The sequence below is a fragment of the Malania oleifera genome, chromosome 1, assembly GCF_029873635.1.
Source record: "Malania oleifera isolate guangnan ecotype guangnan chromosome 1, ASM2987363v1, whole genome shotgun sequence".
NCBI lineage: Eukaryota > Viridiplantae > Streptophyta > Magnoliopsida > Santalales > Ximeniaceae > Malania > Malania oleifera.
The window spans coordinates 117,426,369-117,498,457 of NC_080417.1; positions in this window are offsets into that span (position 1 = coordinate 117,426,369).

Genomic DNA, 72,089 nt, shown 5'->3' on the forward strand with positions numbered 1-72,089 from the left:
ATCATTCCCTATTAGATGTCGTTAGAGGGAATTCTAGCAATCAATTTTGGCACCAAAGGACCCCCGGACTCCCTATAAATAGAGAGCCCGACATTGTAGAAAGATCACACCTTAGATAGTATAGAAACCCTGTTGATATTGAGAGAAGTGAAAAACTCAGAAGAGAGCGGAGGTTCTGTCAGTATGAAAGAAAAGGGCAAGCATAGAAACATTTTTGTGAGAATTGAGAGAAAGAAAAGAGGGGAGGTGCTCCTAAAATTAAAATTGATTTAGAGAAAGGATTGTTTGAAAAGAAGAGACTAGTGGGGAAGGTTCTACCAATTCATAGAAGAAGCAGAAGGCAAAGCTTGGGAGCATATTTAGAATACACTTAGACGCTCCCAAACAGGCACCAAAGCAAAGTTTGGGTCAACCAATCTAGACAGATTCAGAATAGGGAATAGCAAAGCAGGAGGAGAGAAGAAGGTGAAGGTATGATCACAAAACCCATTCCTGGAATTATTCAGTGCATGTGTTAATTGTGAAGAAAATGCAGGTGCTCTTCCTCTCTCTCAAATTTTGAATCCAAGTTTAGACCCAAACTTGGATTTGAATTCGGGTTCAAACTCGGACCTAACCATGTCACCCGAATCCCCTAATCCTAGATTCGGATTCAAAGCCCCAACTCGTTTTTAAATTCAAACCCATAACCCATTTTAAAAGACCTGAAACCCATTTCCTTTTAAAAGAAAACCAAGCCCCGTTTTGACAAAAATAAACTAGGCCCTGTTTTAAAAAGTGAGTGGGCTGGTCTGTTTTTTTTTTAAACCCAATAAAGGCCCGATTTTAAAATCAAAGTTTAGGCTGACTCGTTTTTTTTAAAACTCAGTAAAGGCCCTATTTTGAAATCAAAAGTTGGACCGTCCTGTTTTCATAATTCAATACAAGCCCTTTTTTTTTTTTTTTTAAAGTAAAAAGTATGCCAACATATTTTTTTTAAAAAAAAATCCAACACGGGCCTTGCAAAAAAGAAACACCCTTGGGCCCATTTTCAGACCAAGGCCACTTAAGCTCTAAACCAAACTCAAGCCCCAGTTCCACATGTGTTAATCCCGTCACATGACGTAGCCCACGTGGCTCACTCAGGTGCATCCGAGTTCACACAACCCACCCGAGTTGACTTGTGTGAGTCAACCCATGTTTGACTCACACTACTCACCCCCGGTTGACTCACATGAGTCAACCCTGCACTCACCCACCTAGTCGAGGATGAGCAAACTCGTCTTCACTATGGAGACCTACAACCCCACCCAAATACTAACCATAATCCAAGTTTCGCAGTATCAATAATATTCACTGTATTCGAATCACAGACTCTCACACAAGCACAATTGGGAAAGCAACTTGAGTGTTCATATGGCCAAAATAGAAATGGGGGGAGGGCAGGAAATGCTTTTCTTTGTCTTCATAACCTCTAGAGCTTCATTTGGACCTCCTTGGTGTCTCGCCTTTGATTTGCTTCATTTGGTGCATCCTCGTGGGTTTGAATGACTGTCCGCGAACTCACAAACAAAAGAATACTTGAACCAAGATTCAAATTGTTTGGGGAGCGGCAGTCACAAGTTAGAGACTTTAGGGTTGCAGACTTAATTGTAGGGAAGGAAACCTTGGGGTTTCATCTTCGAAGGATCGCAGGTGAGTGAACGAAAGAAAGGAGAGAATAGAGAATAGTTGCAAAGAGGAGGAAGATTAGAGAGCGTGAGAGAAGAGAAAATAACAAAGAGGGTGAGAGAAGAGAGAAGAACATAGAGGGTGAAAGAAAGAGAGACACGAGGGAGAGGAAGAGATTTTTTGAAATAAAAAATGAAAAATGAACGGAATAAAGGGTTTAAGTATCTTGACCCCTGGAGCCACTTGATTGTGACACCTGGCCACATCCTTACCGTCCAGTGTGAATAAATCCTAACCATCCTTTGTGTGTTTTCTAAGCACATCCACGATCGTGCCAGGTCACCAATCTGTGTGCACTGGATTATCCACCATTTGATCAAGGAAGCCTTGCTCGGCCGAGATCCACCCGCATCAACACTCCGCGTCAATCTCACTCACCACCATTCGATCCTAGAAGAGTGTGAACGGTCCTGATCGTCTACATTAGGTGCATTAACTACATCTCATCCCTCCACGCGACACATAGCAGGCTAGTCACCCAGGCCATCAATGCTGGAATATGTTCGTCTCCCAGCCGTCGGATCTCCACCACATCAATGACCAGGACTTTGCTCGCATTAGAGGACATTAATGGTCACTTGCCATCCATATGCCATATGACACGTGGCCTCTTAGTCTCCCTCTCCATTAATGCACACAGGCGCACGCTGGATCTCTTTCCAATTGTTGGATCCGCACCCCTATGAACTTCCATGATCATGCCATGTTGCGGATCCCATTTGCATGCCCTGCACCACTCAAGCATTGCCACATGGCCACGGTCCTGATCCAGACCCTAAACCGGTCTCCCATTGACCGGTCAAAGTTTGACCGATCTGCCTCCCTGAACCGGATCATTCCGATTCTTCTTCTCTTTTTATTTTTTATTTAAAAAAAATACTTTTTAAATATGTAAAATTCATAAAAATTCCAACAAAAACCCAAAAAGTGTTAGAAAAATCACAAAAAATACAGAAAATTCTGAAAAAATATTTTTGGCTTGATTTTCATTATTTTTGCTTATTTACCTTTTCGTTACTTAAAAAATTTTAGGAAAAAATATACAAAAATTATTATAAACATTTAGAAAAATCTTAGAAATTACGAAAAATATTTTGGAGTTGAGAAACTCGTCCCCAAGTAAAATTCTAACAGCCTGGAATATTACTTCTCATTTAGAAAAATTTCCTAAAGATTTCAAAACTTTGGGAGTGTACTTTGTACTCTATTTTCTCGATTTGCCAATCCTAATGATTTCAGAGGGAGGCATGAACTCTTCGAAGTGCGATATGCCCCAGTTATGAGGGAATACCTATATAGTACCTCCATTCTTCAATTTTTTGGAAAAGAGTAATCTTAAAGGCTTATTACATTTAATTTGTGGGATAATCTTCGATGAATTAGGTACCGTTTGTAAGGATGGGTGCGTAGGGGGTGCTCATACCTTCCTCTTGCGTAACCGAACTCCCAAACCCGACTCTGGTAGCGCAGATCGATTCTACCCTTTATCGAGTAGTAATCAAGTGTTCTAACCACACTTCAAAAGGTTAGTGGTGACTCCATCACACCTTGTTTTTCCACAAAAATACCTTTTCAAAACTCACCCTTTTTCCCAGTTCGTAGCCGCACTCGTGCAGTGTTGGCGGGTTTGGGACGGCATGACAGCTTGGCGACTCCGCTGGGGATATGAGTTTAAGAGTTGGGCATGTGATTAATTGAGGATTGTCCCAAAATTCAAATGTAATAAGTCTTCTTGATTACTCCTTCCTTGTACATATTGTTCATATGATTATTTGTTTGCAGGTACTTCGCGAGTAACCACAGTAAGTATAAGTGAGTAAAAAAATGCTTAGCTTTGATGGATTTATTGGTTGAATAAGCATGCGATTAATTAAGAAATGCCTTGATTAAGCATATGATTGCTTATGAATATCTTGTTGCCATGATTAATAGATAAGCATGTGACTACTTGTTTCCATGATTTGTTTGAATAAAGCATATGAATAATGAATGGATGGATGTAGGGTAGGAAATCAAGCTTAAGATTCACACACTTTCACATCTCTATACCCGAGCTTCCCCTGCTAGGATTAGAAAAGAATGTAATAGTGTCAGTCCCCATGTGACAGAGCTTATGGGGACCTGCAAACCACTCCACTCAGTAGGAGCTTTGTTTTGACCTTTGTGAGGGAGGATGAAGTCTCAATCTGGGAACCTTTTGACAATAGGGGTTAGCGCCTAAGCACACATACTTATCCAAAATCCCTTGCCTAAGATAGAGCCTCGGAGAACCCTGTATACACCTATTGCAGGTTGGGACAAGAGTTCCATTCTTCTCAGCGTGGTTTCATGTGTATAATAGTTTTAGAAATATGTGATATCATAACTAACATGTTGCATACACAGGCATCACATTTACTCTGCCAAGGTTCTGGAAAAAATTTTGAGTCATTCATGGAAAGCCTGGCAGTCCACCATGAGACTGAGTTGGTGGTACAACAGTATTTAGAAAGTCAGTAGGCCAAGTGGGGTGACAGTCTCAAATAGTGGTTTGTCATGGTATTACCAGACCGGATTAGCATCGGCACGAGATCCAACCCACTAGACGAGTTGAAGGTCATATGGAAAGAATGGTCTCCTGCCCAACGGTTGAAATTTTCTCAGGAATATGGGCACATTGGGTTCTTACTGCATGTCTCGGTGAACATTCAGGCTATAAAAGCACTAGTTGAGTTCTGGAATCCACTATGGTGTTGCTTTAAGATGGGCAGGGTTGGCCTAGCACCCATCCTCGAAGAATATGATTCGATTTTACATCTAGTTAAGTTGCAGGTGCCATACTGAACTTATGTGCATGAAGCCAGTACTTCCTTCGTAAAAGAGCTTTTCGATGCCATTGGTGTCAAGATTCAGAAAATGCTCTCAGGGGAAGGCACCAAAATTAGAAAGATCTATTGGAAATGACTGAAGGAAGTAATGGAAGGGGAAGAGAGGGATAAAGCTAAGATGCACATAATGGCACTGTCCATTTACAGTTTAGTCATTTTTCTAAAAGAGCTCAGCACTATTGATCAAGCAACCATATCGTTCTTCGCATAAGTGTAGAAGGAAGCCAATTCGATACAGGGCATCTTGGAAGAAATTTTTCGTGCCCTCAACAATTGTAGAATGAAGAGATGGGAGCGTTTAAGATGCTGCATTCCCTTGCTTTACGTTTGGATCGTGAGCCACTTATCACCCAATCAAAGAGGTTTTTGCAACATCTTTTTGGCTATAAGGATTCCTTTGGTCGAATTCTAAGAGACCTAATGGAAAGAGTAATTCGGCAAGCCTGAATGGAATGCGAAATTAGAAAAGTTAGTCGATTTAGGGATAGTTTGGTAGGCACCATGGATGGATGGCTCAAATATGATATACATGTGCAGGAATTTCCCCTGGGTACGGCTGCTAGGTCCTTGGGGAGGGATCGCATATGCACCCCTTATGTTCAAAAGGTAGGTAGGAGTGTATCAGTTCATACCGATGACGCATGGATTAGCAGACACACAACTCACATACGGAGAAGGTAACAATTAGAAGCGAGTCCAAGAATTTGCAGTGTCTTGGAGACATGTGTGCATGATAGAGTTAGGCGGTTAGTGCTCTAGTGTCCAGGGGAACTAGGAATTATGGTTAGCCAACAGAGTGAAGCCTTAAATCAAGAAAATGTTGAAAGTCCCCACCACTTAAAATAAGGTGCCAGTGGCAAACACACAGTCGAAAGAGGGTATGCATCCGGCCAAGAAAGGTGCCACAGAGATCGTAGCAGAAGGGAACAAGACCAAGAAAAAAGAAGAAGAGTTAGTCACCTTCTACCATAGGGAAATCAAACGATAGAAGACTCAGCTCATGCAATCAGAAAAGGAAGTAGTGGCTCTGAGGAAGGAGAAACGAATGCTTCGAGCCATGCTCAACTGGAAATCCCAAATGCTAGAAGGCACCACGGCCAAAATCGAGGAAAAAACCCTCTACATACTAGAACTGATAGTCAGTGGGATGAACAGAGGAGAACATTTAACCAAGCACTGGATAAAGCGGAACCGTTCGTAGAACAGGCCAGATACAGGGAGGCTCGATACCGAGCACTGAAGCAAAGGGTAGAAGGTTTGGCACCTAGAAGATCAGAGCTAGCCCAAGAAGGCTTGAGCCGCATTAACAAGCGCAAGTTAGGGAACCCGAATCCTGCATCCGTTTAGTCCATTCAGAAATTCCTTGTATTTTTTCCAAGATGTTGTATAAAAAGATTGTAATGAAATAATGGCGATTTTTTCCAGAACCTTGATCAAAGTACATAGTCTGCATAATAATTGTATTGTTTGTATATGTTCATACACTAACCACATACTTGCATGTACATCTATTGCATACTCATACATTCATTTTCCTAAAGGCATGGGTTTCGTGTTTAGGGGAAAGAAGTAAAAGAGGCGAAACCAGTCCGTGACAATTAAGGTGCATAATCATCCTTACAATACCAGCAAAAAGGTGAAAGTCATGGCAGAGCATTTGGAAAGCCGTGTCCTGGGCATAGAGCAAGGATAGGAAGAGTTGAGTAGCCAAATGAAAAGGATACTAAATTTGCTACTAGACAAAGGAAAAATAGTGCAGGAATAGGATAATGAAGCTGACATGGATCCCACCCACACTCCAGGTTTCACACTAGTCAATGTGCAATCATTTAGACCACCTCCAGTCATCCTAGAAGGCCCACCACCAAATATGGCCATCTTTATCCTAGCTGCCCCAATACCAAGAGTTGGAATGCCTCTGGTAATGACTGTGGGGTTATGCGCAGGCAAGTCCGTAGCTGAATACTGTTATGACGAGCTTGAGGAATGGTTAAGAGCTATCAAAAGAAACTATGTGTCTAACTCTGTCAACCCTGCAGACCTATGTTTGATGCCCAAGGTGGTGCTTCCCCCTAAGTTCAAGGTGCCAAATTTTGAAAAGTTCGACAGGATGCAATGTCCTCAGACCCACCAGCGGCTATACTGCCAAGCAATGGCAACTTACTCTAACGATGAAATGTTAATGATCCACTTTTTTCAGAGTAGCTTAACCGGTACGATATCCAAGTGGTATATCCATTAAGATAGGGCACGGATCTACACATGGGGAGATCTGGCCAATGCTTTTGTTGCTTAATATCGCCACATTATGGAGATGGCACTAGATCGGGTGGCCCTATTGGAAATGGAGAAGAAGTCCACCAAGACCTTTAGGGAATACGCCTATAGGTGGCGAGATGTGGCAGTTCAAGTGAAGCCCCCTGTAGGTGACCGGGAAGCTATTACTTTGTTTGTAAGTACATTGAAAGAACCCTACTAGGGAAATCTTTGGGGAGAAACTCCCTATGATTTTATGGATATAGTGGCAACTAGAGGAAGGATCAAGGCCGATATCAAAGTAGGCCATGTCAAGGACAATATTATTGAGACTGGTTTAAGCATAAAGTGGACGAATAAGAAAAAAGAAGAAGAAACCCAATTGATCTAGGGACAACCCAATCAAAGAAACTAGTACACAAAAGGTTGGAACTAGTGGCCTAAAAGAAATTTTGTATTTGAACCCACTGTAAACCAAGCAACGTATACAGGTGCCAGGCCCCAGTTTGTGGCCTCCTGTCCCTGGATCATTTGGGTTTCTTTTTTTTTTTTTTTATTGGTCCACTTCCTACTTATACCAGTTTTACTATTACTGTCCTTGACATGGCCTGCTTTGATATTGGCCTCGATCCTTCCTTCGGCAGCCACTATATCCATAAAATCAAGGGGAGTTGCTTCCCGAAGATGTCCTCGGTAGGGGTGATTACGCGCCTAAATAGCTTAATTAGGTATTTTAAATCATGCATTAATAATTATATTTTTTATTAAATGACTAATTACTCTTAATATTTTAACATTTTGTTCTATTTATAATATTTGGGTTTTATTGAGTAATTTATGAATTTTTGGTATTTTTTTTATTGTAGCGCAATTATTGGAAGCATAAATTGACACAACTTCGTATTTTGGGCGTAACTTTCTCATTCGAGCTCCGATTGAGACGATTCAAAATGCTAGGGAAAGTTGAGGGAGTGCTCTACTACTTTATTATTTCTCCCTTTTTTCTTATTTTTGTTTCCTAGTGAACAAGGGAGATTTTGACTATCCTAGAGTTTGTATCTCTCAAAGATCGAAACACAAAATCGTAGAGCACTTCCTTAGCTTTCCCCAACATTTTGAATTATCTCGATCGGAGTTCAATGAGAAAGTTATACCCAAAATATGGAGTAGTGTCAATTTTTGCTTCTAATAATTGCCCTGCGATAAAAAAATACTAAAAAAATCATAAATTACTCAATAAAACCCAAATATTATAAATTGAACACAATGTTAAAATATTGAGAGCAATTAGGCATTTAATTAAAAATATAATTATAAATGCACAATTTAAAATACCTAATTACGCAATTTAGGCGCGTAATCACACCCTCGAACTAACATTTTACTAGTTTCTAGCAAATAACGTGAATGAATTCCAGGGCGGTGCCTACAAATACTAATTCCAACAAACATGAGATGAATGCACATGCGAACCATACCATATCACATACAAGAATATAACCAAATTTTACACAAGCTCATCATATATAATGCACGCTGTTGACCCCAAGGGTCATACCCTATTTTGATTATGACAAATACTCCGGTATTTAATGTTTGCCAAGTTTGTGTGCAGGACCATATTAGGAAGATCATATTGATGGCACATGACAACTTGAAGAAAATGAAGACCTAGAATGTTTTTAATTGTTGTAATCTATATTTCATTTCACTGGGTCTGTAATAATAATCATCCAATGTCTGTAATAATCTGCATATCATGCATAAGGGCTATAAGCTCAAGACCGAGACCTTATGGGTCCACTGATGCCGAATTTTTTTGGTAGGGTAAAAAAACCTTAAAAAAGATCCTAGGTCCCAACACTTAGTGCACATTGTCCCCAACATCACTCATTATATCAGGGGAACTAAATAAGGCAAAATTGGACTTTAATTGAAAAATTTGAGAGAGCTCGGGTGACCGAACCTTGGATAGGTCAACATGTTGACTTGTGTTCAGGCGACCGAACTAATTTGAACGAACCTTCCTCAGTCACCCGAACCCATGTTAGAGTTCTTTTCACCAAATCGGGCACCCAAACGTTCGTGTTCAAAAAGGCCTTAGGTGACTGAAGTGGACCATTCTGTTAACTGAACTTAGTTTTGGACACCCAAACCTCGGACATAATGCTTTTGACTTTTGTTCAGCCAATCGACCCTGACTTCGGGCACTCGAATCTTTAAAAAATGATATTTTGACTGAGTCTATTTGGGCACCCAAACCTCAGACCGGGCACCCGAATCTCGCGACTTAAATTAATTTTTACTAAAATTAAAAGGGGTAAACTGGGTTAATTTTTCTAAACTTGTTTTAAACTTTTCTAATTATCCCCATTGAGTCCCCAACGGTCAAAAATTTCCCCTTGCCTATATATACATGTTCATTTGCTTAGATTAGCAAGGATTAGCAAAAATAATTAAGGTCAAATTCTCTCAAAATAAAAAATTCTATTTTAATCTATACTACTCCTAAACACTCTAGAACTTCATTTTTCTTGATCTTTCAAGTGTTGTGAGTATATTTAAAGTGCTTGTGCTTAATCCTCATTTGCTTATACTCTCATTTGTTGCGCTTATTGTTTGATTTTTTTTTATTGAGAGTAAAGCTTAAAGTTCTCCCGCTGATTTTATTTGATAAATCTTGTGTGGGAATACTTTGAGGCTTATGGTTTTTGCATAGATATTGCAAGGTACCTTAGCCCGTATTTTTGTGTGCAAAATATTTTACAAAGTTAGATTTCAAACAACTCTTGTGCCATATATATTTGAGAAAATATTTCTGAGTTCTTTTGAATATTATTGCTAGCATCCTTGAAACACTAATCTGATATTGAGATTTGATACACTTTGCTTTCAAAGATTAGCTTGTTAGAACACTCTGTGCATATTTGAGATTGTACATCTTATTGAGTGTTGATTGCACATGAAGAGCAACAAGCTTATAGTTCATACATATTAATGTGCAATGATTATATTGTGCTTATTGGTACAGAGCCTGCTTAGTGTAAGAAGCATTTTCGTGTACGTAAATTTTAGTTGATTGTTGTATTCCAGGCTTGGGCTTGAAGAGGGAGACTAGTCATGTTGAATAGTCCCAGATTGGCTTAGACCCGGTTAGGAAAGCTAGGTGCACCATCTTGGTAAGGTGTAGGTTGAGGTCAGCCCTCTAATTGACCTGGTTGTAACTGGTGCCGTTCCACCCGTTAAGTGAGCATTAGTGGAATCCTCAGGCTTGCGAGCTAGAGGTGGGGACGTAGGCAGTATTGACCGAACCCCGATAACATATCGTGTGTCTTTTTATATTCTCGCAATTTATATTCCTACATGTGTATGTTATAGTGAGAATGATGCACATGATTTAAATTTTTGCATATTATATTTATCTGCACATTTGGGATTGCATAGAAAGACCCTAGGTTGTGATATACTGCTAACATCTGGTTTAACCTGAGAATAAGTTTTAAAATTACAATTCACCCCCCTCTTGGGAATACACCAAGGCTAACACACGCAACTCTGAAGTAAGTCATTCATGCAAGTCTCATCATTATATAATCGTTAAGAATAATATACTCACATAAAGTTAACTAGCAATGTGGGTCTTTCTAGGCTTTCTTGAGCAGGTTAATTGAAAACAGATGTATAGAGATCAATTGTATTCAAAAGGATGGAGAAATATCAACTATCGGGGAACATAAGCCAGAGCATCCCCAATATACATGTTGGCCCTTCATACGGGTTATAAAGAAGACACTCTATACCCCAGAGGCATTGGCTTGACTAATATTCTCCACTCCCTGATCATTCTCATACAAGAGTGACAAAGCAGTGCCATGGAAATATGATTGTGAGGCCCACATTCAGGGAGGCATGAACAATGTAGTAGGGGTAAAAGAAGTAACGCGCAGTGGAAGAGTCTATGTTCCAAAACAACTGGAGAAGCCGAACTCAGGAAAGGCAGGAGAATCAAGTGGAAGCCTCAAGAAGCTCGTTCTGCCACAAGAGGCCGAAGAATTTTTGAAGCTGATTAAGCACAGTGAGTATAGTATTTTTGATCAGCTAAACAAAACGCAAGCACACATCTCTGTTCTCTCTTTGTTGGAGAATTCTGAAGTACACTAGGAGGCCCTTTTGAAGATATTAAACTAGGCGTACATCCCTTAAGACGTCATCATTGACAACTTCAATCATGTGATTGGGAGCTTAGCAACGACCAATGACATGACTTTTATTGATGAAGAAATCCTGCCAGAGTGGAGGGGTCATAACAGAGCGTTGCCCATATCTGCCAGGTGTAAGGATCACATGATAGTGCGAATTCTGATTGACAACGAGTCCTCACTAAATGTTATGCCCATGGTTACAACAGAAATTGCCCGTGGATTGCTCATATGTTAGACAGAACAATCTAGTGGTGAGAGCTTTTGACGAAACTCATCGGGAGTCAGTAGGGGCCATCGAGATCCCACTGCAAATTGGGCTAGTGGTTTTCAATGTTACTTTTCAAGTTATGGACATCAATCCCTCGTATAGTTGCTTGTTGGGGAGGCTCTGGATTCACAATACCGGGGCAGTTGCATTATCATTACACTAAAGGGTAAAATTTGTTGTGAAAAACAAGCTGGTCTATGTATACGGCAAAACCGATGTAATAATCACCAAGCCCTCTTCCACGCCCTATGTGGAAGCTGCAGAAGAAGTGCTTGAAGACTCATTCCAGGCACTCGAGGTTATCAATGCTGCTACCATAATAGAAGGATTTTCTATTCCTCGACCTTGGATTTCCCCCGCAACATGTTTGATGGCCACAGAGATGATCAAGCAGGGATACTATTTGGGAAAGGGGTTTGGAAAGCACTTGCAAGGAATCCAAAGGCCACTACTTCTTAAGGAAGCAAAGGATAGGTATGGCCTTGGCTATGTACCCACTTCCATAGATCGAAAGAAGAAAGCTGAGGAAAAAAAGATGCAGAGGATGGAGAAGCTTACTGGTGAAGCAAATTCTTATTCAAAATTGATTGTCCAGTACATTGATCAGACCTTTATTAAGAGCAGTCAATTTAACCTTGAAGTAGAAATGAAGCAGTTAAGCGTATCAATGATTGATTCAGAAGAGTCCGTAAATGATGCAAGCCAACGGGTCTACCTGTTACCCGCTGAAACGGAATTAAGAAACTGGGATGCTGCTGACTATCCCACCTTCATCATGTAAAAGTTTTTATCTTATCTCATTTTAAATATTCTTATTTTTAGTTACATTTTGATTTGTAACCCGGAGACAATTTTGTCCCAAGAAATGTTTCTTGTTTTAATGGATTATGTGTTGCTTGTCATCCCTTGTTTCTTGAGATCCATTGTCAAATGTGTGTTTGCTCTAATTTTGTGTAGGGATAGGGAAAAAGAAAACACCAATACACATGAGTCATGGGTTGATGTTAACTTTGAAAACACAGTTCAAGAGGCCAAAATGGAGGAGGGAGAACCCCATCTATCCCCTAAAATGGAAAGGATGCTAAAATTTGACGAAAAACCTACTGTAACCAGTAGTGATCCCACTGTTACCATCAACTTGGGGACTGAGGAGGTGGAAGAGTATGTAGATGACATGATCATCAAGTCACGGGGCGAGGGAAACCCTATGGCAAATCTAGAAAAAGTTGTTTAAATGACTACGAAAATGTCAATTAAAGTTGAATCCAAAAAAATGTACCTTCGGTGCCACTTTAGGAAAGTTATTGGGTGTCATTGTGAGCGAGAAGGGAATCAAGGTTGATTCGGACAAGATAAAGGCTATCCAAGAAATGTCTAGCCCAAAAACCGAAAAGGAAGTGTGGAGTTTCCTAAGCAGGCTCAACTACATTGCCTAGTTCATATCCTAATTGACCACCACTTGCGAACCCATTTTCAAGCTGCTGAGGAAAAATAACCTGGAGAAATGGAATGACGAATTCCAGGAAGCATTTGAAAAGATAAAAGATTATCTCTTGAGTCCCCCGGTGTTGGTTCTCCCTGTGCTAGGGAGGCCGCTCATCCTATACTTGGCTGTATCTGAAAACTCCATGGGTTGTGTACTGGGGCAGCATGATGAGTCTGGAAGAAAGGAACGAGCCATCTATTACCTAAGCAAGAAGTTTACGGAGTGTGAGTCCAAATACTCAGAGTTGGAGAAAACCTGTTGTGCTTTGGTATGGGTGGTTAGCAGGTTGAGGCTGTACACGCTGTACTACACAACATGGCTAATCTCCAAAATGGACCTGATCAAGTATGTCTTTGAAAAACCAGCAGTAATTGGCTGGGTAGCTCATTGGAAAATGTTGTTGACCGAATATGATATAACTTATATGACAAGGAAGGTTATCGAAGGGAGGGCCATCATAGAGTATTTGGCAGAAAGAGTCATGGAAGATTACCAACCTATAGAGTTCGATTTCCTGGATAAGGATATTGATTTAGTGAACCAAGTGAAGGAAGACCATGAATGATGGATCATGATGTTCAATGGGGTAGAAAATGTATGGGGACATGGAATAGGAGCAGTGCTCATATCCCCAGAGGGTAAACACTACCCTGACTTGACCAAACTCACCTTCCCCTGTACCAACAACATCGCTGAATATGAGGCATGTGTATTGGGTTTGCAAGCCACCAAAGACCGAGGCATCAAAGAATGAATTGTTAAAGGGGATTCAGCTTTGGTGATTCATTAGTTGACGCGGGAGTGGGAGACATGAGATTCAAAGTTGATATCATACCAAGATACATCCAAGAGTTGATCAAGGAGTTTGACCAAATCAATTTTTCCTACCTACCTAGGGAAAGCAATTTGATCCCTGACGCCCTGGCCACGTTGGCCGCCTTAATAAGAATTGAACTGGGGATAGACATTGAACCCATTCATATAAGGATGCAGTCAGAACCGACCTACTGTGTGGTAACCGAAGAAGTCGATGGAAAACCATGGTTCTATGACATTAAGATGTATCTCCAAAAGCAAGAATATCCCAAAAGAGCCTCTAGTAATGATTGGAAGACGATAAGGAGACTATCCATGGGGTTCTTTTTGGATGGAGAAATTCTCTAAAAGAGGAACCATGACATGACCCTCTTACGGTGTGTGGAAGTGCAAGAAGCAAAGCAAATTATGTAAGAAATCCACGAAGGTGTTTGTGGTACCCATATCGAAGGTCACTTGCTGGCATGGAAAATCCTCAGAAGTGGGTACTATTGGAAGACCATGGGAAGGGATTGCATAGAATATGCTTGAAAATGCGACAAGTGCCCGATTAATGGAGACCGTATACAAGTTCCATTGGCCTTGCTCCATGTTCTATCCGCACCTTGGCCCATTTCAGCATGGGGGATGGATGTGATTGGGCCAATAAACCCAAAGGCTAGCAATGAGCATCGGTTCATTTTCGTGGCAATTAACTGTTTCACCAAATTGGTAGAAGTAGCATCATACGCCAATGTCACTCAGATCGTCATTAGCCACTTCATAAAGAGAGAATTAATCTAAAGGTATGGGATCTCGGAAAGAATAATCTCAGATAATGCCAAAAACCTGAATAATGAAGTGATGGCTAAGTTGTGTACTTAGTTCAAGGTTAGGCATCATAACTCAACTCCTTACGGGCCACATATGAACGGGGAAGTTGAAGTAGCCAATAAGAATATCAAAAATATTTTAGAGAAGATGGCCAAAACTTATAAATATTGGCATGAGAAGCTCCTTTTCGCTTTGATGGCCTACCGAACCATGGTTCGAACTTCCATGGGAGCCACTCCTTTTTCTTTGGGGCATGGAATGGAGGTAGAAATCTCGATTGAAGTCGGGATTCCCTCCTTAAGGGTCCTGAAAGAGGTAAAATTGACTGATGTCGAATGGTTATAGTTCATATAATCAGTTGAACCTAATTGAGGAAAAGAGAATGTCCGCCATAGCTCACGAGCAATTGTACCAGAATAGGATGATGGGAGCATTCAATAAGAAGGTGTGACCCCGACAGTTTTAGGAAGGGGACTAGGTGTTAAATAAGATTCCACCAGTCCATACAAACCCACGTGGCAAGTGGATGGCCAACTATGAAGGGTCTTACATAGTAAAGAAGGCACTTTGCGGAGGCGCCTTTTTGTTGGCCAACATGGACAGGACCGATCTCTTGCACCCCACTAATTTAGATGCTATAAAGAAATATTTTGCTTAAAGGCCTTTGTAAACTCTCAAAATAATTCAATAAAATATGATGTTTATTCCATTGATGTTTTGTCTCCTCATGTTTTGGTTATTTAATTATGGACTGTACCATAATATGGTCTGTAATAATCTGCATCATATATGGTAGGATGATATGCTCAAAATGACCTTAGTTGGACCTTAGGTTCCCACACTTGAGTGCACAAAGCCCTAACATAGTTCTCATATTATCAGGGGATATTTCAAAACAAATAAAATGACCTCCTTAGGTAAAAATTAGAAAGCATTTGGGCAACCGAACCTGCCAGTTGAAATTGCCTCGATCGACCGAACCGTGGACGGTTCAAAAAGTTGACCTCAGTTCTGCAAACTGAACAAAAAATGAACGTATCTTCCACGGGCGACTGAACCAGTGTTAAAAACTTTCCCACCAATTCGGCAGCCTGAACCTCATGTTCAAATAGCCTCGGGCGACCGAACTTATGAGTTCGGCAAATCGAAGTTCGGACTAGGCACCCGAGTCGCAGTTTTTTTGAGGAATCACCTCATTTAGCAAACCGATCTAAAATTCAGGCACTAAAACCTCGAAAATACCTTTTCTTGTTGTGTCTATTCGTGCGATCGAACCTCAGGTCAGCCACCCAAAACTCTCGGGTTGTTTTTATTTTTACCTCAGTAATTTGGGGTTAAATAGGGTTAAAATCCTTAAACCTATTAAAAAATTTTTAAATAATTCCCTATGAGTCCCCAACGGTCATAAAATTGGCCAAGTCTATATATAGGGCTTCATTTGCAAAGATTAAGGGAGATTAGAAAATAAGATTAGCCAAAAATCCTCTCAAATCTCAAGTGCTTATTTTTCCTATACTAAGCTCATACACTCTTTATTTTGCTATTCCCTTGATAGATTAAGTTCCCAAGAGTGTTATTGAGTGATTCATATTACTAAAACTCTCCTTGCTTGCATTGATTGTTATTTTCATTGAGAGTTCTTAGTTAGGGTTCTTCCCACGATTTAAATAATAAATCTTTGTGTGAGAATACCCTTACAGCTAGTGAGTCTTTGCATCTTGATTGCAAGACTCATCAAGCTTGTGATATTTGATTTGCAAAAATATTTTTACACAAGCTTATACAATTTCAAATATCTCTTGAGCCATTAATTTTGAGAAAATCTTATTTGAGATATTTTGAATATTATTATTAGAACACTTTGAAACTTGTGGTGATTAATTTACAATGATTGTTTGTTTCAAAGTTTTCTTGGTAATATACTCTAGATCTTAACTGTTGATTTACATTAGACTGAGTGTTTAGCACAATATTAAGCACTAAGCATATTTACTATCATCCATGCTTGCATATAATCTGGACTGTATCGTAGTACATATCTTCTTGTGTAAGAAACTTTTGTTTGTACAAAAATTTTCATATCTATTGTATTCCGGGCGTGGACCTGAAGTGAGAGACTAACCATGTGGAATAGTCCCAGATTGGCTTAAACCCGGTTAGGAAAGTTAGGTGCACCATCCTGGTAAGGTGCGGTTATAAGTTGAGGTCAGCCCTGTTAATTGACCTGATAGTAATCAGTGCCACTCCACCCGTTAAGTGAGTCGTAGTGGAATCCTTGTACTTGTGAGCTAAGGTGGGGACGTAGGCAGTATTGGCCGAACCCCGACAACATATCTGGTGTTAGTTTATTTTTTGCACTTTATTTTTTGCACTTGTATGTTTATGCTTAGTGGTTAAATATCTGTTTGGGCTTGAAATTGCTTAGACTACCCCTAGGTTGCGTAATACTGATTGTTGGATTAAATAAACTTAGTAATATTTTTTTAAATCTCCAATTCACCCCCCTCCTGGGATTGCACCAACACTAACAAAAGTAACAATACACTTTGCATTTAGAAGCATGCAATTTGGATATTGGATTTGAATGCTTGTGAATTTGGACAAACTATAGTATGAACTTGTATTAATTTATTTTAAATCTACAACGATTTAAATCCAAGACCCAAATCCTATACTTCTATAGACCACTTAAGTGTTCTTCGGTTTTCAAGATATTATTCAAAAATTAGGAATGCATGTGATGGACATAACATCCAATTTTGTTTTGCAATTAGAAATGGCATGGTGGTATCCTACAACAAAAACCAAATATAAATATTCACATGAAAGCATACATCTCATTCTCGAAAATAAGATTAGTATTCCTAAGGCCCGAAGCACTTATTGCATGTATGCCCATGACTAACAATATAGAAACTCAAATCCCCCTTTTACTGTTATTTTGATCTCATTTTAAAATTTTATATTACTTAAAGTAGCAACATGACATCACAATCTAAACTTTTCATAATCAAAATCGCTCATCTTAATGGCCAACTATTTTTAACTTCCTATATTTGCAAAGAGAATCCCATTTATCACGTAAAATACTTAAATTTCTTGGCCCTTAATGTAGACCTCATGAACATACCTTTCTACATTCTTATCCCTCTCCATTGATTGTCCTTGGCAACCAAGCTTTTTGATTCACAATCATCAAAATTAAATTTTGTTAATTTTGTTTGTTGTGTTTGCCCTAGCAACCTCCTTGTCATGTAGGATATTCTTTTCATAAAGCAATGTTATAACTAAGTGCTTAAATAAAATAGAAAGAAAGTATATGCAACAACATTAATGCCTTATCTTGATCTTCAATCTTCTCTAATATATAGTTTGAATGAAGCGCTAAGAATTTAATTAACTAACTCATATGGCAGTTCAGATCTCTACTATAGACGTATGTTGTATCAATAGTGTTTTTTTTAAAAGAGTTTGTTCATGCTAATTATTACCATGTAAAAAACCTCAAATTTGGTCAATAGTTGTTTGTCACTTTTCTTCTATCACATTGTTGTACATCTAAATTTTCCAAACAAGTCCACACAATATGGAAGGCATTTTGGTCTTGTTCTAATTAATCATCATCAATCTTCTTTGATTTGATTTATGTCAATCCCTCCTAAACTTTTTGTTAAACTAGCAGAGGTTATTGCCTAGCCTTTCTATCAAATTAGTCAAAGTTATTGGCCACCCACCCATTCTTGCTACTTACATGCAAACCTTGAAAAACTAACTTGGTACCCACAATACCAATTGTTGAAAAAGTGCCTTAGGATTATGTGGTTTCATAATTTACCTATACCCATAGAACTCCTACGAAAATCTATAATATCTTGTTCATAAAATTGCCTTAACCTTTATATATATCAAAATATATTCATACAATAATATATAATATATGATGGTAGTACATTGTACCTCAAAAATAGAAACCTCTTGCTTACATGCTTCCACTGAACTACCACTTTGAATATAAGCTGAATTCAATATATAAAAAATAAATAAATTATTTTTTCATATTTTCATCCTTCCTACACAACAAAAAAGATTATAATATTGGTAAAGTTATATCAAGGAATCGAAAGCCATGATGGAGAGTGGCAACCATGCATGATGGGTTCAATCCCTTCATTACATGTAATAAAGCCTATGAGTTTTTATTTTTATTTTTTATAATCTGGGACTTTAACTATTATCGCGCCACTTTGGATACTATGATGCAGCACCAAACCCGAGAGAGCGAAAGTCGCCCACCCATTGACGCACCCCCTGATAATTTACCGGGATAAACTCTTAAGGGGGAATCGAACCCATGACCTTGGAGTCACCAAGGTCAGAAGTCTCCCTTACCACTTGAGTCAACTCGAGGATAACAAAGCTCATGAATTTGATTGCTAACTAACTCTGCGACAGTAACCAATATGGGTAGATGACTTCTCAGGGGTAAGAGAGTAACATACAGAGTTCTAGTATGATTGCCTATTTAATAATTTTCTTATTAAAAATTGGGATGGTATATGTATCTATCACATTTCCTTTTTTAAATGATGAGAAACCTCCCCAAAACTAAAATAGAAGAATTACAAAAAAGAAAAAAAAGGAAAATTAGATTTAGAATAAAAAATTAAAAACAAAAAGGAAAAGAAAAGAAAAAGAGAGGGCTGGGGGAGGGGGTGGGGTGTTTGGATCTATAAAAGACAAAGGTAAGCATGGAGACAAAGTTTCCACACCGTGAGCTTTTGCAGACTTAAAGAAAAGAGAGGGTAACAAATGGCTCTTTTTCACAAGGTCGCCATCCATTCCTTGCCTCTCTTTTTCTTTGTCCTGCACTGAATTTTGCATGAAAGTAAGGGAAGTCTCGGACGTTAAAGTCTCTTCTAGCAATCTCCACAGATGAATAGATAGAATTTCCAGCTAGCCATTGATAATGATGATGGTAATCACATATATCTTTACGATTATCCGACCCCCCTTTCTTTGTCTCTTTCGTTCATTCTTTCACAAATGTACACACATAATTGGCGAGTGAATCTTCTTCTGGGGGGAAATGCTTTTTACGTACGTAGAGATGCATCATTTGAAAGTGAGATGATGATTGAGGGATCCGAGGAGGAATTAGTAATAATGAGTACTTCATGTGCTCTGTTGCGCCCATAGCTAGCTACCCATCGTCGCCCAGAAAGTTCTGGGGAAGAGAGAGGTGGTAGGGGGGGCCTGTGTGGTTGGGGGAGGGGGGTTGTTCTTGTAAACTGTTAACTTTGGTCAAAAAAGAAGGCAAATGAAGCACACTGCATGTCTGCGTGCATCGAATATGGCAGAATGTGGGCGACGATGATGATTAGATTTTTGCAATGATGCTGCTTTTTATGATTGTTCGGTCGTTTTCCATCTTATATATTCTTCATTGCATTAAACATCATTTAATTGTACTCTTTGAAATTAAGCATTTGTCTTGTGCTATGCTCTTGGCAGAGAGGACACTGCCATTTACATGTGGGGGATCGATCTCTACATAAGCCCCAGGGGTAGGATATTGGTGCGTGACATGGGGGGAAGCAATTGTGAACAGTACTGATAATTGATCAATAAAGATTTTCCTAAAAATTTCAGTATAGGCCAAGAATTTTTTTGAGAAGGTTAGTACAAATAGTCCGGAGAAGGCATTGCAGCAACCTAGGAGCTCAGCAGACACAAGAAGTGTGAACTAAACATAAGTCACCAAACTAGAGAATCATAAAAGTCCATCTAAGATTGTTCCAATCAAAGATTTACTACAAAGATGATAAGAAGAAGTTAGCCAGGGAATTCTTTGAATTTTGAAAAATTCTTCTATTCTGTTACTTCCATTTTTCCTAGCATATGGCAGCTAGGAAGGACATGGATTGATTTTTGACTATGAGAACGAACCCTACCATTCCAAGCTACCAAGAGGTTAAAAAATTTGTTTGGCATAAACCACTAAATATTCTGTTTACTAATGCATCTGTTCCAAGCCACCGGAGGGAACAATCAATGTATAAAAAGATAGGAGGTATTTTCCTCAGCTCGGAGACAACAAGCAATCATTCACAATTATCCATACTTGTGAGATTTTATTTTTTATTTTTTATTTTCTGGAGATTGTCCTATGTGAGAATTTTGGTAAGAGTGCATGTGAGAATTTTGCTAAGAGTGCCTAGCCAAAGCAAGAAGCTCATCTTAGAAGAAATTGGAGTTTTCCATATTGGCTTTAATTTTTAACCAAGAATATGCCAAAAGGGGAGCAAGGCCAAGAAATCTCATTGGTCTCACCAAAGATAGGACTGAAAGAATACAGAATTTAAATAACTTGATTACCTCGTCACTTTTTGATCCTCTTGGGTTACTTGAAAGTTTGAGATTCCAAATAGTTGTTTGATTGATAAGCTTTGCTGCATTTGCCATTGATATAACAAATGAATGGAAAGAGTCATTTAAGGGAAGTGTTTGTCACCCAAACATCTTTCCAAAATAAACAGAGGAACTTGATCTAATTCTAATGCGAGCGTTACTCCAAAATAAATCTTTAATTTAGAGGATATCTTTCCATAAATTAAATCAATGAGGTATCCTTGGAATTCTTGGAACCTAGTTGAGGATTGATACCAAGTTTTAGGCAAACTAATGAGTGTCCCTACCTATTTTCCTTAGTGTAGAACCTCCCATAGCCACTTTGAAAGAAGTGCAATATTGTTCATGGAAATGGTTGATTCGTTTCCAAAATGCCAAAATGTTTAGTCATAGTCATGTCAAAGGAAGGATCTTCCCAAGGAATTAGTAGTTTGAGCGACAAACTTGGGAATAGGTAAAATAGACAAAATAAGTGGGCAAGCTAGAAAGCATAATCTTAATAAGAATTTGTATGAAATGTATTCTTTTTAATACCACCCCCTATTAGAGGTATAAGGATAGGGATAAAGAGATAGTCGGAGAAATAATAGAAGGGGGAGAAAATGAGAAAGGTGACTAAAAATAGATTAGAAGAGATAAAGAGAGGGAGAGAAAAATGGATAGGGATAGCGAAATAGAGGCCATAAGAGATAGAAATAGAAGGATAAATACACACAAAAGTCATGATACTTGTTTGTCTCATTGTGTGAGTTTAGTTGAATATATTGAAGATCCTTACAAAATGGTGTAAACGCTTATATACCCCCCATTCCCCTCATTCTCTTTTATTTTATTTTATTTTTTAAAAAAATTGAGTAGATATAGATCATCCCACTTTTATGAAGAAAATTATTCAATAGGTGACCATACTATAGCTTTATTTTGCTCTCATACACATGAGAAGCCATCTATACATTTTGGTTATGGTAACTAAGCTAGCTAGCATTCAAATTTATGGGGCATCATTGTATGTAACGAAGAGATGAACCCCATCATGCATGGTTGCCCTCTTTGTCATGGCTTTCCCTAATTATAACTTTAATAAAAGGTGAAAATATGGAAAATAAGTTATTTTTTATATTAAATTGTAGCTCATAATTCAAAAATGGCAGTTGTAAGCAAGAGAGTTTCCTATTTTCCAAGGTACATCCCACTATCATTATAATATTATTGTATGAAGATATTTTGACATTTTTGTTTTTGGATTACGCACCAGGTTTCCACGTGTCCGTTTTACGGTCCATGTGACTAATCCCACGCCCCTTGAAGCCGACCCCACAACTCCAAAGGGAGGTAAATTTCAGGAATCCAGGGGCAGAAATGAACCTGGGAGAGTTTGAACACCTGACCTCATGAGAGGCACTCCCGCAGCCTGCACTACCACCTGAACCACACCCTGGGGGTAATATTTTGGTCTTTTAATTTGTATGTGTGTGTATGTGTGTCTATATAGATTAGTAGATGTTTTCATAAGTGTTCCATAGGCATAGACACATTTTTTAAGGAAATTTTAATTTCCTATTATGGACTCATATTTAAAAGCAATTATGTTACTGGACTATTTTAACATTCATTGGGTATTGGTTTTGCAATGTATAGAAATCCATATTAAGTTAATTTAGCACTGATGGACTTCTAAAATAACTTAGTATATAAGGAAAACCTAATAAGGTTATGATCCCTAAGTCAAATCAGAAATAGTTTCATGTTCTTTCTTTTTTCCATCTAAAGAGAAGAACGTAAACGAGTGAGCTACTTAAGGATTTGACCGTGGAAGATTAAAATTCGTTGCTAAAGGCTGCTGGACAATCAAATCAGACACATCTATGAATCCAAGTATTTATTCCGCATTTAGTTTTTTTAATTGAATATCATGATGATCTTGGGTTATTAGGTTTTATGGATTAAAGTTATTTCTAACAAGTGGTATCCGAGCCTAATCATGTTGTTGATTAAGAAACTGTGCATGATCTGATCTAGGAATGATATTGATTGTATTAAAACCCTAGATCAAGGTTTTGCATGATAAAATTTAAAGAAAACCTAGATTTGATGTGTTGTTACATGATTTTATGGATCAACATGTTTTAGGGTTAAAGGAATTTTATTCGCTATGCTTAAAATCATGTTTTTTTTTTTTTTTTTTTTTTCCAGCCCTAATTTGGAATTTTTAGGTCTGGGTTCGATTTTGAGTAATTCCAAAAAAAAAAAAAAAAAGAAACTAAGGAAATTCTTGAAGACTTGTCGGTTAAAATATATATATAAAAAAATAAATAAAATAAAAATAAAAGAGGTACTTCAAGCTTCAGCGTTAGTGAATAACTTTTTTTTTCTTAGGTAATTTGTGTATGTCTAGTGTTTCAGTATAAGTATATTGAAGTAATAAGTTTGCCAAAGTAACATCTATTATGTAGATGCATTTATATTGAAATATTAGGGACATATGTGTGTTGTTCATACGAGTAATGATCGGCCCACAGGAAGGTCATTACTAGGCCAAACAACTTGCATACTTGCGGAGATAAATATGTTACAATTGTTAGGTTATCTATGTGAATAATAAGTCAGTCCAAAGAAAGACTTGTTATTTGATAGGACTTATTGTAAGTAATTGATCATTGCATGAAGGATACCACTAACAAGTTAATATTTCTATCCAAAGATAGAATATTAATGAAGTATTAGGTATCTTCAGATGGGGCCACTTTTATTCGTTAATATACATGTCATGTATATATGGAGCTGATTTAGGAATATAATATGGCGTGTATATTATGACTGAGCATGTTGTTTGGTTTTGTTTTGCCTTAAGTTACTACATCTGCTACTATGATTTTTGCCAACATAAATTCCATTCCAATGCTTAACGGCTCCAACTTTAAGAACTAGAAAGAGAACGTCATGATTGTTCTGTGCTGTATGTGTAGTGAGCCGAACTCGTGTGGGTTCCTATAAATAATTTTATAGCGGAAGCAAATATAACCTCAAATACATTTATTACCAGAGTAATAATTGAATTTATTACAACAGTATTTCCAATATCAAAATTAACATCCTTAAAAATTTTAAGACATTTAAAATATAATTAATTTAATATATATCCTAAATAGCCCTTTCTAGTCCCACCCATGCTTTCGCTCTGCCACTCTTATATGCTCCTTAAGGTATCTGTAATGAATGATAATAATTGGGTTAAGAGGACGCTTAGTAAGTAAATGCTAGATTATTATCAGTGTGTAATAAAAATAAGTTTTACGGTATCATAATAAATAACATTTAATATTGTAGATCATGTTTACATATATAAAAATCTATCTTTCGGGGACAACATTTGTTACATATCAAAGCACTCACTAAAATTGAGCACTCTTCTAACACCTTACCCCGTACGATAGGCCTACTTACCAAGCCTTCAGACTAAAGTCACAAGGATTGGGGCGTTATGTATCGTCGTCCCCCTTTGCCTTAATATCACCAAACATATCCCTTATATATACAACAACATCATATAATTTTACCATATCTAACATGCAACTAAATTAAATAAAAATAAGCTTATGCCACACGATTTTCAAGTTAAAAGTATCTATTTTTAACACAATATAATAATGTTGTAAATTATCCCCAGATAAATAAACTTGGAAACATTTTAATAAAAAGCTGACATAATCAAGCCCACTTACCTTTCAATCAACTCTTCTTTAAAATTTTTTTATGAAAAAGGAATTAAGAACTCTCCCATTTATAGAGAATTGGAGGATGGGTATTTTTGTAATTTCATGAATTTCTTAAGGATTAAGAAATGAAATAAATAAATAAATAAAGGATAAAGGAGAGAGAGAGAGAGAGAGAGAGAGAGAGAGAGAGAGAGAGGGGGCCGAGTGGGGGGGGGGGGTTAGATTCAATCTCATCTGAAGATTGAGATTGAATTTAATATTATATTATTATATTATATTTATCTTTTATCTTTATCCTTATATAATATAAAATAATATAATATGTTATATATTATATATTTATTTAATAATTTAATATAATAATAATAATAATAATAATAATAATAATAATAATAATAATAAATTTTTTTACACTTATATATTATTTTTTTTTTGGGGTTGTTATAGTATGGATCTGGATCTTGCGCTACGAACGTAACAACCTCTCGCTCTTGCGGATACAAGTACCTCTGATATGAAGAGGGACTTGGAGAAGTAGGAGTGTTCTAATTGCATAAGTCTAGTGATCATGAAACACTCTGTTCTAGAAGCATTCAGGGGCGCAATGTTCGATGAGGATGATGCTAAGGTATTGCTTGAGGAACTATAGAAACGTTTTATAAAAAACGAAAAGGTTGAAACAAACAACCTTTTGGCTAGTTTTGTTTCAATGAGGTATGAAGGAAAAGGTAATATCACATAATACATTATGGAAATGTCTAACATCGCTTCAAAGCTAAAAGAACTTAAGTTAGAGCTGTCTGATGACTTGCTCGTGCACTTAGTTTTGATTTTCCTTCCTACACAATACAATCAGTTCACTGTGAGTTATAATACTTGGAAGGATAAGTGGACTTTGAATAAGCTCATTGCTCATTGTGTGCAAGAAGAGGAAAGGATTAAGGTAGAGAAGACAAAAAGTGCTCACTTAGAAACTTCCTCTAAGGTTGAAAAAAGGAAGAAGGATAAGGATGCTGCAGTTGGGAGATCCCAAAGAAAACTGCAAAATAAACTAGACCAAGAATTTGGCTACTATTTCTGCAGGAATGGAGGACACCTCAAGAGGGATTGTCCCGATTACGCCGCTTGGCAGGGAAAAAAGGGGCTTCCTAAGAAGTTGAGAGCCAGTTGATGCTGAAAGATTCATCTACGTAGGTGACGACAATAAATTTGAGGTTGAGGCAATTGAGACATTTACTGATATAGGCTCATTGACTCCCTTGAGCTTGCGTTTAACTTGGCACATGACTATAAGCATATGAGTAAATCTCAAATGGAAAGAAAATTTGGAAACACCTCCAATGATACTTACTAGAGAAAAGCCAGATCTTATGAGAGGACTAGACCTACCAACACGGGTCAAGTAACCTTAAGAGGAAGCAATCCCATTGTCCAATAGCCCTTGGACAAAGGAAAAGCATCAATGAATGGGTCCTTTAAACAAATTTATGAGAATGATATGTGTTACAAGTGTCATAAAAAATGTCATTTTTCTAAACAATGTACCACTAGGAATTTAGCAATCACAAGAGAGGATGAAGAGGAAGAGTTGGAAGAGAAGCGCCAATATGTTCTAGAAGAAATAGCAAGTGATGAGAATGAATTGTCCATTGAAGAAGAAGAAAATGCTACTGTAAATGTTATACGATGTATCATGGTGACCCCTCGAGAACTAGAGGATTGGCGCCAAACTTCTATTTTTTATACTTATATCAAGTGTGGAAACAAGAGTTGCAAGATGATCATCGACGATGGAAGCTGCATGAATGTGATCTCAAAATCATCTTAAGAAAAATTAGGTTTGAAAATTGAAGCCCATCCCAATCCCTATAAATTTTTTTGGATAAATGTAGCAACCATGCCCGTAAGCCACAAGTGCTTAGTCTCTATCAAGATTGTGGACTATGAAGATGAAATCTGGTGTGACATCCTTCCCATGGATTTTGCCTATATTTTATTAGGAAGACCTTGAATGTATGATCTTGACGTTGCACACAATGGTCCTGCCAAAACCTAAACCTTTAGGTGTAATGGAAAGAAGATTGTCTTAAGTCCTCTAAAGCCTAAAAAAGAAAAAAAGGATAAAGAAAAAAAAAACTTCAAAAGAAGAGAGAAGGTTGGAACTTCTTTGCATGTTCTAAGCAAGAAGCAATTTGAGCAAGAGAGTAAGGAGATACGAGTTGTCTACATCATGGTAACCAAGGAAAATGACTCCTCTACTCTTGAAAGTGAAACACCACATGAAGTGACATGAACTTGCTGAATTTGATGATGTTATCTTTGAACCTCCAAATGAATTACCACCGATGAGAGATATTTAGCATGCTATAGATTCCAAGATCATCTTTGCCCAATTTGCCACGGATGAATCCTAAAGAATATGAGAAATTGATTATGCAAGTTGAAGAGTTGAGAAGTAAGGGATTTATTTAGGAAAGCATGAGCCTGTGTGCATGCCCACCCTTTTTACTCCAACGAAAGATGAAACTTGGAGAATGTGCATTGATAGTAGAGGCATTAATAAAATCACAATTAAATACAGATTTCTCATACCTAGGTTAGATGATATGTTGGATCAAACGGTTGGTTCCAAGATCTGTTCCAAAATTGATCTTAAGAGTGGACACCACCATAATAGAATAAGACCTCGAGATGAATGGAAGAGTGCATTCAAGACTAAATATGGCTTGTACGAATGGTTGGTGATGCCGTATGGTCTCACAAATGCACCAAACACCTTTATGAGAGTGGTGACTTAAATTTTAAGATCTTTCATTGGGCATTTCCTTATTGTATACTTCGACGACATATTGATTTATAGCTGAACAAGGAAAGTGCATCTAGATCACTTAAGAAGAGTGTTTGAAGTACTAAGAGAGTGGAAAATGTATGCAAATTTGAAAAAGTGCACCTTCAGGACTCCTCAGATAATCTTTTTAAGATATATTGCATTTAAGAGTGGAGTTTATGTTGACCTTGAGAAGGTCGAGGCTATCCAAAATTGGCCTACTCCTAAAAATATTCATAAAGCACAAAGTTTCCATGGGTTAGCCACATTCTACAAAAGATTCATTAATAATTTCAGTACCATTATGACACCCATTAGAAATTGTCTTAAGAAAGGAGAGTTTTGTGGCCCAAAGTTGCAACCAAAGCCTTCTTAGACATTAAGGACCGGATGAAAAAAGCACATATGCTACACCTTCACGATTTTCAAAAACTGTTTGAAGTAGCTTGTGATGCTTCCGGTGTTGGCATAGGAGGAGTGTTGAGTTAAAAGGGCCATCATGTTGTCTTCTTCAGCGAAAAGTTGAATGATGCTAAATAGCGTCACTCTACCTATGATAAGGAATTCGATGTTGTGGTCAAATCCTTAAGACACTGGAGAAATTAGTTACTCTCACAGGAGTTTGTACTCTTTTCTAATTACGAGACCCTTAGGTACCTAAGGACTCAAAAGAAACTAAATCATAGGCATGTAAAGTGGATTAAGTATATTCAGCAATACACTTTTGTGCTCAGACACAGTTTTGGTGTTGAAAATAAAGTTTCTGATGCTTTGAGCTAAGTTGTGGCCACTTTACAAACTTTGGAAGTGAGAGTAATAGGCTTTGAGAGCATCAAGAAAGAATATTCTCAATGTCCGAATTTCCTGTGACATCTTTTCTGAATTATTTCAAGGACTTCCCGGATCCCATCCAGACTTTGTGATCCATGGAGGATTCATATTCAAAGGAACTAGGTTGTGTATCCTCTCTACGTCTCTATGTGACCAGTTAACATGGGAATGGCACGCAGGTGGTGCTGCAGGTCACTTTCGTAGGGATAAAACCATTGTTATGGTAGAGGATAGGTTTTTTTTGGTCTAGTTTGAAAAAGGATGTCGCTGGAGTCATATCTCTTTGCAGAACATGTTAATCTGCAAAGGTAGGAAGTAGAACACTGGTCTATACACTTCTTTACCAGTACTCCATACCCCTTGGCAAGATATTAGCATGGATTTTGTTTTAGGACTCCCTAGGACTGCTAGAAAACTGATTTTGTGTTTGTTGTCGTGGATAGATTCTCCAAAATGTCCCATTTTATTCCATGTAACAAAACACATGATGCATAAAAAATTGCACCCATCTATTTTAGAGAAATTGTAAGACTGCATGCACTACAAAAAATAAGGTTATTAGTGAAGGATCAAAATTGTCACTAATAATCACAAAACGTCACTAATAGTATTAGTGACGATTTTAAATTAGTTGCTATATCTGCCGTTACTACTAATTATTAGTGACAAATTTTGAAACCGTCACTAATAATGTTGTATTAGTGATGGATTATAACCGTTACTAAAACCTCAATACCATCACTATAAATTTTATATTGGCTCGGTACAAATTCATCACTAATAGTAGGCTATTAGTGATGAATTTCAAAACCGTTACTAATAGTGTAGTATTAGTGAAAGATCAAAACTGTCACTAATACTTTACTATTACTGACGAATCCTGAAACCATCACTAATAGTAGAGTATTAGTGAAAAATCAAAACTGTCACTAATACTTATTAGCCTTTAATGAAGGATCATAATTTGTCACTAATAGTGTAGCATTAGTGACGTTTTAAATTCATCACTAATAGTTGGGCTTTAGTGAAGGATCAAAACCGTCACTAATACTTGGTCTTTAGTGAACGATCAATATTCGTCATTAATAGTATAAAAATAGTGATGGTTTTAATCCTTCACTAATATCTATAGAAACTGTCACTAATAATTTAAAATTAATATTTTTTAAATCATTAATTCCTATGAAAATCTGTAATTACATTTTCGCATAGATAACATTAAACCATAATTATCAAAAAGATTCATAAATTATTAAAAATTATGATTAAAAATCAAATACAAATACATTATACAAAATTTGAATGTTTTATACATGAATCCCATATGTTTAGATAACAAAAAAAAAAAAAAAAAACAAAAAAAAAAACAAAAAAAAAAAATAAAAGCTGCATCCTTCTGTAGTGTAGGGCATCATGTTGATGGTGTGACAGTTGCAAACCCTACAAATTAAGAATTAAAAAAAAATTAGTATACAATTTTTGACCATATACAAGTATCAATGATTTGATAGAAAAATAATCAGACATTCGGACAAAGTAAAAAAAAAATGATACTATTTTAAATAGCTAAGTTTTATCAATTTTAAGAAATTTTGGCAGCATTTCCCCTGTAAATAGGACATTTTCCATACATAAAGATCTTTATTTTGACTTGATTTTATGCATGTCTTTGATCTTCGTTTCCCTAATTAGGTCTTAAGTTGGGAGTTTAATGTTGTTAGATCTTCAGTTAAGGAGTTAGGAGGGTCATGTATTACCTGCAGGCTATAGTGTTTGGAAGATTTATTTAGGAGGAGGTCAAGAAAGCATTGGAATTTAATAAATTTTTGGCAGCATGCTGTCTATAAATAGAAGATTTCCCAAACCCACAAGTCACAAAAGTTGTTCCTAGGTTTAGCTAAGATAACAGCAGTAGTGCACAACCTAGGGTTTGTCTTTGCATATATGAAATTGTAGAAAAGATAAATCAAGTCCTAACAGCACAAACAATATAGTTCCAGTATCTCCCAACAACTCACAATTCAACATATGAATAGAATTAAACAAGCAACAGAAGTACCAGCATACAGTTCAAACTATGTTTTACATACCTTCTAATGAGAGGAGCCACTTTCTTCTACATCAATGGACCTACTTGTTATGGATATAGATCTTTATTTTGACTAGATTTTATGCATGACGTTGATCCTTATTTTCCTAATTCAGTCTTAAGTTGGGATTTTAATGTTGTTAGATCTCTAGTTAAGGAGTTGGAAGGCTCCTGTATTACTTGTAGGCTACGGTGTTTGGAAGATTTATTTGGGAGGAGGATAAGAAAGCGTTGGCATTTAATAAATTTTTGGTAACATGCTGTCTGTAAAAAGAACATTTTCCAAACCTGCAAGTTACAAAATTTCTTCCTAGGTTTAGCTAAGCCAGCAGCAGTTCTACACAATCTAGGGTCTGTCTACGCATATATGAAATTACAGAAAAGATAAATCAAGTCCTAACAGCACAAGCAATACAATTCTAGTATCTCCCACCAATTCACACTTTAGAATATTAATAGAATTAAACAAGCAATAAAACTACTAACATGCAGTTCAAACTACGTTTTACATACCTCCTAGTGAGAAAAGCAACCTCCATCATCTAGTCGAGATTGGCGCATCATTTGTTCGAATTGTGCTGGCCTGTTTAGAATTGCTGCGAGCGTGGCTTCAACATTGGAAACCTTGTCTTTCAAAATCTGGTTCTCCACTGTGACGTTAGACACCATGTCTTTCAATTGCTGGTTTTGTATTTCCATTGTATGCATCCACTAAACCATCTCCTCCGCCCGAGACTCGGCGTCTCGACGCACTCGTTCCATCTCAGCACGAGATGCCACACCCATAGAAGATGATGTTGTTGGGGCGATGTATCCACTTCTAAGACCTTTCACCTAGCTCCCGCTCATTCCCCAAGCACCTGAGTGGTTATATGGTTATCCGTCATTTGCTAACTCCCCTCTGAAACAGGTGCATCCCTCAGCTCGACCATCTTCTCCTATTTTCAGCCATGAAAATGATAAAAAGGAAGAAATAAGAATACAAATTTGATGTTTTGAATCAAATTATAAAGTAAATATTTTCTTTGACTTACATTTTTGCCCTGCATGCCGTCACAGCACTCCCTCGATCGCCTTTGGTGTGTTCTCTAATAAAGATCTGAAAGCGGCTCCTTTACACCAATATCGGGATCACGCTACATTATCATATAAAACATCATTAATATTAACTAAGGTAATGGTTAGATAGTTTTATATATAGCAATTACCCTTCGATGATTTACGAATAACCTCAACCAACCACAATGCGTCGTAGGGAGTTTGCTGTGGTTCACAACATTTTTCTCACATATAGCCTACAAAAAAGATGTAATGACTTTTTATTAGTCACATCACTGTGAAAAGTAGTTATTATAATACAAACACATTACCTTATACTGTGGGTTGTGGAAATGGCGACACACCACCTCCCAATCCTCTTGGAATATTTTATCATATGGGTGTGCTTCTACTTGATCTCCCATCGCCCAAAAATGTTTGCACATTTTGGCACGTAGGTCTTAGATTTATTGTACAATTGCTCGTCCACCGCGCTCTTCACATGGTTTGCATGAAAAATGTCAATATCGAACTCCTCCTGCATAGGTAATGCAGTTAGAATATTAGACAGTTGTTTGGCTAGTATATTAAAAGTAAAAAAAAAGGTTTGGGATTACTTACCAAGATGCGCATGCAAAGAACCATGCTTTGATCCTCAATCACCTACGGCCAGCTGAAGGCGGTGATTGGAGTATACTGTCAACATATAATGTTGAGCTCTCATGTCCATGCTGAGCACCGATTGTCAAGCGGGCCTGTGAAGCTTGGAGGAATGTTGATCCAAATCCGCTGCTTGTCCTCTCCAGGTGCTTCTTAAGCGTCGTGTTCTTCGCTACACCATGGCCTAACCTCACCGTGGATGCCGATGCTGAAAGAAGAGTTAAATTAAGAACATTATTTTAATCATACACGTGAATAACCATCAATAGTTTAAATCTAAATAAATTAATCGTAACCCTACCAATGCTGCTCATCATGGTGGGCAACTCACCATGCGTTTCATTCCCAACTGTGGTATCCATGTCTGGTCGAGGACCTAATGGCTCAGACAATAATGGTACCGCATTAGGACAAAAACGTTTCGTTGGTCTCGAGGACATTGGATCATCCTCATGCGACGATGTAATTGAGAGCTTGGAGGGATGTCGGCTACGACAACCTCCTGGTGCTATGTCTACAAAATCTTAGAAAAGTAAATATAAGAATTATGAATACTAGATGGATGCATAATAAATATATTTTTAGTTATTTACATATGTCAGATATATGGTGACAACATATTATGCTTACCCCCCCTATAAGTCCTCAATATCGGTATCATTCTCACTTTCTAAAATGTCTTCCTCTTCACTACAGTACTCGACCCCTATTTCATCTTCCCTATCAGTTTCCTCATCGTCGATGAAGTGAACGTCTATAGAAGGTTCAATTGTAATGTCAGTAGTCCCTACATGTTCTGCATGACACCAACCCTATTCAATGGTATAGGATTGGCTCCCTCTTCGACAACATTGAAATAAGATTGTGCTACTGCACTGACAGATGACTTATCTTCTTGGAATGCAACCTCACTGGCACTCTTCTCCCCATATGTAACTTCTGTAATAGCATACAAACTTCGGGGAGGAATCTTTTGGGCCACATACCATTCACCCTTCAATTTTGTGTCTTTAAGGTAAAACACTTGTTCTACCTATGTCGCTAGCACATGAGGGTCATTTTGATCCATGTCTTGCTAAAACTGATACTGGTAAAGTAGGCATCCATGTTTATCCTAGTCTTTTTATCACCAATGTCCCACTAGGTACACTTGAACAGGTGGACGAGTCTGTTAGCTCCATAGTTAAACTCTATAATGTCATCCAAGACACCAACGTAGTCAATTTCTTCATATCCATCTGTGTCTAGCACCGTAACCACACAATTTTAGGTTCTTCTATTCAGTTTGAGGGACTTTGTATGAAATCATAAACCGTTGACAATGCAACCGCTGTAGCAATTAATTCGTTGATCGGGGCCACATGCCAATGTGTACAAATATTTACTTGTCGTTAGTTCTTTATTGTAATACATGACTTTCATCTATTAAATAACAAGAGTTTAGATGAGTAAACTGTCAATATTGAAAATGTATATTGTTTTGTACTTAGGAAGTATTTGTTACTTACACGGCTCCCAAACCAATTGACAAATTCCTTTTTATGTCTTTCGTTAAAATTCCTTTCATTTTGTGCCAGAAGTTCAGCTTTATGTTTGCTATATGCAACAATAGTACATGTTAATGTCAAGTAAGTATATAAATATGCATATATAAATACAATGCAAAGTAAAGAGTTTGGAATTACGTACTCGATATATGGAATAATTTCATCACAATTATCGAAGACGCAAAAATGGGCCTTTTGTAAGTCATCTATATCAATGAAATCATAAACCCGTGCACTGAACGACCTAACATTTTCTCGAAATATAAAGCTCCTTGATTCTTCATCTTTGGCATTAATAGCATAGACATCTGCATTTCGCTCCTCATAAGTGAACCTTGTGTCAATATCATGTAGATACATTGAACAAAATGTAAGACATTCACTGTCAATGTATGCCTCACTGATTGAACCTTACAGTCGTACCTTATTGCACATATACCCCTTCTAAGTGGACATGAACCTATGCATTTTACATAACATTATTGACTTGTAGACACAAAAAAGAAGAAAAGAAAAAAAAACGAGGAAATCATGTAACCATTATAGAAGGACTTTATAATTTACCTCTCAATAGGATACATCCAACGACATTGAATTGGTCCTCCAATTATGGTCTCCCTTCGTAAATGGACGACTAGGTGGACCATCACATCAAACAATGCTAATGAAAATATTTCCTCCATCTTGCATAGTATTATCACGATGTCATCCTCTAACCATTCAAGTATGTTTATGCTCAATTTAGCGGTGCACAACTGTCAAAAAAAGATCCCCAGCTCAATCAGCACTGAATGAATATCTTTGATCAAGTGTTCACGAGGGAAAAAGGGTAGAACCGGTTGTAGAAGGACGTGACAGTCATGAACTTTCATTCCTAACATCTTCCCTTCCTTCGTGTTTATGCATCGATCTATGTTTGATTTATATCCATTAGGGAACTTCACTAATTTCAACCATTTGAAGTATTTGTTCTTCTCATCCTTTGAAAATGTGTAACAAGCTGATGACATGAGAAGTTTGTTCCCATCACAAAACAGGTGCAACTCACGCCATATTCCCATATCTTCCATATCCCGGTGAGCATTTACAGTGTCTTTTGTCCTCACATTTATATCCAGCAATGTACAAATGACATTCTCACAAATGTTCTTTTTGATGTGCATGACATCCAAGTTGTGGCGTAGTGGAAGATCTTCCTAGTATGGCAACTCGAAGAAGATGCTTCTCTTTGTCTACTTCAACACTTAGTACGTTTTCTTTTTCCACTGGTTGGTGGTTTCCCAAATTTCACATCTCCGATAAACCTGAGCTGGTTTAATATCTCTTCCCCACTTAGTCGTGTTGGCTGCAACCTTTGTTCAGGTTTTTCATTAAAACTTTTAACACCACGAGTCCTCCAAGGATGTCCAGGTCATAGAAAACGACGATGACACATAAAGCACAACTTGCGTCCATGCTTTAAGGATAAGGACCCAACATCCTTATTACAGACTAAGCATGCTAAGTAACCTTTTGTGCTCCAACCCGATAGGTTGCCGTAAGCGGGGAAATCATTAATTGTCCACAAAAATTTAACGTGCATCCAAAATGTTGTCCCTGTTTCCACAATGAATGTCTCCGATCCTTTTTACCACAGTTCTTTCAACTCATCAATTAAAAGACGCAGGTAAACATCAATATCATTACCAGGTGCCATCGGTCCGGGAATAAGCAGACACATATAAATGAAGGGTTCTTTTATACATCACCATGGCGGCATATCGTATGACATCATCATAATTGGCCACATGCTATACGGGTTGTTCATGTTATTGAAAGGATTGAACCCATCTAAAGCAAGGCTAAGTCTAATGTTGTGAGGATCAATAGTAATCCATTGATGCATTTTATCAAAATCAGCCCAAGTTTCAGAGTTTGCTGGATGGCCAAAGGTGTTTCCATCTTGAAGACGTTTCTCTTGATGCCATCTCATATTGGCAGCAGTCTTTCTACATATGTACAATCATTGCAGTCGCGTGATTAATGGACAATATCACAAAACTTTTTGGGGGATATTTTACCCTTCTTCTGATTAGTTGTACACCTCAGTTCACCACATTCTGGGCACTCATTCGCATTTTCATGTTCACCATAAAAGAGTGCACAATCATACCTACACACATGTATTAGAGTGTAGCGAGACCCAATTCACGCATGTATGTCTTCGCCTCATAAAAGAACTTCAGAAGAGTTTCACCATCAGGTAGTGCCGCCTTAATGAAGCTTATATGCATGTTGAATGCACTCTGAGATAATCCATGCATTGTCCTTACATGAAGCAACTTTATCAGAGACTCTAATTTTGAGAACTTTTTACAGTTTAGATATAGGGGCACCAGTGCATCCCTCACGAGATTAGCAAATGGTTTACCAAGTCGATTCAACGTACTAGGATCGCAAGGTATAGTACCTGCTGAAGTAGATTCATCACTAGTACACGACACACTAACATCGTCCGTGTCCACTACAATCCCCCTTTGTAAGTCACCTAACATTTCAATTAAGCCTTCCAAATGTGTATCACCACCTTGTATATTTGCCCCCTCATCTGCATCGTCATCATCATTGCTCTGAATTGCATAATCTTCATCGTGGAACACCTATGTTGTTTATCTTTTCTCATTCCAAGGTCTAATAAATGTGTATGAACCAAATCAATGTGTTTGAATGTTATGCTTTGACATTTCTTGTAAGGACACCTTATTCTACTGGCTTTGTCTTCACAAAAACACGCAAATTCTATGAAATCATGTACCCCTTTCACGTATTCTGGCAAAAACCTGCCCTGAGTGTTCGTCCAACTCTTATCCATGTTCATGAATTACCTTATATCATGTTCAAGTAAATGGTATTGATTACACTCTCATAATGTTTATGACGCATGCATCGTGAATCTTATAATCAACCATTTTCCATCTAAAGGGTATGGATCCTATCCAATTCAGGAATGTTGCATTTACATTGCGATCAATCACTTAAATTCCTTTGTCGTAGTCATTATAAATTTCGTCAACATATCCCCATGGCTCTCCAAGTACATAAGATGGGTGAAGTGAACATGTTGCTAGTTTTCCATCACTAACAAATTGTCACGACACCCCACTATGCATCTAGAGAACACAAGTAGAGATGCGCTCAAAATATATAATGACAATTGACAAAGTGTGAATGATGACAACAATGTAAATACAACTTCTTGAACTGTCCACATTGGACAATCCAAGAATGGTTGAAATACAAACATTACTAATCGTAAGTGAAACATATAATTAACATGCTCAATTGATTATTAGTCAACATAGTATGACTAATAATCAATTGAATTTCAATAATTGTTTTGTCTCACATGTATGATGAGGCATGAATGTATAGTAACCATTCTTGAATGGGTCTAAGCTTCAATGAACACAAGAAATGATAGTAATTAATTTTGTAGTTTACTTCATATGACATTTAGTTCTTGCCCTTTCACTGTATTTTCAAAATTGTTGTTCTGAAGATTTTCTAACCATGCACAATCTCAAATTTTTGCGTTTGCCACCAGTCCAAGAAAACACACTATAGCTAGAAAAACGTAATGATATAGTGAAGCACAAAATACAGGATGAAACCAAAAGTACCATGTATTTTTCATTAATTTCATAGGCAATACAATATAGATAGAAACATCAAAGCATGCATACAACCATTAAAAAGCATGGTAAAATAGAATACAGTAAAAAAAATAATAATAGTAAAAAAAAGAAAATAAAAGCAAAGGTGCATGAGCACAATACATAAGTAAAAGAGAAAGCGCATCTAAAGATGTCAAGCATCTAGTCTATCCTAATTAGAGTCAGAATTAGAATTAGAATTGGCCAAGAAAGTTGTCCTGGCTACAGCTCTAGCAGCATCTTGGTCGCATGCCATTTGCTCCAGAAGATGATGTAATTTAGGGGTAAGAGGGGAGGCTGGTGGTTTGTGTGGCGTGAGGATACAGTGTGGCACTAGTTCGTCAAGAATGTACTTCGGAGGCCCTGTGGAAAAATCATGTGGCATGGTCGGCCTAATCGTATGGAATAGCACTGAATGAGCGGACATGTCCTCTGTAAGCCCTAGGGTAACATTCGGGGATTGCTCTCTAATAGGTGGCACAGCAGAACTTTCCAGGGGCAACTACACATCCTCAAGAGTCACCCTTGGTGCTTTCGTCTCATCCGAAATTCGTTCGTGCTCACTTAGGGCCGCTCGACCCCTAGAAGAAGACTCTCCATTTGGTGGGTCCTAGACCCTCTTCCGTGTGGTAGCGCATCGTGGTGAGTGGTTGTGCCTTGAGGTAGCCCGAGGCTTCGTCCGCGGAGGCATTGGCTAAGAAATATGAAACCCTAAGATTTATATTGAAAACAAATTTGTTTTCAAAGGGGCATACTTAACAATAACATTATGAGAAAATATTGGATTTGGATACATCCAAATAAAATTTCTATTTATAACTAGTTTATTCTTACCCAAGTGTGCTAAGTTTTTCTAGCCACTAGCCAGAAACTTTAATAATTATTACAAACACACAAACTTGCACATGGACCTCTAAACCAAAGAAAATCAGTTCAATCTAAGATGACAATTCCATTTGCTAGGTAAGAAAATACAGCAAAAGAAAAAATCTCCAAGCAACTAATCATGGCCGTGTATTCTTAGCCACGGAATGATGATAATGTTCCTTTTCCTTTTTCCTTTCTTTTTTCTCCCTTTTTTGTTGATAACATTAATTAAAATTCCAATTATATATATATAAGACAACACCATATGAGCTTTGATGGGGAAAGATATGAGATATGGCATGAAGATCATCTAGAGAGAGCGCAAATATATAGCCTAAACAAGTTGTTTCCTATGGGAAACTAAGTAAAGGAAGATAAGGGAAGTGAAGGGGGTTAGGAGACCATTAATGATTGCGTTGGTGGTTGTTGATTGATTCGTGTGTGATTGTGTGCTTCCGCTGCATGTATCCGACTAACAAAACAACAACAAATTCCAAATAGCATTGAAGATTCTTTATCAACTTGGGATATTAGCATCTTAGGATGAGGTTTGAGTAAGATTCACAAAGGGAGGGAAATAATTTATTTTATACACATTAGTGATCAAATGGCAACTAGCATTGAAGATTTTTTTTTGTCAACTTGGGATATTAGCATCTTAAAATGAGGTTTGAGTAGGATTTGTAGTGCTATCCTTGTTGAAATTTTTTGGGTAATTTCAAATGAATGCAACAATAACAACAACCAAGAAAAAAAAAAAATCAAGAACTTGGTCTAGGAAAAATGCAACTTCATTATTCTCTAACTCGGATAAGGGTGCATTATCTTTGAGCAAGTGCTAAAACGACCTCTAGATCGAAATTGCTTCATAGTCAAACTTATCTGCCCATTCGACCTCTCTCCAAGCTACCTAATGTGCATGTTAGTTGGGTTCCCTTAGGATCTATTTGGATTTAGGGTTTCATTTGGGAAAAGAAAGGAAACTCATTTTTCATTATATTTTTTCTTAATATTAAGTACTATTAAAAATAAAAACTTATTTTTATATGATTCTAAATTAAGAAAAATAAAATGTTAATTATGTGTAAACTAAACTTATTAATCATTTAGTTGCTCTAATTATTATTATTTTTTCAGTTTTATTGACAAATAGGCATGAAAAAAGGGTGGCTTTGCTTTAAAGTTTCCTTGCTTTTTCTTAATATTTTCCAAACTCTACGGGGGCCTTAGTAACTAGAAGGGAATTTTGGGACAAGATCAGGTGCTAGTTTCTTATTTTTTTGGTTCCTCAAGTGTTGGAGTTTTTCATAGTCATAGAGACTCATTGTAACTGCCCAAGATTTGCTAGCCACTTGGAACTTAGAAAATATTTTTAGTTATTTTTTTTTTCACCAAAAAATTTAAACCTAGATGAGCTCTTCGGATCCTTTCAGGTGGCACCAAATTGGGGAAAGGCTTGACCAAAGCCACAACTCCCTAGAATTTAGAAATAATCAAAGAAAGGAAAATATAAAAGATTTTATTTTTTTTTGTTTGGTTGTTAAGAAAATTAAAAACAAAATTCATGAATTGAACATTTTCACATTTATCGGCAATAGTCTTTTTGTTGTTTATATATATATTAATAAAAAATTTTCTTTAAAAAAATTTAATAAACATACCTTGAATGCTTGAAGGCTTTTGGCGGTTGATCTTCTCGGTGAAGGCGACGGGGATGGATCCAGAGCGTCAGTGGCGGCGGCGACGAAGAGAGATGGAAAGACTGAGAGAGAGAGAGAGGCTGGAGAGATTGAGAGAAGTAAACATACCTTGAAGGCTTCCGGTGGTTGATCTCCTCGGTGAAGGCGACGGGGAAGGATCCAGAGCGTCAACGGCGGCGACGAAGAGAGAGAGAGAGAGAGAGAGAGAGAGAGAGAGAGAGAGAGAGCTGAGAGATTGAGAGATGGAGATATTGAGAGATTGAGGGAAAGGAGGAGGATTGGAGGGAACAGAGTGAGATTGGGGGAAACCGCGAGGGTTTTTCAATGCGAGACTATTAGTGACGAATTTTTAAAACCGTCATTAATAGTGTCTAATAAATTATTTTCATATTTTTTAAATAAAAAACTAGTAGTGACGGTTCCTAAATCCATCACTAATAACTGACTAATAGTGGCGAAACTTCAAATTCGTCGCTAATATTGTGAAATAAATTTTTTTCATTTTTTTTTAAATAGAAGAAGTATTAGTGACGGTTCCCAAATCCGTCACTAATAAGGGGCTAATAGCGACGAATCTTCAAGTTCATCACTAATATTGTGAAATAGATTTTTTTTTTCATTTTTTTAATAAAAGAAGTATTAGTGACTATTTCCAAATCTGTCACTAATAAGGGGCTAATAGTGATGAAATTGAAGATTCGTCACTAATATTGTGAAATAATTTTTTTTTTAAATAATAGAAGTATTAGTGACGGTTCCCAAATCCATCACTAATAAGGGGCTAATAGTGATGAATCTTCAAGTTTGTTACTAATATTGTGAAATAAATTTATTTATTTATAAATAAAAGAAGTATTAGTAACGGTTCCCAAATTCGTCACTAATAAAAGGCTAATAGCGACGAATCTTCAAATTCATTACTAATATTGTGAAAATAATTTTTTTTAAAAATAAAAAAAGTATTAGTGACGGTTCCCAAATCCGTCACTAATAAGGGGCTAATAGTGACGAATACTCATGTTCGTCACGAATATTGTAAAATAATTTATTTTTATTTTTATTTTTAAATAAAAGAAGTATTAGTGACGGTTCCCAAATCCATCACTAATAAGGGGATAATAGTGACGAATCTTCAAATTCGTCACTAATATTGTGAAATAAATTATTTTATTTTTTTTAAATAATAGTAGTGACGGTTATTTAATCGTCACTAATAAGAGTTTTTTTAGTGACGGATTTAATTCGTCACTAATATCGCATAAATCATTCCTCATATTATTCCGGGATAATTTTTGCGCGAAAAATGTTTTCTTGCGATATTTTTCAATTTTTAATGACGAAACTATTAATGACGGTTTCAAATCTGTCACTAATAGTATCGTATTAGTGACGTAATTGAATCTGTCACTAATTGTTTCGTCACTAAAAACCAGTTTTTTTGTAGTGATGGTCTTCCCAAGACCATTATTTCTGATCGGGATGTAAAATTTATAGGTTACTTTTGGAAAACTTTGTGGGCAATGTTAGGTACTAACCTCTAATTTTATAGTGCTTACCATTCCCAAATTGATGGGAAAATTGAGGTAGTTAATACGAGCTTAGGTGATCTATTAAGATGCCTTGTAGGTGAAAACATAGGTTCGTGGGATTTGTATCTTCGGATGGTTGAAATTGCGTTCAATAGCGCAGTGAATAGAACCACTGGCCTTAGCGCATTTCAGGTTGTCACTGGTTATCAACCTAGAAAGCCCATAGATATTGTCCCATTACCTCCACAGGTTAGAGTAAGTGAACAAGCTGATGCTTTTTCTAAACACATACATGACCTACACTCTAAAATAAGAATGAAGATCAACCTGAACAATGAATATTATAAATCTAGTGCTAATATTCATTGCATGTTACAAGAATTTTTAGAGGGTGATATGGTTATGATTCGTATTCATCCCGAACGGATTCCTATATGAAAGGTAAGAAAGTTACATGCTAAAAAGATGGGTCCTTTCAAGATTTTAAAGAAAATCGGTTGTAATGCTTACATGATTGATATTCACATTGAATTTGGAATTAGTAATGTTTTTAATGTTGAGGACTTAACCCCATTTCTTGAAGCATCTACTTTGGTGGAGCCCTCAAGTTCTAATCTTGCAGGTGATCCAACTCTGTTGCCCACTTTTCATGAACCTGAACCTCTGAAATTGCCTTTGCCTCCAGCTTTACCTATACACAAGAACCGTGATGAAATTGAGGAAATCCTAGATGATAAAACCATGTTCACACAAGCAGGATCATATCATAAATTCTTGGTCAAGTGGAGAGGTAAACCACTTTTTAAGCATAGCTGGATTTTGAAAGAAGATCTACTTTGTCTCAACCTAAAATTATACTCCTTGTATTTGACTTCTCATTCTTTAAAGAAAAATTCTTTTGGGCCCGAGAGAGATGATGAGGATCAGCAGCACTTACCTCTTCTTTCGCTGACATGGTGTCACGTGGACGGCCACTAGATGCCCACATTGGTTTGTAATTCTTACAGGTGCACATGGAGTATCTTGAATATTTTCAGCACGAGAAGACCCAAGTTGATATGCCATTGCAAGTCAGAGTTCAATATCCATGTAGGTCGCACATAGCTCCATTAAGGCCCACACATATTGACCCTCTCTTTTGACTTATGTTTGTATTTAATTTTTAATATTACAAGACAGCTTGCTTGCATGTGCAGGTTTAGTAAGTTGTGTGAGTTAATGTGTTTGTAAGTTATGAGCATTAAGTGTGTTGTCTCCTATGCCTGTATGGGAAGTGCAAGTGTGTTATTGTTGTATCTTTCCTTCCCCTCATTTTAGTTTATATATATATATATTCCATTGTAAGAACTAAACTATTAACCTTATAGGTCATATCTCGTTTTGATAATGACAAATACCTTTGTATCTTACCTATGCCCTGAGTTTGTGCGCAGGTTCATTTGTGCATAAAATGGCAAAGTCTTACATAATATGGTGGGGTATGGAGATTCAAGGGAAATGAAGACCAAATTGTTTTCATTTGTATTCAATGTTTAAATTAGTTTTGGGTTTGTTGTAATCACGAGTTGTAATAATTAATGCATTGCATGCATGATTGACTAATATAAGCTCAATGACCATAGATTGACCTTAGGTCCCTTAACATTACTTGGAAAATCCCCTTTTACTCACAAGTCATATCTATGCAAATAAGGGTGAAATTTAAGCAAAAACAGGACCTACATTTAATTTTGAAAGGGCTTCGGCTGACCAAAATTAGCGCGTTAAAAATGCCTCGGTCGACCGAATAGGTAAAAAGTCAATAAGTTGACTTGGCTCGGGCAACCAGTCCAAAATGAACATACTGTTCATGATCGACCACATGTAAAAGCTGACACTTTTTACCTTCCCCGACTGCCCCATGTTTTAGTTCAAAAGCACCACGAGCGACCGAATTGTGAGGTTTGGCAAATCGAACAACTCATCGAGCAGCCAAACCTTGAATGTTTGGAAAATCACCTTGGCCCAGCCAACTGGACTCACCTTTGGGCACCAGTACTCAAAAATTAACCTTTTCTTTGTGTCTCTGTTTGGGCAACCGACCCTAAGGGTAACAAAAATTCCATTTGTCTCCTAACTGTTATATTTTTATCAAAGGCTATACATATACACCTTCATTTGCAAAATTTAGAGAGTGATTAAGACTTTGATTAACAAAAATACTCTCTGAAATTCCTTAAGCTATTCTTTCATGTACAAGCTTACATACTTCACCCTTACTCATTCCTTTTGCAAAAACATCTTTGGTGAGAGTATCTTGAGATAACCTATACTATTACTACAAGCTCACACTTTCATATACTTGGATTGATTTTCGTTTTTAGTGAGAGTAAGCCAAAAAGTTTTCCCTTGTGATTTAATCCATAAATTTATTTTTGGAAAACTTTCTTAAGCTAGTGAGTCTTTGCATTCTTATTGCAGGACTTAAGAGTTTGTCTTGTGTTTTGAAGAAATTATTTTTGATAAGCTAGTTTTTCAGAATATCTCGTGTGCTTAACTTTTGAAGAAAATTTACGAGATTTTTGCTCGTGTGTTTCATATCTTTGATATTGAACATTGTGATTTATATTGTTATTTTGATTAAAGATCTCTACACATACACTCTCACACTATGATTGCTATATTTGCATTATCTTGAGAGTAGTTATATAATCTTCATTGATCTTATAATATCCTATCATATTGAAGTGCATTGGTTATACTGGTACATATTTGCTTATTGGAGAAGCACGTATATTGTACACAAAATTTGTATTTCATTATCTATTGTATTCCAAGCGTGGCCTGAGGTGGGTCTTCTCCACCCTTTTATGGAGAGGTTGTAAAGGTTGAGGTCCGCCCTGATAATTTGACCTAGTGTATATGGTGCCGCTCCACCCATTAAGTGAGCTTTAGTGAAATTCTCGGGCTTGCGAGTTAGAGGCAGGGACGTAGGCATTTTTGCCGAACCTCAATAACATATCTGGTGTCATCTTTATTTTATTTGCTTTGCTATATTGTGCGTGTTTGTTTAATTTATTTGGAGCAAATTAATGAGCTGTATTTATTGTCTTGCTTCTTATACGTTCTAGATTGACCCTAGGTTTGTGAAATACTGCTGCTGGTTAGTCAACCTAGGAAAGAAATTTTTTAAATATCCAATTCACCCCCCTCTTTGGATTATAGTAAAGTCAATAATTGGTATCAGAGTCTAATTGCTTAGACTTAATCGTTTTTCTACAAAAAGATCAAAATGACTCATAATACTGTAACCCCTTTTCCCGAGGGACCCTCGTCCACACGTCCTCCTATTTTTAGTGGTGTGAACTACACTTTTTGGAAACAAATGATGTGCATTTACCTTCAAAATATTGATTGGAAGGTGTGGAGAGTTGTTTCTAAAGGAAATTATGTTCCCATGAAAATTGAAGGTGAGGTTATAGTACCTAAGACTGAGGATGAATACACTGATGATGATATGAAAGTTGTAAGTATAAATGCAACTGCAATGAACAATTTATATTGTGGACTTAGTGTAAATGAATTTAATAGGGTTATGGCATGCGCATCTGCCAACGATATTTGGGATAAATTAGAGGTTACTTTTGAGGGCACTAGAGATATTAAGGATAGTAGAATTGACATGTTGACTAGTGAATATGAAGCATTTAGGATGAACACTAGTGAATCCATACAGAGTATGTACAATCATTTCACTCACATCATTAACTCTTTACATGCATTAGGAAAGACATATCCCATATATGAAATGATCGGGAAAATTCTTAGGGGATTGCCACCTATTTGGGAAGCAAAGGCTACAACTATAGCTGAGGGTAGAGACTTAAAGGCAACGTCCCTAGATGAACTAATAGGGTCACTCATCACATACGAGTTGGCTATTAATGAGAGATTAAATGAACAAAATAGAATAAAGAAAGTGTCTTCTTTGAAAACATCCACTAACACCTTTAGTGAATGTAGTGAACCAGAATCAGGAGATGACATGACTATGCTTACCAAAAAATTCAGTAGGTTCTTCAAAAAGAATAGTAGACCATATAGAAGGTTTAGAGATTCAGTATCTAAAAAGGGAGAATCAAGCAAAAGAAAATAAAAAAAAAATGCTCCCACATGCTACAACTATAACAAAGTCGGGCATATCAAACCAGATTGCCCCGTTGCTGAAAAGGGAATCAAAGAAAAAGAAGAAAGCAATGAAAGCCGACACATCATGGGACAAACAAAATAGTACTGATTCAGACACAGACTGTAGTGACTTTGAGGTTTCTAGCTTGTGCTTAATGGCACACGATGATGAGGTACTATCATCTCGCTCTTTATCTTCTTATTATTCTAATGATGATTCAGATTTTGATAGCATGCCTACATATAAAGAACTGCAGCAGGAATATATTCGCGTTTGCATATCGCTTGAAAAAATGACCAAGAAAAATATTAATTTAGAAAATAAATGCAAAAATTGGTCAAAACTTTTTGAAATGGGAAAATCTGTTCACTCTACTTGGTAAGAAGAAAAGAATTTGGAACTGGTTGAGCTTGAAAGAAAATTGGAGGATAGCTCCAAAATTATCTACAAATTTACAGAGGGCCAAAACAATTTTGAAAAACTTCTTGGGGCCCAAAGAAATTCTCTTAGTAAAGAAGGTATCGACTTTAATGGAATTGAAAATGTCTTGGCTTTAATGGAATTGAAAATGTAAGACGAAATGATATTTATTTCAGACATTTTACTTGTAAATCAAAATCCCACATTCTACCTAAAGAATCAGTCAGGAAAATGACATGCTGTAAATGCAAACAGATAAGTCATATTCAATTTGACTATCCATTGTAAAAATAAAAATGTGAAAATTAAGAAAGTATGCAGAGTCAAAGGTGAATCAAACACTACCCCTTTGGAACCAACAAAATTTGGGGACCAGCATCAGGTACTTTAATATTTTTGCATGTGTTCTTAAGGTCATCCTCATGTAAGGACAAGTTGTATATAAATAGTGTCTGTTCACGACATATGATTGGTGATAAGGCCAAGTTCGCATCCATTGCTCCTAAGGAAGGAGGGTTCGTGACATTTGGGGACAACGCAAAAGGCAAATCATCGGAGTAGGTATGGTTGGTAAGGAACCTTCCCTCGTTATTAATAATGTCCTATTAGTAGATGGCTTAAAACATAACCTACTAAGTATAATTCAATTGTGTGATAAAGGTTATATAGTGTCCTTTGAAAATGATGAATACATTGTTGAGAATAAATCTGATAAAAAAATTCTTTTTACTACTAATCATCACGAAAATGTTAACTCCACTATTTTTGATAACTTAGCTTCAGAACATGTAACATGTTTTTCTGTCATAAATGAAGCAAACTAGTTATGGCATAGGCGTCTAGGGCATGTTAACATGGATTTTCTATCAAAACTTGTGAAAAAGGACTTAGTTAAAGGCTTACCAAAAACACCTATTGTGAAAAATAAAATCTGTGATGCATGTCATATGGGTAAGCAAACGAGGTATAGTTTAAAGAAAAAGAAAATCATATCTACTATGTTGAGTTTTTGAGTCTGATCCCTGTTTTGATTATGACAAATCATAATATCTCATCTGTGTGCTAAGTGTATGAATAGGTTCATTTTTCTAAGCACGAATGACAGATGAGAAATGGAAGCTAAAAAGCACTTGAATGCGCACACCATTCGGCGCATTCCATGATATTGTAAAGGAGCAGAGCATGAAGATTTTTGTTTTAAGTTGTATTGTATTGCATTCATTTTATTGGGTCTGTAATATTTAATATGGTTTGTAATAATGCATCTACATGCATGATAGGGTTTAAATGCTTAAAAGGCCATAGACTGACCATACAGAACCAAACTTGACTTCGGTCGATTAACACCGAATTTTTGGGCTTAACTTAAAAGCCTAGACCATAGATAGACTATTAGGTCCCTTAACATCACGTAGAAAATCCCTTTAAACTCACAAGTCATATCTATGCAAGTAGGGATGAAATTTAAGCAAAAAAATTAGACCTACCTTTAACTTTGAAAGTCACCTAGTCGACTAAACCTAGGTGTGTATAATTAGTTCAATCAATCGAACAATTCAGGGGTCAAAAGTTTGTCTAAGGTTTAGTCGAACGAATGCTTTTGAAATGCTTTTGAATGTATCTTCCACAATCGACCGAATTGACTCGTGTCTAACACCCAATTGTTTGGCCGACTGAACTTCTAGGTCATTTATGATTGAGTCGACTAAACCATATGTTTAGCAGAATGAACTTGGCCATTGGGTTGACCGAACTTAAAATACAGTTGACCGAAAACTCTCAGGTTGGACATTTTTACCACAAGTTAAATGGGGTTAATTTTAACTAACCTTCATTAATATTTTCTAAAATTCCATCTATATCCCCCAACGGTTATATTTTAATGAATGTGTATATATACTACTTCATTTGGGAAGATTAAGTAGAGATTAGCAAATAGATTAGCAAAAATTCTCTTTGATTTTTCTTGAACTCCCATTGCATATGCTTCATATTTTCAAGCCTATATTTCATACTCTCATATATTCTTGCTTGAAAAATCTTTTCAAAACCAAAGAGTATTATTTGCTTACTCCCTTTTTGCAAACTAATTGCAAGTTAAAGGGAGTTTGACTTTCACTTGTTGTGTGCTTCATACATTATCCTAAAGCTGGTATACTCTCTCATTCATTATTGTTGAAATTATTTTTAAAGAGTTAGCTTGAGTTGATCTCAGATTATTTCATTGATAAATATTATCTTGGGATAACTCTTGTCATCTTAAGGAGCTTTGCATCTTTGTTGTAAGATTCAAAGGCTAGATTTTGTGCTTATTCAAAAATATTTTTGAGAAGCTAATCTTGACTATCGCCTGATTTTATTGCTGAAAAATATTATTGAGCTATTTGTTTAAAGGTATTTAGATTCTGTGATTGCTTACATTATGAATACATATTCTAGAATCAAGGACCTTACTCACTCATACATATACTTTGATACATATCTTGTCGTGAGTAGATACACTATTTAGAACAAATCTCACATGAGCATTAATTCTCTATCATACGTGAGTGCATTGTTTACTGTGCTGAATTGTAGTACATATCTGCTTGTGTAGAAGCATTTGAAATTGTATTCAAAATTGTATTAATTATCTGTTGTATTTCAGGCATAGTGTTAGCTTTTTGAGTTCGATCTCTATTTTGATGCTGACGAAACACCAATATTTTATGTGTATTTAGTATGTGAATAAGCTTAAATTTCATCACACATAAGGAAGGGAAAATGGAAGCCAGAATAAACCTTAAAGCTCACATCAATTGGCATTTTCCACGGAGGACAGAAGAACAAAGATGAAGAAGAAGACTTATGTTTTTAATTTTTAATGCATTTCATTTTATATTTGGTTTGTAATAATGCATAGCATGCATGATGTGTATGATAAGCTCAACATGACCATAGATTGACCATAGGAAATCAAATGACCATACGGCACCCTTCGGTCGACCAATTCCATTTTTTTGGGGGTTAACTCTTAAAGACCTTAGACTGACCATAGGTCCCAATACATTGTATGAAAAAGCCTCCATATATCTTAGAAGTGGTCATCATGATAATAAGGGTGATTTCAAAGGACAAATTGGACCAAAATTGAAAGTTTCATATGGTCGATCGACCGAACCCAAATGTCCTAAAAACCCTCAGTTGTTCGAACCTCACCAGAGTCAATGGTTTGACCTTTCACTCGACTGACCTCAAAATGAGCATCAATGCCCTGGTCGATTGAACTGGCACGTGGGGCAATCCCAACGCCCTGGTCGACTGAACCTTTAGTAGAAAATTGACCTGGTCGACCGAACACCCAAGTTCGGTCAATCGAACTCAATTTGGTCGATCGAACCTCAGAGGTTTTGAAATCGTCTTAAGTCCGGTCGTTCATCACCTCAGTTCAAAAATCCCCTGGTCGACCGAACTTAGCAATTCGGTCAACCGAACCTTAAAAATGGTCAATTGAACCTCTCGAGTTGCTCAATTTTTACTGAGGTTAAACTGGGTTATTTTTAATTAAACTCAATTAATATTTTTACAAAATACCCAGTGTGTCCCCAACGACTATAATATCTCCAAACTCTATATATACCCCCTTATTACTCATAATTAGTAATGAGATTAGCCCAAAAATTCTCTCAAAATATACACTTAATTTTTTACACTCTTTTATTAATCTTTTGATAAATCTTACAAGAGAGCATTGTTTTTGAGCATTCATTTGGGCATTAATTTTTACAAATCATTTAACTCTCTTTCCATTCTTCATTTGAAAAATCTATTTTGGAAGAGAGGTTTTATTTAGGGCATTTTTTTATTCAAAGCATTTACTCTCAATATTCATACTTTGAATATCATTTCTTTTGAGAGTAAGCTTATGGAATCTCTCATATATTTTATTGATAAATTTTATTGGGAGAAAATCTATATTGTTTATTTTGAAAGACTTGAGCACATTTATCTTTTGTTAGGAAAGTCTTATTGCAGTTGTGCTTAAACACACATATTATTTTTGCAAGTTCATTTGAAAACAAAACCCTACCTTCCTTTGAACAAGTTTTTTGAAAATATTTTGGGAAGAGATCTTTTGGGATTGAATCTTTGAAATATTCACTGCATACATTTTACTCAAAGATTTTGATAAGTTATTTTGGGAAAAATCACCATACTCACACTGAACTTATTTTCATATCATATATGAGTGCATTGTTTGGTTGAGCATGTTGATACATATCTAATTAGTGTAAGAAGCACATTTGTTTATACACAAAGTTTATTATTTTTTGTATTCTAGGCGTGGGCCTGAAGAGCGAGACTAGCCCTGTTGAATAGTCTTGGATTGACTTAAATCAGGTTAGGAAAGCTAGGTGAACCATCTTGGTAAGGTGCAGTTGTAGGTTGAGGGCAGCCCTATTAATTGACCTGGTTGTTTACAGTGTCGCTCCACCCTTGAAGTGAGCCTTTAGTGGAATCCTTTTGCTTGTGAGCTTGAGGTGGGGACGTAGGCAGTATTGGCCGAACTCCGATAACATATCGTGCGTGTGCTTTATAATTTAGCAATTTATTTTTCACACTTTCATTTCTAGCACATGTATGTTTTATGTTTAATTCATTATATGTTGTACATGTGTTGTTTGGTTTTATGATTATATAGAAAGACCCTAGGCTTGCGTAATACTGCTACTGGTTAATTAGACCTAGGAGATAAATTTTTAAATACCCACTTCACCCCCCTCTTGGGAATACACCAATGCCAACCCGTGGCCTGAGGGGGTGTTGATCTAGTCTGTAAGGATCAATTGTAAAGATTGACGTCAACCCAGGTAATTTGACTTGTTATTGTATTCGGTGCTGCTCTACCCATTAAGTGAGCGTTAGTGGAATCCTCAGTCTTGCGAGATAAGGCGGGGACGTAGGCAGTTTTGGCCGAACCCCGATAACATATCGTCTGTCTACTTTTAATTTTCAGCACTTTATATTCCTGCACATGTATGTTATATTTGATATATTGTGAATGTTGCCCATGTTTAATTTCTACATATTATTTTTATCTGCGCAATTGGTATATGATTAGAAAGGCCCTAGGTTGTATACTACTGATACTTGGTTTAACCCCGAAGAAGTTTTAAAATTTTAATTCACTCCCCCTCTTGGGAATACACCAATTCCAACACATTACTAGACCACTTTAAATGTTGCACTTAGATTTATTCAGTCCTAACCAAGTTCAAAGTCTAGGAGTAAAATTATATGCATTTGTAATTGTAGATGACTATTCCAGGTTCACATGGGTGTTATTTTTTTCACATAAATATGAATCATGTGAACAATTTACTTACTAGACTTTGTAGAAGAATTCAAAATGAAAAGGGCTATAAAATTACACACATCAGAAGTGATAGGGGAACTAAATTCAAAAATGATGGCATAGAGAATTACAGTGACCTAGAGGGTATATCTCATAATTTCTTTACACCTTGGATCCCATAGCAAAATAGTGTTGTTGAAAGAAAGAATAGGTCCTTGCAAGAAATGGATAGAACAATTCTTATTGAACATAAATTACCCAAATATTTTTGGGCCGAAGCAGTGAGCACTGCTTGTTATGTAATGAATAGAGTATTAATCTGACCATCTCTTAATAAAACTCCCTATGAATTATGGAATAGCCATTGACCAAACATATCTTATTTTCATGTCTTAGGTTGTAAATGTTTTGTACTTAGGGATAATGAGCACCTAGGAAAGTTTGAATCCATCCATGTTGTCTTTGATGAGTCTAATGCTTTTTCCCAAAGAGATGATGAAGATGATATTGAAATTAGAAAAGGATTAGAGAAGCTCTCCATTGAAAATAATGTAGATAAAAATTCAGAGATTAATGATAAATCAATTGAAGATAATAAAGTTTAAAATGAGGTTCAGGAACTTCCTAGAGACTGGAAATTTATTAGGAACTATCCCTTAGATCAAATCATAGGTGAACCCTCACGTGGTGTTGCCACATGTTCTTCCTTAAGAAACTTGGTTAGTCATTTTGCATTCTTATCTTAGGAAGAACCTAAAAATATTAAGGAAGCCATAGAAGATGAATCATGGGTAATGTCTATGCAGGAAGAGCTAAATCAATTTGAAATAAGTAAAGTTTGGACCCTAGTTCCTAGACGTGATGATCACACTATTATTGTAACCAAATGGGTTTATAGAAACAAAAAGGATGAAAATGGTTTTGAAAGTTAAGGAGTTGTCCCAAGAGGGGGGGTGAATTGGGTTATTAAAATTTATTTTAATTCTTTTTATGAATTCTTTGACCTCTTGTTAATTTATTAAACACATAGCAAAGAACTTAATTACTTAATCAATTCTCAAACCAATACTTCAACACAACATAAGTAAGCCAAAACTTAAACAAACATCCGACCAATCAATCAACTTTAAAGTAATCAACCACTCAATATAATATTCAGCTTTTTGGCAATTCTCAGCTTTTGTATATAGCCCTGTGTATATGATTGATTTAAGCCCTGTATTAATGAATTTGATTTCTTAATATGAAGCACAATATGAAATTCAACACTCTTTCTAAGAACTTGGACTTTAAATAAATTTTAAGTTAATAAGTCTTGGGTGTTAACCAATCAACATACTCCCTTACAGTTTCTGCAATTTGTATTGATCAACTAACGTACTTCCTTTTGGTTTCTGCAAATCCTAAAATTAAATTAATCTTTAGTTTATTGAATTTCCAATCTATGTAGTGTTTATGATTAAAAATTAAAACACACCCACACAGTTAATATTTTATGGAATTTAAAGAGAGTAAGGAAGAAGAGTGACACCACGTTTTTTACGAGGTTTGGCTTATCCCCAGCCTACGTCCTCGCCTTTAGCCAATACCACCAAAGGATTCCATTATACCGTTCCTTTACAGGCGGAACAAACCTTTTACAAGCGATACCCCATGCTCAAGAAACAAGAAACAATATGGTGAGAATAGGATACAGTTCCCAAGAAGGGGGCAGGGGTGAATTGGGTTTTTTTTTAAAAAAATTTACGTTCTTTTTAAAAGCTTTTGTATAACAATAAACACAAACCAAACACAGTCACAAAGTAACAATAAACACAACCCAAATACAATCACAAAGTACTTGTAAAATAATTAATCCAAATCAACCACAATCAATACAAACTAACAAAGCACTTGATTCTTGTGACAATAGCTCTATAGTAATATGTAATGCTTATTGGATTTGTATAAGCCATGTGTGGAAATTCACAATCACACTTCTTCCCAAGGTTCAGCTTTTAAATAAACCTTCAGTTTAGTAATTTTAGGATGATCAACCAACGTAGTCCCTTTCGATTTTCGCAATCAATGCTGATCAAACCAAAACAAATTATCTTCCAGTCTATTTAATAACCAAACACTCAGAATTCAGAAATTATAAAGCATCCACGATGTTTGTAAAGTATACTAAAAAATAAAGAGTAGGGAAGAGAGAGAGGAACACAGAGTTTTACGAGGTTCGGTTTATACCCAGCCTACGTCCTTGCCTTTGGCAAACCACCAAAGGATTCACAAAGTCAGTTCCTTTGTCGGGTAGCACAACACCGTTTACAACATTCCTTTGATTAGGCTAGAGCCCGCCTCTCCAAACGATATCCCCTTGCTTGGAACAACAATACAACAACCTTGAATTGTCTAGAAACAAGAAACAAGTATAGAGAATTTTGTGTACAAAGAGACACTCTCACAACAGAGCTGGTTAGTACAATATTCAGCACAAATATACTTCAATGTAAATCAGCATAAAGAGATTGAAGTACAATTGAATTGAGATCATTGAATATATCTTCTTTGTATTGAAAGATTTAGACTTTGAAGGCTCAAATTCGAAACTAGGATTAGCAGTAATTTAGTAGTGAAAGTAAGATGAGCACAAGAGAGATTGAGAGCTTTGAGAGTTCTTAATTTGCTAGAAAATTTCTTGGTGTATAAAATCATTATAGCTGGGGCTATTTATAGATGTTTAAAAAATAATTCTTTGCCCCCCAAGTTTTCTTGGAGTAAACATCACGTTTTCAAAAAGAGTAGAGCCTAAGAAATCCATTTAAAAAAATTTCCCGTTAAGTTTTTAAAATTTTGTTCGAGTGGTAGTCGCGTGCCACGACCTGGCAGTCGCCTGCCATGAATTGGTAGTTGCCTGCTATAGTGAAAACAACTAGAAGACTGGCAGTCTCCTGTCAAGACACAGGCAGTCGCTTGGTTTGACTACTTAGGCGTCTAATAGGGCTCAGGCAGTCGGCTGGGACCCTTCTGTCTCCTAAATTTAATTCCTTTAATTTTGATAGTCTACTACCTATATTGGGCAGTCGCCTGGCTCTCGGAAAACCCCTTTTTTACTTTGAAAACTTTCTTCCTTTCTTGAGACCTTTATCCTTTTGATTTAAGACATATTTTAAGGTCTTTCAAAAATATGTTTTTTAGAGCTTTAATTCAATTTATATTGAGGTTTACATGAAGTACTTACATAGAGACATCCTTAAAACCCTAAACTTTTGATCTTCATATAAATCCATGATTTGAAATATTTCCTTGATCATATATCATCTTTTGAGCTCTCAATCATCTTTAATTCTTCAAGCTTTTATAAAGTATGTCCATCATGAGCTTTATTGACCTTTGAGTTTGACTTTGAAATACTTGAGCTTTGCCTGCTTCCTGAAATAATTTAACTTGAAAACAATATCAAACTTATCGTGATTTGTTATCATCAAAATAAGAATTATAAGGCTTGTTAGGCCAACAATCTCCCCATTTTTGATGATGACAAATTTAGAGCAAAAATGAGGAAATACTCTTTAAAGTAATCCCCTTTTTTTCAATAGTCATAGCTCCCCCTTTTAATAAGCATGAATAAAAAATGTAGTAGAGTTTTCAAGCATAAAGTAAATTTCTCAAGTATTCTCATTCTTTAGGCATAAAGTAATCCAACATATGCATAAAGTATCAAACATCAAGTAGTCTATCATAGTCAATCATATGTGTCTTTTTGCTCTCTCTCAAATACTCTCCCCCTTTGGACATCAATCAAAAAGGAAAATAAGGTGATCAATCATAAAGCATATTTAAGTTTGAGCTACAAAATACTTAAGGCCATCCAGAATATGATACAATCAAAAAAATTGGCCAGTGAAATACATAGAAATATTGAGTACAAATAAATGAGATAGAGCATCAAAAAACGTCATTTTGAATCATCCTTGGATGCATTCTCATCATCTTCATCTTCTTGTTCCTCAAAATTTTTAGTAGATTCATTGTCACTAGATGGAACTGAGCTGATATCCATCGGTGTTGTACTTTTAGAAGAGCTGGCCAAGTGCTTCTCAATTTTATCAACACGTTGAGCAAGGGTGGAGTAGTGAGTTTCCACAGTGGTAACCTTCTCCTGAACTGTACCAAGACCAGATTACATCCTATCGCTGAAGTTTAGACAGTGAGTATAAAATGGCATAAACTAGGAAGGAGTATCTGAGTCTGGCTGATCTGAAGTAGCTGACATAGAAGGCTGAGGAGGAGGCTTAGATGTGAGGTGTCAATGGCTCTTGTGAAACTAGCCTTGAGTGGTTTTCTTATAACCCATGCGGCTTAAGAATTGTATCAGAGAATATGTCATAATGGGTTTTTCGAATGAAGTTGAAAGATGGTGTGAGGATGTTAAAATTTGCAAACACCATATTCAATATCCCAGCATATGGTAGAATAATGCGAGAAGTGTCAACTTTTATATTAATATATTTGATGTGAAGAATAGGAAGACCCAACTTTTCCCCTTTCAAAATACACCACATGAAGAAACAAGCTAGAAAGAAAACATGATCATATGAATCAGATCGTGGTAGGATATTATAAGTAATGAGTTTATGAAAAATTATAACTTGAAGGTTCAGTTGTTTATAGATTGGTGGATTTCCAAAATAAGTGGGTGTATCAGTCATTACAAGAGGTAAGAATGCGTCTAGGGTAAATCCTTGTGCCATTATCCATTGTTTTTCAACAATTTGAACTTCAAAATCTCCCAGTTTAACAAGAAGTATTTTTCCAAAACATATGGGAGTGAGGTGAATATTTTGCCCTAAGAGGTTCGTTTTTAACCCATCGTCTTGTTTCTCCATGTTTGCATAAAAAATGCTTACCAATTTTGGAGAACACCCTTTGGCTTGATAGGTGATAAATCTTTCCTATCCAATTTCTTTGAAAAGCTCTAAGATTTTAGGAAATTCAGAATTCAAAAATGCAACATCAATCACTTTGCCTAGAATTGGTTCCGATGAAGTGATTTGATTTCTGTAAAGAAGTTTGGCTTGAGGAGTAACTAACCATTTTTCTACTTCATCATTGTTGATGCGTGAGGTGGAGGGAGCACCCTTGTTTGCGACCGACTTTGTTCGTGGCGTGTTTGCGTTGAGATTTGAATCCGAGAAACCCTAGAAATTTGGTGAGGATGATGTAGGTTTTGAGTTTGGATTCTGATTTTGGACGGATTTGGAGGAGAAATAAGCTTGAATAAGAGTAGGAATGAAGGGATTGAGAGTGAGAGGAGAAGTGGCAGGCGCCTGAGGCCTATTAAAATGATACATAATAGGGTTTTAAACCCTTACCCACTGTTAGGCAGTCGCCTGCCACGAGGAGGCAGGCGTTTGTCAACCCAAAAGGGACCAAGTCAATAGCATGGCAGTCGCCTGCCAAGCAAAATTTTTTTTTTAAAAAAACTTCATCAAACAACATCTCGAACATTCCTAATTCTCGTCTAATGAATATAAATCGATCCTCAGAGAGTGGTTTTGTGAATATGTCCGCTAATTGATCATTTGTATTGATGAATTCTAGAATTATTTCCTCGTTTTGTATGTGATCTCTCAAAAAGTGATGTCTTATGTCAATATGTTTTGTTCTTGAGTGAGATACTGAATTTTTTGAAATATTTATGGCACTCGTGTTGTTGCACTTTATTGGAATTGTTTGCTATTGAATTTTGAGATCTCTTAATTGTTGTTTCATATATAATGTTTGAGCACAACAGCTCCCAACTGCTATCTATTCTACTTCAACTATGGGTAATGCCACAAAATTTTGTTTCTTTGAAAACAAAGAGACTAGTGAGTGTCCTAGAAAGTGACAAGTCCCACTAGTGCTCTTTCTATCTATTTTACACCCAGCATAATCCGCACTTGAATAGCTTATCATTTCAAAATTAGTTCCCTTTGGATACCAAAAGCCTAGATCAAGTGTGCCTAGCAAGTCCCAAGTATTCGTTTAACTGCTATTTGATGTGATTCCGTAGGTGCTGATTGAAACTTAGCACATATGCATACACTAAATATGATGTCGGGTTTACTTGCTGTTAGATATAATAGACTTCCTATCATTCCTCGGTAATGTTTTGTGTCTACTTGTTTTCCTTTTTCATCTTTGTCAAACTTGTTAAGGTGCTCATGGGGGTTCCTATGAGTTTGCTTTCTCCCATATCAAACCTTTTCAACATATCTTTAATATATTTAGTTTGATTTATGAATGCTCCATTTTTAGCTTATTTAATTTGTAACCCTAGGAAGTAATTCAACTCTCCCATCATACTCATTTCAAATTCTCTTTGCATACATGTAGCAAATTCTTTACATAATTCTTCATGTGTTGTACCAAATATGTTATCATCAACATAGATTTGTACTATTAGAATATCTTTATTTTTAGTTTTTTATGAATAGAGTGCTATCTACCTTTCCTCTTGAAAAATCATTTTTGAGTAAAAAATTGCTTTGTCTTTCATACCAAGCTCTAGGAGCTAGTTTCAAACCATACAAAGCTCTTGTTAACTTGAATACATGACTAAGATTTTTTGTGTCTTCAAAACCTGGAGATTGTTTAATTTAAACTTCTTCATTTATATATTTCTGTTTAAGAACACACTTTTTACATCCATTTGATATATTTTAAAATCCTTATGGGCTGCATAGGCTAGGAGCATCCTTATTGCTTCCATTCTTGCTATGGGTGCAAAGGTTTCATCATAGTCAATACCTTCTTCTTGATTATAACCTTGTGCTACTATTCTAGCTTTGTTTCTAACAATTACCCCATTTTCATCCTTCTTATTTCTAAAGACCCATTTAGTTGAATGTTCTTTGGGTTTAAGTACTAGTTACCATACTTGACTTCTTTCAAACTGATTTAGTTCTTCTTGCATAACCATAATCCAAGAATCATCATTTAAGGCTTCTTCAATGTTCTTGGGTTCATCTTGAGATAAAAAATGTATAATGGTTGCATATATTTTTCAATGATGCTCTAGTGGTTACTCCATTTGATGGTTCTCCAAGAATTTGATCTTTTGGATGACTTTTAAGATATTTCCACTCTTTTGGTAGTTCTTGGTTTTTTGTGGAGTTTTCTTTTGAAGTTTCATTATTGTTTTCCTTTTTTATTTCAAGATTTTCTTCTTTTTGTGAGATATCTTCTCTTTCATCATTCTTAATTTCTTTTACATAGTGTTTTGATTCATTAAAATTTATATGCATGGATTCAATGATAGTAAGTGTTCTTTTATTATAAACCCTATAGGCTTTACTATTTATAAAATATCCTAAGAAAATGTCTTCATCTGATTTTGCATCAAATTTAACTAGATCATCTTTATTATTGAGAACAAAACATTTACATCCAAATACATGGAAGTAAGCTATGTCGGGTCTTTTACCTTTCCATAGTTCATACGGTGTTTTATCTAGACTCGATCTAATAGACACCCTATTTATAACATAACACGGTGTATTTACAGGTTACAGCTTCAGCCCAAAAGTACATTGGTAAATTATTTTCATTTAACATGGTCCTTGCCATTTCTTGAAGAGCTATATTTTTCCTCTCAACAACTCCATTTTTTTGTGGATTTCTAGGTGCTGAGAAGTTATGGTTTATACCATGATCATCACAAAATTTGTCAACATATTTATTTTTAAACTCTCTACCTTGATCACTCCTAAAGTTAGTTATGTTATAGCCTTTTTCATTTTGTAGTTTCTTGCATAGATTTATTAACATGTTACAAGCTTCATCTTTATTTTCTAAGAACAATACAAAAGTATATGTTGAATAATCATCTACAATCACTAAGACATATTGTTTGCCTCCTAAGCTTTGCGTTCTAGTAGGACCAAATAAGTCTAGGTGCAAGAGTTCTAAGGGTCTACTAGTTGATATGTACTTCTTTCTTTTTGAAACTTGTCTTGACTTGTTTTCCTTTTTGGCATGCATCATGGATCTTATCTTTTAAAAATTTTGTATTTGGTAATCCTTTTACTAATTTTTTCTTGGATAGTTTAGGTAATAGGTCCATGCTTGCATATCCTAGTTTCCTATGCCAAAGCTAACTAGTTTCATTCAAGGTAGCCAAACATGTCACATTTTGATTAACTATGTAACGACCCAAAGAATAATGGTATTTAAATAATAAAAAGAAAGGGAATTGGAAATAGAAATAGAAGGAGGCAGTCGACTTCGTCGACAACGTTGCATTTTGGATGGGATAATCCCGAGAAATTTTCTAGGCCTCGTCGACGAACACAAAGATTTAGTTCAGAAGGGTTCTTTAGGATCTCGTTGATGAAGTCCCATCTCTTCAACAAGAAGATATCAAGAGAGGATTTTTGGAAGCTTGAAATTCATCGACGAACATTCGTCGACGAGGGTTGAAGTTCATCGACGAATCCGGCCGTATAAGTAGCGTTAAATGTGATTTTTCAGTCAATTTCCTGCGCAGAACTTCTCTCTCTCTCTTACCCTTCGATTCCCTACCCATCTTTTTAAGATCTTGGGCCAATTTTCTACTGATTCGATGATCTAAAGCCACCACGACGCTCTTAGGAAAGTTCTCTGCAAGTTCACCGGAGCGGATCGTCGGTGGGGCTGAGTTGGAAACCATCCCAAATCTAGGTTAAGGTTTTCTACTCAATATTTGGTTTTTCGACAGTTGTAGAAAGTGTAGTACGTGTAGAAATACTAAACTTTAGTTATAGGGAATGTTGCTTTCATGGTGTTGAATGGGGAACCCTACGAGTCTAGGAGAAATTTTCTTAGGGGCTTTTCAAGAGTCAGGTAAGGGGATAAACTAAGCTAATAATTTTATGAAAAATATGTATATTGTTATAGCATTTGATTTCAGGAAAATAAATATATTTATATATGATTTATATTTGGAAAATACTGCCGAAAATGATGGTATGTTAAATATATGAAAAACCTGTTTAGTGTAGCATGAGTAGAAATTATAATGAAAAACTATTTTCTGGGAATGTGGTAATGATATGGATTTTTATAACGAAAAACCGGCGTACGGGCCGAGATTTTGATATATTTGTTGGCGTACGGGTAGAGTTATGTGTATGATTTGCTGGTGTACGGGCTGAGCTATGTGTATGATTTTCCGGCGTATGGGCCGTGTTATGGATATGATTTGCCATCGTACGGGTTGAGCTATGGATATGTTTTCTGACATATAGGTCGAGCTATGGAAATGATTTGCCAGCGTACGGTCTGTGCTATGGATATAATTTGCCAACGTACAGGCCGAGCTATGGTAAAATGTGAAATACCGGTGTATGGGTCGATGATTTTCATGATATACGTATATATGCAAAATGATATGATTGATTTGATAATTAATGATATGAAATATCCATGTATCACAATTTCAGTATATGTTATATAATATCAGAACCTGGTTCGCTTGGTCTAAGCTAGCACTTACACGGTATCGTTGCTATGTGTCCATGGTCATTATGATCATGGTATTTGTGTTAACGCCGCTGTACAGAGTGGTGTGAGATTTGATGGTCAATATGATTTCTAAGAAGTGTGTGAGTGCCCCTGGTGTATGGACTAGGTCTGGCAGACCCAATGGACTTATAGACTATACTTTTGACTTGGCAGTGGTCAGTCAACTATTGTTAGGTCCCGCCTTCGGGCTACACAACCCAGTCATGTGGAGGTAATACATGACAACAACCAACTAACCTATCAGGATTGTTTTCGTATTATTATTATATGAGATGATATATGTTTATAAAAATGTAGCATGTTCTGCTATGTTTTGATGATATGTATGTTTTCCCAGATTTGACATAACAGATTATTGAATATGTTCTGTATGGTATACGTATAACGCGGAATATTCTTTTTGCCACACACTAGTATTAGTTTATTTCCCTTACTGAGAGGTGTCTCACCCCGAGTTTTATAAACATTTCAGGAGCCCTTGATAGGAGAGCGGGTAAAGACCCGCTGATCTAGTACGGTTGGTCTGCCCTTCTAGAAGGGTAAGTGTTTTGATAGGGTCGAATGTATTTTGTAGGATGGCTTTAGATATCTTTTGAGTTGTGTATTGTGTACATATATATACAGTGATTGTAGTAACTCTGGTATTGTGATGTATGGTATAATAAGGTGTTTATGATTTATGTTTCCTATTGCATAGGCTTCCGTGATGTGTTTTTGATGTATCCTTGCTACCCACGGGTCCAAGTAGATTATGATTTGCTGAGTTTTGTGATTTTGATTTAATTATATTAAAAAAATGATAAGAAAATTAAGCAGGTCGTCACAATATGATATCAGAGCCTAGGTTGCTAGGTTCTGTAGACTTTAGAATGCAGCGGAAACAGTACCAGAGTATAGGAAATGATTTGAGGTTTTGTTCTACTGTCTGGAGTAAGGACTTCCGTGGTAGTTTATATGTTTTTCCTGGGGTGATAATTTTAGGAAAACCATAGTAAGCTATTGTCGGGTTTTTTTTCTAGAATGTAGGACTAGGGATTAGAAATAAGTTGGGAATATTAAGATAAGTGGCAAGGTTAGGTGGGTAAGTTATAAGGATAGAATTTCTAAGTTGTGTTTGTTGTTTTCAAGACGGATCCAGGAGGAAATAGTGCCCATGCAAGTGGCAGTGATGGAGCAGGGCCATCAGTTGCAGCTGGGATCGACTCTGATGCGGTCTTACGTAGCATGGCTCAACAGGTTATGGCTGAGATCGCTAGGAGCTCGAGGGAGCAGGGTGGTCAACCTGCAGGCCATGGGTGCACCATAGAGAAGTTTACAAAGATGAATCCTCCGACATTCTCAGGTGGAGATGATTCTGCAGCCACTGAGAACTAAATGTAGGAGACCAAGAAAGTCTTGGATGTGTTGCTCTGTATTAAGGTACAGAGGGTCCTCTTTGCCACCTATAGACTGATGGGAGAGGCCAAGAGGTGGTGGACTACGGTGAGACTGCTGGAGCAGCAGAGGGTGACTCTGATAGCCATGACATAGGACCGGTTTAAAGAATTATTCTTCGATAGATATTTTCTAGCTACTGTTAGGGAGGCTAAAGTAGAAGAATTCTTGAGTTTGAATTAGGGACAACTATCCATCTAGTACTATGCGGTGCGTTTCATCGAACTCTTTCATTTTTCCCCATACATTGTCCTTAATAAGGTGAAGAAAGTGAGGTAGTTTGAGAGAGGCTTGAGGCGGAGTATATTTAAGTAAGTGGTGGTGCTACGGACCCAAGCCTTTGCTGAGTTAGTCGATAGGGCGGCTTTGGCAGAGATTGGTAAGCGTCTCGATGCAGAGGAGTAGGGATAGAGGAAGAGATCTGCATTTATGGGCTACTAGCAAGGTCCTAGACAAAATCAGTGGAGGAAAGGTAATCATGGCAGAGGGCGGAGGAAGGAGACGAGAGGACGCGAGGTGCAGGTAGGACAGGGTCCTTCAGTCTGTTAGACTTGTGGTAGGAGACACTGGGGAGGGTGTCGAGTAGGTGGAGTTATCTGCTACCACTGCGGTGGACCGAGGCACATTGTGCGAAACTGCCTTACACCACCAGATGCAATTCCAGCTCCCAGACCGTACCGGGGAGGTAATCAGGCGCCACGTGGGGGCCAGGAAAGGAATATGGCTCCAGCCAGGGTGTTTACTCTGACGCCGGGTGAGGCTGAGATGGCAGGTGACGTTGTGACAAGTATGGTTATTATGCTTTCTTTTAAAGTTATTGCGTTGTTTGATTTAGGAGCTACGCACTCATTCGTGTCTTCGAGGTGTGTTAATCTATGTAGGACAGAAACACAGTTGTTGAATACTGAAATGTTAGTGTCTACACCAACCGAGTTAGCGGTGAGATGTAGTAGGGTACTCCGTGGTTGTCCAGTTGATGTTCAAGGGAAGATTCTATTTGTTGATTTGGTAGTGCTGGACATGTATGGGTTTGATATTATTTTCGGCATGGATTGGCTAGCAGCTAATTTTACTAGTATAGACTTCCATGTGAGAGAAGTAATTTTTAGACCGCCAGGAAGACCAGAATTCAAATTTACAGGGTCACGAGTGCAATCTCTATCTCGAATGGTTTCAGCTGTTCAGGCGAGGAGACTGCTCTTGAATGGTTGCTAGGGATTTGTGGCCTTTGTGAAGGAAACAACAAAGAATGAAGTGAAGCTTACCAATACGCCAGTAGTAAAGGAGTTTACTAATGTGTTCCCAAATGAACTGCCAAATTCGCCACCTGATCGTGGGATAGATTTTCCCATTGATCTACTTCCAGGTACAACACCGATCTCTAAAGCATCGTACCGAATGGCGCCAGCAGAGTTGGCAGAACTAAAAGATCAGTTGCAAGATTTGCTTGATAAGAGCTTCATACAACCTAATGTATCACTGTGGGGAGCTCCAGTTTTGTTCGTGAAAAAGAAAGTGACCATCAAGAACAAGTATCCTCTAATCCGTATTGATGATTTGTTTAACCAGCTCTAGGGTACACGGGTGTATTCCAAGATTGATCTTAGGTCAGGCTATTGTCAGGTAAAGGTGAGAGCAGAAGATGTATTGAAGACGAATTTTAGGACCGGATATGGGTATTACGAGTTTCTTGTTATGCCATTTGGTCTAACGAATGCTCTTATTGTATTTATGGACTTGATGAATAGAGTCTTCCACCAATACCTAGACCAGTTTATTGTTGTTTTTATTGATGATGTACCAATCTATTCGAGGAGCTATAAGGAGCATGAGACGCACTTGTGGCAGGTTCTGCAGACGCTTCGGGAAAAGAAGTTGTATGCCAAGTTCAGTAAATGCGACTTCTGGCTTGAGAAAGTTGTGTTTTTGGGGCACGTTATTTCAAGAGATAGAATTTATGTGGATCCCAGTAAGATTGAGGCGGTAGTGAATTGGGCTAGACCGAGGAACGTCCATGAGATCAAGAGTTTCTTAGGGTTAGCCGGATATTACTGTTGTTTTGTTGAGGGATTCTCAACTTTATCAGGGTCTCTGACACGACTGACTAGGAAGAATGCCAGATTTGAATGGGACGACATCTGTGAGCAGAGTTTTCAGGAATTGAAGCAGAGGCTAGTCACAGTGCCAGTACTAATCATTGTGTCAGGGGGTGAGAGTTATACTATCTATAGTGATGCGTCCTTGAAGGGACTTGACTGTGTATTGATGCAACATGGCAGAGTGGTGGTGTATGCATCCAGGCAGTTGAAAGAATATGAAAAGAACTTCCCTACACATAATCTTGAATTAGCTGCAGTAGTACACGCCTTGAAGATTTGGAGGCATTATCTGTACGAAAATCAGTGTGAGATCTTCTCCGACCATAAAAGTTTGAAGTACTTTTTCACTCCAAAGAAGCTGAATATGAGGTAGAGAAGGTGGTTGGAGCTAATTAAAGATTTTGATTGTACCATCAGTTATTACCTAGGGAAAGCAAACATGGTAGCTGATGCGTTGAGTAGGAAGTCCAGGGAATCAACGTTGGCGATTATGGAGATCCAGTATCTGATCATGATGGATCTAGAGAGACTCAGCATTGAATTAGTTGAAAGTGGTTCTCAAGCTCACATTGCCAGTTTAGTGGTGCAGCCTATTCTGCAGGAGAGGATTAAAGCCACCTAGAAGGAAGATCTAGAGTTAGCAGAGGTAATAGACAGAGTAGAGAGTGGTGAGGGGGAGGAATTCAGTATTGCAGATGACGGGGCTTTGCAGTTCTGTTCCAGATTATGCATTACTGCCGATACTGAAATCAGAAAGACTATTTTAGAGCAGGTTCATAAATCTTTGTATACAGTTCATCCCAGTAGTGCGAAGATGTCTAGGGATCTGCGAGAGTCATACTGATGGAGTGGTATAAAGAGAGAGATCATCGAGTATGTAGCCCAGTGTCTGATGTGTCAGCAGGTAAAAGCTAAGCACCAAAGGCCGGTAGGGCAGTTGCAACCGCTATTTATCCTAGAGTGGAAGTGAGATCATATGTCTATGGACTTCATGTCAAGACTGTTGACAGCGTTACATGGCCAGAATGCCATTTGGGTGATTGTTGATCGTTTGACTAAGACCGCCCACTTTTTTACCTATCAAGATCAGCTACTCCCTTAACCGTTTAGCGGGGATCTACATTCAAGAGATAGTTCATTCTCATGGGGTGCTAGTATCAATTGTGTCAGATCAAGACCCGCATTTTACGTCACGTTTCTAGAAGAGCTTGTAGGAAGCTTTAGGATCTCAGTTATCGTTTAGCACGACATTCCATCCTCAGTCAGATGGCCAAACTGAGAGGATGATAAAGACATTAGAGGATATGCTTCGAGAGTGCGTATTGGATTTTGGGGGTAGATGGACTCAGTTCATGCCATTAGTAGAATTTGCATATAATAACAGTTATCAGACCAGCATTGGCATGGCACCATTTAAGGCTTTATATGGTAGGAGATGTCGTTCTCCTTTTTTTGGGATGAGATGGGTGAGCGGCAAGTTGTGGAGCCAGAGCTAGTACAACAAGTGTGTGATAAAGTTTGGCTCATCAGGGATAGAATCAATGCAGCTCAAAGCCAATAGAAACGTTATGTTGATAATCGCTGTAGGAATTTGGAATTTGATGCGGGTAGTCATGTGTTTTTGAAGATAGCTCCGTTGAAAGGGGTTGTGAGGTTTGGCAAGAAGGGTAAACTTTGTCCTAGGTTTATCGGTCCATTTGATATTTTAGATAAAGTGGGACCGGTAGACTACAGACTAGCTTTGCCACCTATGTTATCCATGATCCACGATGTATTCCATGTTACTATGTTGAGAAAATACGTCCCAGATCCTTCTCATATCATCAGTTATGGTGAATTAGAGTTCAGTGATTCACTGGTGTATGAGGAGGTACCAGTACAAATTCTGGATAGGAAAATACAGGAGTTACGTAACAAGGAGATTCCTCAAGTAAAATTTTTGTGGAGGAATCATGCGATAGAGAGGCTTTTTAGGAGTTCGAGGAGCAGATGAAACAGAAGTACCCACAACTATTTCAAGAAACTTAAGTAGTTAGGTAATATTTCTTTTGCAGGTACATGTAATGGTTTAATTAATGTAGCATTTTAGTTTTGGGAGAATTTTTGTTTTGTATATATATTCTCCCAGGACTTGGAATGTAACAACAGTATTCCTCCGCCATAAGTGAAGGTAAGTAATAAAATAAGTAGACCTTTTTCCTGTTAAGGGATGACGAGTTACGTGAATAGTAAATTTTGAGGACGAAATTTTATAAGGAGGGGAGAATGTAACAACTTGAAGAATAACGGTATTTAAATAATAAAAAGAAAGGGAATTGGAAACAGGAATAGAAGGAGGTAGTCGACTTCATCGACGACGTTGCATTTTGGATGGGATAAACCCGAGAAATTTTTCATGCCTCTTAGACGAACATAGGGGTTTTGTCGACGAGGGTTCTTCAGGATCTCATCGACGAAGTCCCGTCTCATCGATGAGAAGATACCGAGAGACGATTTTTGGAAGCCTGAAATTCATCGACAAGGGTTGAAGTTCGTCGATGAACTTTCTACAGGACTTGTTGACGAATCTTGCAGTATAAGTAGGGTTAAATGTGATTTTTCAGTCAATTTCCTGTGCAGAACTTCTCTCTCTCTTACCCTTCGGTTCCCTACCCTTCTCTTTAAGATCTCGAGCCAATTTTCTGCCGATTCGACGATCTGAAGCCACCACGACGCTCCTGGGAAAGTTCTCTGCAAGTCTGCCGAAGTGGATCGTCTGTGGGGCTGAGTTGGAAACCATCCCAAATCTAGGGTAATGCTTTCTACTCAATATTTGCCTTTTTGACAGTTGTAGAAAGCATAGTATGCGTAGAAATACTGAACTTTACTTCTGGGGAATGTTGTTTTTAGGGTGTTGAACGGGGAACCCTACGGGTGCAGGACAAATTTTCTTAAGGGCTTTTCAAGAATTAGGTAAGGGGATAAACTAAGCTAATAATTTTATGAAAAATATGTATATTGTTATAACATTTGATTTCAGGAAAATAAATATATTTATATATGATTTATATTTGGAAAATACTGCTGAAAATGATGGTATGTTAAATATATGAAAAACCTGTTGTGTGGCATGAGTAGAAATTATAATGAAAAACTGTTTTCTAGGAATGTGTTAATGATACGATTTTTATAATGGAAAACCAGCGTACGGGCCAAGATTTTGATATATTTTTCGGCGTACAGGCCGAGCTATGTGTAAGATTTGCCGGCGTATGGGTCATGCTATGGATATGATTTGCCAGCGTACGGACTGAGTTATGGATATGATTTGCTAGTGTACGGACCGAGCTATGGATATGTTTGCCGGCATACGGGCCGAGTTATGGAAATGATTTGTCAGTGTACGGGCTATGCTATGGATATGATTTGCCGGCGTATGGGCCGAACTATGGTAAAATGTGAAATACCGGCGTACAGGCCGATGATTTTCATGATATACGTATATATGCAAAATGATATGATTGATTTGATAATTAATGATATGAAATATTCATGTATCACAGTTTTCAGTATATGTTATATGATATCAGAACTTGATTGGCTTGGTTTAAGCTAGCACTTGCACGGTACCGTTGCTATGTGTCCATGGTCATTATGATCATGATATTTGTGTTAACGCCGCTGTACTGAGTGGAGTGAGATTGGATGGTCGATGTGGTTTTTAAGAAGTGTGTGAGCACCCCTGGTGTACGGACCAGGTTTGGTAGACCCATCAAACTTATAGACTGTACTTTTGACTTGGCAGTGGTCGACCAACCTTTGTAAGGTCCCACTTTCGGGCCACACAACCCATTCATGTGTGGGTAATACATGACAATAGCCATCTAACCTACCAGGATTGTTTTCGTATTATTATTATATGAGATTAAATATGTTTATGAAAATGCAGTATGTTCTGCTATGTTTTGATGATATGTATGTTTTCCCAGATTTGACATAACAGTTTACTGAATATGTTTTGTATGGTATGCGTATAAAATGGAATACTCATGTTGCCGCACACTAGTATTAGTTTATTTCCCTTACTGAGAGGTGTCTCACCCTGAATTTTATAAACATTTCAAGAGCCCTTGATAGGAAAGCGGGTAAAGCCTCGCTCATCCAGTACGGTTGGTCTGCCCTTCCAGAAGGATAAGTGTTTTGATAGGGTCAGATGTATTTTGTGGGATGGCCCTAGATATCTTTTGGGTTGTGTATTGTATACATATATATACAGTGATTGTAGTAACTCTGGTATTGTGATGTATGGTATAATAAGGTGTTTATGATTTATGTTTCCTACTGCATAGGCTTCCGTGATGTGTTTCTAATGTATCCCTGGTACCCACGGGTCCAGGTGGATTATGATCTACTAAGTTTTGTGATATTAATTTAATTATATTAAAAAAAATGATGAGGAAATTAATTGGGTCGTCACAAACTAGGTTATCAAGATTTATACAATACACGTTATTTACCCTATGAGCTGTGAATAAGGTTTCATCATTCTTAGGGATTTGAATAATGCATTTGTCTTTCTTAAAAATTATTTCAAAACCTTTGTCACTTAATTAACTATTACTCAAAAGATTATGTTTTAAACTTTCTCCTAACAACACATCATCAATTGAAAGAGAGGGTTCTTTACCTATTTTACTAATGCCAACAATTTTACCTTTGGCATTGTCACTGAAGGTCACGTATTCCCCATCTTTTTGTTTTAGTGTGGTGAACTTGGTCCTATCTCCGGTCATGTGTCTTGAACACCCGTTGTCCAAGTACCACTTTTCCCTTGATGGTGTTGTCCTAAAGCACACCTATAATGAAGGATTTAGTTTTAGGAACCCAAATCTTCCTAACTTTCTTTGAATTATTTCTAGTTCCATTGTTTACTTTCCATTCATTTTGATCTTTAACATATTTCTTTTTGAGTGGGTAATTAGACATCACATGTCCTTTATTCTTGCACATGTAGCAAGTAGTATGTTCATGTATATTGGTTGAGTAAGTACTAGCATAGTACTTTGCTTCTTTAACAAAATGTCCCATGAATAACTTCTTACTTCTTTTATTTGTTTTTCAATTATATCCAATTCCTTCTCTATTTCCATGCAGTCTTTGTTGGTTAATCATCTTTTCAAAATTTTATTTTCCTTTAGTAAAGTTATAAATGATTTTCTCTTTATCCTCTATTGACTTCTTGAGTTCAATTATTTCTAAATCCTTTTTATTTTGATCATCTTCTTGTATTTTGACTGTTTCTTGAGTCATATCTTCTATTTTTTTTCTTTTAACTTTTCAATATGAGTTTCTTTCCCTTTTTCAATGGATTTAGAAAGTTCAAGTTGTTTTATTAGCTTTTCATTTTGTTCTTTCAAGTTTATGTTTCTTTTGGAGACTTTGATAAACCTTTTATGTAAAGAAAATAACTCAGCATGTTGTTCTTTATAAGAGGGCATGCTATCACAAGATTCGTTACTAGATTCTGTTGATGAGGAGTAGTAAGAATTTACCTATTCATTATTTGTCGTGAAGCACATATTCACTATCTTTTTTCCGCTTGACTCATTCTCCATTTTGCTTGAGCTTGAATCATCACATGTAGTTTTCATGTCTTCCTTCTTCTTCTTTTTATCCTTCTTGAGTAAAGGGCAGTCTGGCTTGATTTTTCCTGGTTTCTTGCAATGATAACATGTAAAAGGGTCATTTTTACTTTTGTTTTCTTTCCTACTAGTTTCCCCTTTTTTAGATTTTTTTTTACTAAACTTTCTAGGGAACTTTTTATTTCTCTTATAGAACTTGCCAAGTCTTTTAGTGATGAATGCTAATTCATCTTGGTCTAGATCACTAGATTCACTTTCATCTTCACTTGAGCTTTCACTAGCTGCTTTTAAGGCAATGGACTTCTTATGCTTAGGTTTAGGGTTTCTTTCTTTTAATGTCATTCCATAAGTGAGTAGTGAACCTATAAGTTCATCTAGTGAAGTAGTCTTAAGTTCATAGGTAGTCTAGGTCTTTCCTAAGGCACTTAGAGTATTTATTATGTGAGTAAACCTAGTATACATACTAGTGATTGTTTCATGCGGACTCATCTTGAAAGATTCATACTCACTAGTTCGCATGTTAATCCTATTGTCTCTAACATCTACGATTCCCTCATAAGTTACTTCTAACTTGTCCCAAATTTCTTTGGCCGTTTTTCAGGCCATGACTCTATTGATTTCATTAGCATCTAGAGCACAATACAATGCATTTATGGCACTTGAATTTATTTGTAGTATTTTGTAATCTTTATCGGTCATGTCTTTTTTCTCTTTAGGAATTTGTTTTCCATCCACTATTTTGGTGGGAATTAGATCTCCATCCATGACAACTTCCCAAGCTTTCCAATTCATATGTTGAAGATAGATTTGCATTCGTTTTTTCCAAAAAGTGTAGTTATGTCCACAAAAGATAGGTCGTCGGGTTGAGAATTGGCCCTCTCCGAAGGGAGCTACTCCTATGTGTGTCATTCGATCTTTTTATAGCTTCTTGTTAAGATTTACTGTAACTAGGATCTGATACCAATTGAGAATATGATATAGTTCCCAAGAGGGGGGTGCGTGAATTGGGTTTTTTTTTCAAAAAATTATGTTCTTTTTAAAAGCTTTTGTATAACAATAAACACAACCTAGACACAATCACAATGTACTTGTAAAATAATAAATCCAAATCAATCACAATCAATACAAAATAACCAAGCACTTGATTCTTGTGACAATAGTCCTGTAGTAATATTCAATGCTTGTTGGATTTGTATAGGCCCTGTGTTGAAATTCACAATCACACTTCTTCCCAAGGTTCGGCTTTTAAATAAACCTTTAGTTTAATAAGTTTAGGATGATCAACCAATGTAGTCCCTTTCAGTTTCTGCAATCAATGCTGATTAAACGAAAACAAATTATCTTTCAGTCTATTTAATAACCAAACACTTAGAATTTAGAAATTATAAAGCATCCACGCAGTTTGTAAAGTATGCTGAAAAATAAACAGTAGGGAAGAGATAGAGGAACACAGAGTTTTACGAGGTTCGGCTTACCTAGCCTACGTCCTTGCCTTTAGAAAACCACCAAAGGATTCATTAAGTCAGTTCCTTTGTCAGGCGAAACAACACCTTTTACAACACTCCTTCGATTAGGCTAGAGGCGGCCTCTCCAAACGATATCTCCTCGCTTGGCACAACAATCCAACAACCTTGAATCGTATAGAAATAAGAAACAAGTAGAGAGAATTTTGTGTACAAAGAGACACTCTCACAACAGAGCTAGTTAGTACAACAAATATACTTCAATGTAAATCAATATAAAGAGATTGAAACTCAATTGAATTTAGATCACCGAATATATCTTCCATGTATTGAAAGATTCAGACTTTGAAGGCTCAAATTTGGAATTTGGATCAACAAAAATTCAGTAGTGAAAGTAAGATGAGCACAAAAGAGATTGAGAGCTTTGAGAGTTCTTGATTTACTAGAAAATTTTTTGGTGCATAAAATCATTATAGTTGGGGCTATTTAAAGATGTGTAAAAAATAATTCCTTGCCCCCCAAGTTTGCTTGGAGTAAACATCAAGTTTTAAAAAGTGTTGAGCCCAAGAAATCCATTTAAAAAATTTTCCCATTGAGTTTTTAAAATTCTGTTCGAGTGGCAGTCACGTGCCATAGTGAAAAAAAAAACAACCATAAGACTAGCAGTCACCTGCCAAGACACAGGTAATCGCCTGG